Source organism: Lactuca virosa, chromosome 5 (assembly GCF_052849685.1).
Source record: "Lactuca virosa cultivar CGN04683 chromosome 5, Lactuca_virosa_CGN04683_v6, whole genome shotgun sequence".
In the NCBI taxonomy this organism is placed as follows: Eukaryota; Viridiplantae; Streptophyta; class Magnoliopsida; order Asterales; family Asteraceae; genus Lactuca; species Lactuca virosa.
This window is the reverse complement of record NC_136430.1, coordinates 31,371,450-31,443,538: the sequence shown is the minus strand read 5'-3', so window position 1 is coordinate 31,443,538 and position 72,089 is coordinate 31,371,450. Positions and strand designations below refer to the sequence as shown.

The following is a 72,089-nucleotide window of genomic DNA, read 5'->3' as shown; positions in this document are numbered from 1 at the left end:
AAATGCAAAGGTTTGCGGACCGTTTGCTCAAGTTGAATGTGAACTTCCCCGAGGAGTTGGCTGTTGATATCATACTGCACTCCTTACCTACTTGTTATGATCAATTCCGAATGACCTATCACATGAACAAGGAGGAGGTCACACTTAGCAAACTTCAAGGGCTTTTGAAGACCACTGAAACTGGTCTTAAGGGCAAATCGGTTGTTACTACTCCTACTCCTACCGCCGCCCCTGTTCTGGCAATCGGGCAAAGTAGAGGGAAGAAGAGGAAGACCCCTTCGAAGGGTACCAAGGGAAAGTCTCTTGATTGCTGCTCTTCAAATGGAACCAAAGGTGGTTCTGTCACTCCTTCTTCCAACCCAAAAGAAGCTCAATGCTTCTATTGTCAGGAAAAGGGGCACTGGAAACGAAACTGCCCCAAGTACCTGCAAGATGTCAAGGATGGGAAGGTCAAACCTACCCATGCAGGTATTTACACTATATTGTCTAATAACTCACCACATACTACTTCTTTGGTTCTTGATATAGGTTGTGGTATTCATATATGTTCTGATTTGCAGGGCCTAAGAAGAAGTGAGGATGTGGAGCACGGAAAGATAAACTTGATCATGGGGAATAGGAAAGCTTCACCTGTCACCAAGATTGGAGTTTATTCTTTGTTGCTAATTAGTGAGTTAGTGTTAGATTTGAGTAAGTGTTGTTACTCGTCTGAAATGGCGAAAAATATTATTTCTTTTCACGTTTTGTACAAACAAGGATTTACTTTTTCATTTGATAATGAATGTGGTGGTATTAATGCTTTTTATAATAATGTTCTTTATTTTAAAGCATTACCTTGTGATGTGTATATGAAACTGTGTCGGTTGTAGATAACTTAGGAAATAATGTGTTGTATATCGATTCTTCCACTAGTTTGGATAAGGCATCCTTGTGGCATTGTCGTCTTGGACATGTTAACAAGAAGCGCATAGGCCAACTCCCGAAGGTTGGAGTCTTGGAGTCATTTGACTTAAAGTCAGATGATAGTTGCGAGTCTTGTTTGCTTGGAAAAATGACAAAGTCACCTTTCACTGGTACTTGTGCTAGGGGTGAAGGTTTGTTGGACCTCATATACACAGATGTGTGTGGACCCTTCAGAACCGCCACAAGGGATGCTAGTCGCTTCTATGTGACTTTTACTAATGATTACAGTAGATATTGCTATGTCTACTTAATCAAGCATAATTCAGAAACCTTGGAAAAGTTCAAAGAGTTTAAACAGGAAGTGGAGAATCAGCTGGGCAGGAACATTAAGATGCTCCGATCCGATCGAGGAGGAGAGTATCTTAGTACAGAGTTCCTTGACTATCTTAAGGAATGTGGAATTTTTTCATAATTGACACCTCCCAAAACACCACAGCTTAATGGTGTGGCTGAGAGGCGCAATCGAACCTTGTTGGACATGGTTCGTTCCATAATGAGTCGAGCTTCGTTACCAATCTCATTCTGGGGGTATGCCTTAGAGACTGCCGCCCATATCCTAAATCTAGTCCCTACCAAGAAGGTTGCCAAAACACCTCACGAGATGTGGACTGGGAAAGTTCCCAATTTAGACCACATCAAGATTTGGGGTTGCGAAGCTTTCGTGAGACGTGAGACTCAGGACAAGCTCGAACCTCGTAGTGAGCGATGTATTTCATCGGCTACCCACAAAATTCTTTTGGTTACCTCTTCTACAGACCCAGTGAGAATGTGGTCTTTGTGGCAAGGAGAGAGGTCTTTCGTGAGAGAGAATTCATAAGCCAAGGAAACAGTGGGAGTCAAATTGATCTTGAAGAAATTCAGGAGTCAAGCGGTGAAGGAACCTCAAACCCTAGCAATAAACCTGAGGAGGAAACTCCTATTGATGAGTCCGTACCTTTGAGGCGTTCCACAAGAGTTAGGAATCCACCTGAGAATTACTATGGTTTTCATATTACTGCAGAAGGTGATGAATTTATCAGTGATAGGACACTGGTAAATCTGGATGAGCCTAACAAATTTAAGGAGGCCATGGCAGGCCCTGAGTCCACCAAATGGAAAGATTCCATCGATAGCGAGATTCAGTCCATGTATGACAATCAAGTTTGGAACTTGGTTGACAATGTACCGGGTCGTAAGACGGTCGGGTGCAAATGGATCTTCAAGAAGAAGACCGACATGGATGGAAATGTACATACTTATAAAGCGCGACTGGTTGCGAAGGGCTTTACTCAAACTCCGGGAGTTGACTATGATGAGACCTTCTCACCAGTAGCGAAGATTAAGTCTATTAGGGTTTTGCTAGCCATAGCTGCATTTCATGATTATGAAATATGGCAAATGGATGTCAAAACCGATTTCCTTAATGGAAAGTTGGCTGAGGATGTTTACATGAGTCAACCAGAGGGTTTTGTCGATACAAAGCACCCTAATAGAGTGTGTAAGCTTGAGAAATCCATCTATGGATTGAAACAAGCATCTCGCAGATGGAATCTTTGTTTTGATGAGAAAGTCAAAGAGTTTGGCTTTTCGAGGAGCGAAGATGAGTCATGTGTATATGTTAAGCTAGTGGGAGTATAGTTAGCTTTTTGGTATTGTATGTGGATGACATACTACTCATAGGAAATGACATCCCAACCTTGCAGGAAGTTAAGTCCTGGCTTGGGAAGTGTTTCGCTATGAAGGGCCTTGGAGAAGCTGCCTATATCCTAGGGATAAGGATATTGAGAGACAGGAGTAAGAGACTATATGGACTTAGTCAAAGTACCTACTTGGATAAGGTGCTGAAAAGGTTCAACATGCATGATTCCAAGAAAGGTGACTTACCAATCCAGTGCAACGCCAAACTGAGTAAGACTCAGAGCCCGAGTATAGAGGCTGAGATAGCTGAGATGATTCGAGTACCGTAAGCTTCCGTTGTAGGCTCAATCATGTATGCTATGACTTGTACTCGTCCTGATGTGGCCTTTGCTTTGAGCATGGTCAACATATATCAAGGGAATTCGGGCAAGGCTCACTGGACTGCGGTGAAGAATATTCTCAAGTACCTACTAAGGACTAGGGACTGGTTCCTTACCCTTGGTGGGAGTGATGACTTGAGAGTAGTGGGGTATAGTGATGCTGGCTTCCAGACTAATAGGGATAATTTCCGCTCTCAGTCGGGCTGGGTATTTACCCTAAATAGAGGAGCAATTACTTGGAAAAGTTTCAAGCAGGAAACAGTGGCTGATTCAACTTGCGAATCAGAGTACATAGCAGCAAGCGAGGCGGCAAAGGAGGCTATATGGCTAAAGAACTTCATTTGAGACCTTGGAGTTGTACTAGCTATTAAGGAGCCTATGGAGATTTTTTGTGACAACGAGGGTGCAGTTGCCTTAGCTAAGGAACCAAGGGATCACGGCAGATCCAGGCACATCGACAGAAAATACCACTTCATTAGACATCAGATAGAAGAAGGACTCCTCGTGGTGAAGAGGGTATTATCGGATGAGAACCCAACAGATCCCCTCACGAAGGGACTGTGTAGGGTTAAGCATTTGCAGCATGCGAGGCGCATCGGGCTGAAGGATGATATTAGTTTTACAGATTAGATAGCTATTTCTGGAACTGGTAAAATGTAAATTGACATTTGGTGATTAAATAAAAGTTGTTTATTTATAAGTAAGGTGCTGCTATCTTGCGTCAATTATTTACTATTGTTTCAATTTTGCATGTTTTGACTTCCAGAATAATTACTTTATTCAAACTCCCCACAGTCAGTCATATGTTGGAAGTCGATATGAATCAAGACTGTCATGAATTGGGTTTGTAGATGTCTAAGATGTTAGACATAGCAAAAGTTGCTACAACATTTATGAGTACTCATAAGTTCTGAGTATTGGATTCAACCCACGCTCACTTGTATCACTTCATGGAATTTATCTCGAGTGATCGTGAGACGGTAATATCATATAAGTCTTCAAACCTAGATATATGAGTTGTTGATTATGAGTTGGTTGTGCATTGATTGTACGAAAACGCATCGGTAACTCGATGTTATAAAACGTGCTTTTGTGTATGATTCAACAAGTGGTTAGTACAAGCATATGAGTCGAAGTTTATCTTCCTTTTAGTCCTTGGAGGATTAAAAGCGATATCTGGGCCCCTCGATGATTTTGTTTTGACCTATGTACCAGGCCCGGTCAGAACCAAATTGATGTGTTCAGTTTAGTTCTATGTCAAACAAATCGGAAATCGGGAAACAAACTGCTAGACAATAAGTACGACATTGTTCCATGTATTTGTCCGGCTGATATCTAGAACAGAGGATTATATGATCACTTATCTTAAATGGCGCATCATCATCTTAGTTCCGCGAGACTTTGAAAGAGCTACGATTGCTGGTCGGTTCCTGAAGTCATACTTCCAACTATAGTTATTAGACTTATCCAAGTGGGAGACTGTTGGATAAGGTGTCTAAGTCCATAACTATATTTGGTATGTACTTGAACCGACTTGGCATGGTGCATTTGGGTTGCTCAGCATCTCAACAATTGGATAGACAAAATGAGAAAAAGGACACTTATTGTAACGCCCCGATTCTCAGGTATTGTTTAAATAAGATTTATTGGGTGAAGCTCTACTCGACGAGTTGGTTGACCTACTCGTCGAGTAGCAGCGGGGTGGGATCGCGTGTTAAGTGACCTACTCGACGAGTCCATATTGGGACTCGGCGAGTAGGAGCTGGCAGATGAAACCCTAAATCCCGGGGTTTTGCACCATATTTAAGGAAGCATAAGCCTCCTTTGGCCTCTTTGCAGTCCTTGAGAGCTCAGAAAAAAAACCCTAATTCGTGTGGTGTTCATTCTTGTGTGTGTAAAGCTTTGGAGAGGAGATCTTTTGAGGAGAGAAGCTTGGGGAAACAAAAGGCTAGGAGCAAGGAAGTGTGGGAGATCAGAAATCTACATCAAATAGCATCATTTGGAGGTATCAAGTCGTCACCTTTTCTCCTTTTTCTTTCTAGACCTCTTTTGGTTGAGATCTAGGGTTTTTATAGGTTGGTTGAGATGGTAATGTGGGATATGAGCTAGATCTGAAGTTGTAACTTTAGATCTGTAACCTTCTTGGGTTCTAGAGTCATAAAGCTCTGATTTTGGTCGAGAATGAGGCCCTCCTTGTGCATAAAGCCCCATTAAGAACTTAGTTTTGGCATTAAGAGCCTTATTAGTCATGCATGCACGTAAAGTTTGCAACTTTACGTGAAAAGCATGCCCTAGAAGCTTGGATCTGTGATTTGGAGCCGCTGCTTGGCTCAAAACATGTCTGTATGGAAAATGGACTGAATGGACTCGGCGAGTCGCAAGGTTGACTCGGCGAGTCACATGAAGATGGCCGTGAACTCGACGAGTTGGATGAACAACTCGGCGAGTCCGATGAAGATCACCATAAGACTCGACGAGTTGAAGAACAACTCGGCGAGTCGGATGAGTTTTCCCTAGGATATGCATGTGTATGTCCCCGTCGAGTGGAAAGGAGGGAACTCGACGGGTGGCCTTAGAGTTTGATCGGGAATCGAAGGAACTCGACGAGTCACCCCGATGACTCGGCGAGTGGAATGTGCTTCGAGGAACTCGGCGAGTAGCCAAGGGTACTCGGCGAGTTGGGGGTCAACATAGACTGTTGACCTTGACTGAGGACTTTGACTTTGACCAGGGGTTGACTGGTGGGTTATGGAGTACCTTATAGAGTTAAGGACTTATGAGTATATTGTACTATGGTCATAGGTGGTGGAGCCTGTGACAAGTGATCCGAGAATTTGAGTTTACCTTTCGAGTCGACATCTGCAAGGTGAGTCATCCTCACTATATCGATAGGGTCTACGACACCAAGGCCGGCCCTTTTGTTGTTATTGTTATGGTATGCTACATATGGTTTTGTCTGCTAGATCGGAATCAGGGTAGAAAGTACGTTATGCTTTATGATCCGTAAGGATTGGTATGTTAGTGACCTGCTAGGTCGGTACTCTCGTTACGAGAGGATTCTATGGTTGATGATCAGTGTGATAGATATGTTTGATGTTGTATATGCCAGTATATGATAGTTATGTGAACTTGGTTATTTGCTTATTAGTTGGGTTAAGGCGGTCCTGCTTTGTGCTGAAGGCCAACATACCCTATGAGCGGTCCGGGGAGACTGCAGGCCCACGAGGCGGACCAGTCATGCCAAAGGCTCGGGATAGACTCTGATAGACTGAAGGCCCGGTAGGGCGGTCCAGTCAGGCCGATGACCCAGTATGCATGAATAGATTCAGTTAGACTGTAGGCCCGGTAGGGCGGACCAGTCAGGCCGATGGCCCAGTATGCATGATTGATTGATTGGTTGTTACTGATACGGTATTGTCAGTGTGGTATTGGTATTTTGGGGATAGCTCACTAAGCCCTCGGGCTTACAGTTTCAGTTTATTGTTTCAGGTACTTCAGGAGATCGTGGCAAGGCGAAGGCGTGACCGTACCGCTCCTCATCCTTATGATATGATTTTGGGACACTCTGATGGATAATGATTTGAAAACATTTTGTAAACAATACTATTTGACTTTTATTTATGGTTGAAAAAGTTTGAATTTGGCGTAAAATTTATGGACGTTACACTTATGATCTGTTAATATATTCTAATATATTAATATGAAATCATATTATTTAATTAGTATTGATCAAGAATTAATTTTGTGATAAAAAAGAGACTAATTAAATATATGGGGATTGATTTGTAAATCATTCATTCTTATGTAGTGGGCTTATGGTTCATGATTCACTAGATTGGGCTAGGACCCATTGGGTGCTCCATGGATGCTCCATGGAGGTTATAACCCATGGATCATGGGGGAAATGAAAAGCCATGCACATTAGGGTTTACATGGTGTAACCCTACATGTGACACACTATATAAGCAACCTCATATGGAGCAAAATCGACGACTATTACAAGACAGGGAGGGCTAGCCGATTTTGTGATCAAAGTGTTCTCTCAAGTTATTCCAAGAGTTGTGGTGTTCTGTGAAACATTTGAGGCATCACATTTGGGGTGCTAGGCTCACAAGGTCTTAAGGAATCCAAGCTACAAGAAAGGTATGTCATTCTACTAGTTTTTTATATTACAAGTACCCCATGCCATGCTAGTTAGGACGAGAACCTTGGAAAATCAAATTTGCATGAATATTAGAGAAAACATAGATCCAAGGTTTCTAGGGTTGCATGTACACCATAAGAGTGTTAGAATGCTTAAAACCCATCAAGAGGGTCAGCGTTATGTGCGGCTAGCATACACTAGCGTTGCAGGGGCTGATGGAAGTTCCATGGAAGTATGAGTTGTGCAGAGTTGTGGGATCAATAATGAGATAGGCGATGTCCCCTAGTAATGAGGGTTGAGCGCACATTATGTTGAGTATAGTATTAGGGAGTTGTGGTGATACTTGAGACAAATATGGGTAGGTGTGGAAGGTAGTATGGGCCCGTACTATTGGAAGCACAGGACCCATACGCGTAGCAAGGAAGTCACAACCCCTAGGATTTGTGAGTTTTGGTCTCCCGATAATATGTTGTGTATCTGATGTCTTGAACGTATTTTTCAGTATGGTGGTGATGAGACGTTTTGCTGCTGGTTCCGGATCAGGATCGAGATCCGGATCAGGGTCGGGACAGGGGGATGGAGGGCCAGAGGTGCCGGTAGCACCTGAGCCCGTGGTTCAGATGGGGACTGAGGAGCTGGATGCCAGGATTCGGGAAATTCTGCACGATGAGGTCGCTGCGGCTTTCCGAGCGCAGCTACCAGAGATGTTTGGGTCGATTAATATCGCGATGGTCGAGTATTTTGATGAGCGATATGCAGCTCTGGCAGAGACAGCAGCCGCTGCAGCCACTTCGGCTGTAACTGCGGCAGGGGTTGGAGGAGGAACCAGCGGGGCTTTCCAGTACCGGGACTTCGATAATACGAAGCCCTCGACATTTGATGGTACTCAGGATGCGATCAGGGCTATGCAGTGGTTGTCTGACGTGGAGGGCTGTTTCTTCACGTGCTCATGTCCTGCTGACCAGAAGGTCAGGTGTGCTCTGAACCTTCTTAGGCTCAGGGCAAAGGACTGGTGGAGATTGACGACAGGTTCATATTCTGATGATCAGCGGGCTGCTGTTACTTGGGAGCAGTTTCGGGATATGTTTCGCACCCGCTACGTTCCGCGCGTGGAACGGGAGCGGCTTGCTCAGGAGTTTTTGACATTGAGACAGGATGGGGAGTCTGTGATGGAGATTACCCGGATGTTCACGGAGAGGGCGATGTTTTGCCCGGAGTTTGCTTCGGAGCAGTCTCAGATGACTCGTTATCTGAGTATGCTCAAGACGGACATACGACAGTTTGTGGCTACACAGCGTTATGAGACCCTCCTGGATCTACAGGAAGCCGCGAGGTGGCATGAGTTGGAGATAGAGCTGCAGCAGAAGGAGCAGCATCAGGCACCGACACAATCTCAGCCGGCGCCTAAGCGGTCTAAGACCGCAGATGCACGGTCTGGGGGTCAGCAGAGCCGCACTTGTGGAAAGTGTGGCAGGGTTCATTCGGGAGTGTGTAGAGCAGGAGGGGGGGTGCCACAAATGTGGCAAGGAGGGGCACTATGCCAGGGACTGCCGTCAGTCCGCCCCTCCAGCAGATATGAGGATTTGCTACCATTGTCATCAGGTTGGTCATGTGAAGACCAACTGTCCGCAGCTCGCCGCCAAGTCAGCGCAGGGTCCCGCGCCAGCCACTGTGAGGATTGGAGATGGGAGACCAGGCAGGGTGGAGCCTCCGAAGGCTCAGGGTCGCGCCTTCCAGCTCACGGCCGAGGAGGCCAAGGCAGCACCGGATGTGGTTGCTGGTACGTTTTTATTCTCTGTCTCAGTTATTGTGTTGGTGTTATGCTTATTGATTGTACCTGTGGTTAGGTACGTTTTTAGTGAATTCCTTGCCCGCTTTGGTATTATTTGACTCGGGGGCGAGTTGGTCGTTTGTATCTCAAACCTTCTCTAGAGGGTTCAGTGTGCCGATAGGTGATCTTGAGTGTCCGTTGCGAGTTTCGATCGCCAACGAGCATGAGGTTTCTGCTTCTTCGGTTTACCGGGGATGCGAGTTGGAGATTTTCGGGGTGTCCTTCCCGATAGATTTGATTCCTATCCCCATGGGGGATGTATGCGTGATTGTAGGGATGGATTGGCTTAGCCGTTTCGGTGCCATGATCGACTGTGAGAGGCAGCGGGTGGTGGTTCGAACCCCAAGTGGGGGAGAACTGGTAGTATATGGCGAGGGCACCAGGTTGGGATCAGGGTTTTGTTCGGCAGCCAGGGCTCGACAGTATATACAGCACGGGTGTGCCGGTTATTTTGCGTATGTAGTAGATACGCGGGTTAGGGAGCAGCTCTCAGTTTCAGAGGTTCCGGTGGTTAGGGAGTTTGCTGATGTGTTTCCGGATGAGTTACCCGGAGTGCCTCCGAAGAGGCAGGTTGAGTTTAGGATTGATCTAGTGCCGGGTGCGGCCCCTATCGCTAAGGCGCCGTACCGACTGGCACCACCAGAGATGCAGGAGTTGTCGTCTCAGTTGCAGGAGCTGCTGGGTAAGCAGTTCATTCGTCCGAGTAGTTCACCCTGGGGAGCACCGATCCTTTTCGTCAGGAAGAAGGACGGTTCGCACAGGATGTGCATTGACTATAGGGAGCTGAACAAGTTAACGGTAAAGAACCGTTATCCGCTTTCGAGGATAGACGATCTTTTTGATCAGCTGCAGGGTGCATCTTGGTTTTCCAAGATTGATTTGAGATCAGGATACCACCAAGTCAGGGTGAGGGGGGAAGACGTGGAGAAAACCGTGTTTCGGACTCGTTATGGTCATTACGAGTTCGTGGTGATGCCGTTTGGGCTTACCAACGCGCCAGCAGTGTTCATGGATCTGATGAACCGAGTCTGCAGACCGATGCTCGATCGCTCGGTCATTGTGTTCATAGATGACATCTTGGTATATTCCAAGACCCGAGAGCAGCATGAGGAGCATCTCAGGGAGCTGCTGGGAGTACTGCGACGAGAACGGCTGTATGCCAAGTTCTCGAAGTGTGAGTTTTGGTTACGAGAGGTTCAGTTCCTCGGACATCTCGTTAACCAGGATGGGATTTTGGTTGATCCGGCCAAGGTGGAGGCGGTTATGCAGTGGGAGACTCCGAGATCTCCCTCAGACATCAGGAGTTTCTTGGGTTTAGCAGGGTATTATCGGAGGTTCATTCGTGATTTCTCCAAGGTTGTCGTACCCCTCACTCGTCTAACGAGGAAGGGAGGTTCATTCGAGATCTTGGAGAAAGAAGGATGATCTTTGAGAGTGTTTGGAGAGTGTTTAAAAATGAAGTATGTGTGTGTGTGTGTGGTCTTTGTTCTCGGCCGAGATATCAAGAAGAGAGGGGAGAGAAAGATGAGGTGACTTTGCATGGAAATATATGAGACCATGTATTGTTACATGGTGAACAATATGGAGGTGGCACCTCCAAACTCAACCACCCCCCCCCCCCATCATTTCATTTTTCATTTTTTTTTTGTTAAATGGTGTTGGGCCGAGAGTTTGGGCCAAAAGGGTAGAAATGGAATAGTTTGAGCCCAATAAACTTTAGTTAGGATTTTTGGAACCTAATCATAAAATTTTCGGCCCATTGGTCCCTTGGAAACACTTACGGCCAAATAGAATAAAAGAATGGGTTTATGGCTCACTAAGGTTAATTGGATTAGCTATGGCCCAATAAGGCCCATTAGGGTTAGAATGAAACATTCTAGGCCCAAATGGTCCAAAATGTTATAGATTTGTGAATTGGGTCCATTTAGAATCCAAATAGGGTTTCCAAGCCCATAATAGTTGAATTGGATGCTTATTGGTCCATCAGGCCTAACAAGGAAATCCTAGTCTAATATGGACTCAAATCAGGATTCTTAGGGTTTTCAGACTCTTTGATGAACATGAAAGGTGAATTTAAACGAGCACTGAGTGATATTTGCTTAGAGTATATGTTTTACAATAGTTGAATGATTACACGAGAATAGAATTTCCTAGCAAAAATGCTAGTTGTGACAACGTGACTCTTGCATGTGTTGTGTGCTCGTATGCTAATCGGGCAGGGCCCGATGACCATTTTGTATGCTATGCATCTTTGTGATTATTGCATGTGTTATGTGTTTATATGTTTATATGTTTTATATTTATTTTAGGCGGGGCCCGATGACTGACAGATCTATACACCGAGCGGGGCCCGATGACGGGCGGGGCCCATTACGTGTTTTTTATGTATGGTATATGGTATTTTGGGGAACCTACTAAGCTTTGTGCTTACGGTTTTAAGTTTATGTTTTAGGTACTTCCAATTCCAAAGGGAAGAACTTGAGATGATTGATGAGCACACACCACCTCGTTCTGCATTTTCTTGATTTACTCCGATATGATGAGATGATTGATACATTTGTTTTATCTGGATTTTTATGATGATGTTTCTAGAATACTGGTTTTATTAATTTAAAAATGAAATTTTTGGGTCGTTACACGCCCGCGTTATCTACTAGATTATTCATAGTTTGTAATCACTTTGGTCAACTATTGTACCATTTATATGAATAAATAAGAAATGATTATTCATATATTTATGTGCTTATGTGTTTTATATGATACTTTATGCAAATTATATAAGTATTTAATAATATAATAAATAAGATTAAAATACGCGTTGAAGATAAAAGATTACTTAGGAAAAATAATTTTAACCTAGTTGAAGTATACGTTATAAGGATTCTGGAGATATAAGGAGTGTTCAAATCTGATTTCGTATGAAGAAGTTTTGTTTTTTCGAAGTTTCGCGATTAAACCGGCACGACTCTACATATCGTAAAAAGTGAAATTTTTATAAATCACTTTTTAACTTAAGTAATCTAAACGAAATCCATAGTAGTCGTTAAACCAAGAGTGTACATATAGAGAACGTCTAAATCTGACTTCGTGAGAGAAAGTTCTGATTTTTATAAAATTCAGCGTGGCAGTATACAACTCAAAAATCGAATTTTAGATCGATAGATTTTTATCTAAAGAACAATTTAAACGGGAGTTAAAGATCTCATTAATAGGAGTCCAAAGATATAAAGTCTGTCAAAAACGGACACCATATGAGAGAGTTATGCATTTTATACGGGCTTTAATAGTCTAAGCCTATGTGAAAGAAAATAATGTCAAAATTAGCCGACAGAGTCTAAACGAAAGTTGTAGATATCATCGAGAGCTTTTCGGGGATATAAAGAACATCAAAAACGGAGTTCGTATGAATAAGTTATGAAAATTTGAAAATCTAAAATTTGGCACGCGCACACATAGCTTGTGCCCGAAGCTAGCCACATTGTCCAAGCCAAATCAGGACACATGTCAGCTAACAAGTGGGCCAATGTCAGTCTAGTGCATGCCGCGCAAGCCTAGGGTGCGCGTAGCGCTTCATTTTCTTCGCCTATAAATACTCGCTTAGATCCCGGTTCTCATCTATAGTACTTTGAAAGTGAGCTACACTTACTCTGCTTCCGTATAAATTATGATTATAGTTATAAGTCGTTACTAGGAACTTATAATTAAGATTTATCAATGATCCCAAGTTGTCATATTAATTGATCTACTTACGGAAGAGGTGCCTAGAATGGTCACGTCGACTTGTGTGACAACCCGAATCTTTTTTCGTTAATGTTAACCCGATTTCGTTAATAAAATTTGAATTTTATCAAGTTCCGTCAAATTCTTATGAATTGGATCATCATTTAGGTTATATAATTGAATTTTATATAAGAGTCGAAACGAAAATTACGCGAAAAACTCGAGTTTCCTTTGAAGAATCAATAGTTTTCGGTCTGAGAGGTGTTCATGGTCGTAAACCCATTTACGGCCGTAAACCCGTTTACGGCTAGTACCAGGTGGCCCCCACCACCGACCATACCCCCATCCTATATATACGGGACCCCCACCTTCATTTGAACTTTCTTAGCCGAAAACTCTCTCATTCTGTCTCTCTCTACCTCTCAACCGTAAACCTCAAAACACCCTATTTTCTTCCGAAAATCATCAAGAACCACCTCTGGAGGTTGTTTTGGAGCATCTAAAGCGTGTTTTTCATAGAATACAACATCGTTGTTCTTGAGTTTACGGCCGTACACCCTTCAAATCTTCAAATGTCACAAACTGTTTACGGCCGTACACCCTTCAAATCTTCATAGATTTCTCAAGAACACCGTTCACGACCGTAAACCCTTCAAGGGGCTGTTCATGGCCAAGAACAGTTCACGGCCTCAAACTCCTTCACACCGTGAATCTTGGCTGCAAACCCGTTTTTCTGATTCAATTGAGTCCCGGTAACATTCCTAAACTGAAAACAAGTGTTTTCCCAACACTATAAATAATGGTTTCGCTAATAAAATACATATATGTATTAATTGTATTAGGATCCCGTTGAGTGCCGCGTACATCAACTCGAGGGTCTTCACTCCCAATTTTCGCTGTCCTGGAGGAGAGCGTGAGATTTGTGAATTGATCTATTCGGGACTGACAATCCCACACATGAACTGCTAGCTACAGTTAGGCAGGCATGCCTGGGGTGACAAATGTCATTTATCCGACACTTGAAGAACGTCGTAAAGGTCACTAGGTCATATCAAACATGGTTATACGACTCACAATAGTATAAACTAATCTTATTTGTTTACGGGATTTCATTCTTCTTTAGTTTTATTTTATTAATAAAACTAGTTCATAATACAACTAGAGGATTCCAGGGATTTCAACTCATAGTTTTATTTTAAGTAATGAAACTACTATTCATACTGGTGGTAACCAAGGTTTTCAAACAGAACATCTTATACATTACTGGTGGTAACCAGGGTTTTTCATACAAAGGGTTTTCATTCAAAACAAGGTTATACAATACAGCTGGTGGTAACCAGACATATAAACTACTACATTATACATTACTACAGAACACAGTGATAAACATATACGTTAGAAACTATTGGATTTTCTTGGGAAGCATACTAACATTTTACAGATTCAATGACATGATTTTTCAATACAAAAACATGCTTATGAACTCACCAGCTTTATGTTGATACTCTTTCAAAACTGTTTGTATTCTCAGGAAATCAGTAGACAGGTACCTCGCACAGATTTTTGAGAAGACGGAGCGTATAGGGTCACGTCTTTTACTTTTGGTTATGCTTTTGATGTATAAAAACATGAATCAAACAGATGTAAATACCTTTTTATATATATTCAATGTAATGGTTGTGTTTACTTGATTACTATGGTACAATTGTTGTGATACTACATATGACGTCATCCACCCCCGAACGTTTCCACCGTTCCGGTTTGGGGTGTGACGTGGTTGTTGGATTTCAGAAAGGCTATATGCCGAAATGGTCCTGCCTCCCGACTGTCCTGTCTAGCTGATCATGAATTGATAGATCTTGAAGTAGACTTTAGGAATGTTGAGGAATCTAAACCCGTTGGATAATAGTTCCATGAAGTGTGAAATTAGACTAAGACTTAGCGTTATCTACATCTAGGTCTTTTGGAAAATGTGTAAGGTGAAGCTCTACCCGATTCACCAATCACCAGACACCTTGTCAGGTAAGTGTGTAGTTATCATCGAGAACATAATCCTTGTTTAAAAAGTATTAATATTATTAAGTAATATTAAATGTTCACCTGTATATCTGTGTTATGTGTTATTTGTATAAATAACATAATTGGATTAGAAATTGTCTTGGGAGTCGATTGCCTTTATTTATAAGTCTTGCCTTAAGTTTAAGAATATGACTTGTAAAGGTTGCTTAGTTCAAATTAAGTTTGACATCGACTAGGTCTCATAATTGGGGTAGAATGTGAGATCAGGATGAAGTAAAGTCCTCCTCTTTCTTGGATGACCAGAAATGGTGGGTCCAGGTCAGAAAACTAGAAAGTATGTATGGGTCATCGACAAGAGTAGATGACAACACTTGACTATTCTAGGCGGTTTAGTGAATTACGTTGCTAGTATGGACTTATAACCTATGGATGTAGATAAAATGGGATACCATATTTATCAAATCTCTGAATATTGGTTGCCTTATATGACTTACACTAGCCAAGGACACCCCTAGCTGCATAGTCAAACATATACTCAAACAATTCATCAGGTAAGGTGATTCTTCCAGATGATTGTCGAATTAGGATCTGTGAGGATTGGTTGGGTTGGGTAGTTGGTCTTAGGTCAAAATTTATATATATATATATATATATATATATATATATATATATATATATATATATATATATATATATATATATTATCTGACAACGTTGTTTGCAGGAATGATATTACTTATTATTATTAAGTTATTATGGGCTTGAAAACCCTATGCATCTCACCAGGTTTTCCTAAACCCGACTCACTTATTTTTATACATCATAGGTAGTGGAACCAAAGCTGATGTAGTCTAGTTAGGATGTTGAGTGGAATAAAGAGATGCGCCTGTAATAAGTAGTTTCACGACCTTTATATTTTACGCTGTAATGTATGTTTGAATATGAACGAATGACATCCTCAAGGTTTTAATAAAATAACTTTAGTTATCTTATAAATGTTTTGTTTAATCTGGGAGTTTTCGCATCTCAATTCACAAAGCGTAAAGAAAAATGTTTTAAATGATTTTGAAAAATAGGGGATATCACAGTTGGTATCAGAACATTAGTTCAAGCGAACTAAGAATTTAGGAAAATTCTAGACTTAAACTGCATTTTATTTTATTTTCTGTTTAAAAGATTATGCATTTGATACACAAAGCTAAAATAACTAGGGTTGACAAATGTTTATCACGTAAAACCAATCAACATGTTACCAACCGAACCAAGAATATTGGTAACCAATATGTTTGGTAGCCAACATGTTTGGTTGGTAGTACCATACCAATTGCGTATTCATTGTATGGTAGCGGTATAAAATTTTCAATATCATGGTAGTATTATACCAACCAATATATATATATATATATATATATATATATATATATATATATATATATATATATATATATATATATATATATAAACCAATATGTTTGGTAGCCAACATGTTTGGTTGGTAGTACCATACCAATTGCGTATTCATTGTATGGTAGTGGTACAAAATTTTCAATATCATGGTAGTATTATACCAACCAATATATATATATATATATATATATATATATATATATATATATGTGTGTGTATATATATATATATATATATATATATGTATATATACACACACACACACTAGGCGTGAGACCTGTGTACCACACATGTTTATTAAAAATAAAAGTTTAATATCAATATATAAGCATTAAACATTTTATAAAGTAATTGAAAAAGAAAGGAAATCAATGTGTTTGTAACATTTATGTAAATTCTATATGATAACCTTCCATGAATAGCAAGGTTGTAGAAATCCCTCGGCGGTGGACTGGAGTCAATGGATTAATCGGTTAGGCGGGGATTACTCGGGGTATTAATCGGGGACCATTAATTATTAAAAAAAATTATTAAAAATTTAATAAATATAACATTAATCCTAAGAATATAACATTATATATAACATTAATAAATATAAAATTATAACAATTCAACATTTCACAATAACAATAAATAAATAACAATTCAACATTTCACAATTATAAATTAAGTTATCAAAGAAACTGAGGCGACATCCTTTTTCAAAGGCATCTGCCTTCCTTGCTATTCGGCATACAAAAGCTTATGGTTTTTATTCACCAAAATCTTGACAACATCAATGTTGCCAACTGCAGTTTTTATCATCATAGTCTAGCTCATGGTTTGTAGAGGTTTCAAATGTTGAAGGCCTGGAATTGGATACTAATCAAGAGCAAAGTTAGGAATTAAGAAAAACATTCATCATATTGAACTCCTTAATAAACATTTATGTCTGCTTCCGCCAAGAACAACAATGAACTCTGTGAGGATTTTCATCAAACAACTTGTGTGCGTAAATCCTTCGAAATAGGTGTGAAGTCAGATTCAATTGATGTAGAAACATCCTATGACATTCAGTTGCATAAACATCCTATGACATTCAATTACAATGAACCTGAGAAACGGTAATCTCATAAAAGGTGTGAAATAGTTGTGAACTAGGTGTAAACTCAACCTTTACAATGAACCTGAGAAACAGATTCAATTACACAAACTTCGAAATAGGTGTGAAGTCGGAGACGATAGCTAACGCTTTGAGAACTCGGTAACGAATTACTTTAAGAGAAGACTCCCAACGCTTCGAGTACAGTTCCTGGAAACATCTTCGTGGCAGAAGATGATGGCAGAGGACTGAGCAGCAGAGACGATGGCAGAGGTCGGAGACGATGGCTACGGCGGCGAGCAGGGGAGGAGTCAGAGTCGTCCTCGTTGGAGGAGCCGGAGTTAGACTGAATGTGGTGGAATGGCAAAATCGAAAGGAACCCTAGCAACAATTGAGGAGTTGAACCACCAGTCGAAACCACCATTGAAAACCGATGCTCAAACCTTCAACCACCTGTTACGTGAAGTAAGAAGAAGCGAAGAAGAGATATTCAACCAACAGTCCCACATCCCACATCGCTGGTGGGGGGAAATAATAGGTAGCGATATTCTATAAAAAGGAGCGACAATCCCCTTCGAAACGTAAAAAAGATGTGCTTTGGGTTGTTCGCTCCATTGGGCCGACGACTTTAAAGTGGGCTGGAATCACTATTGGTGTCCGATATAGTCCAATTTGGATCGGTTTTGACCGATATTGACCAATGCCGATTAATTAACCGTCTAACACCTATTCGTAGGCGGTTGTAGGCCGCCAAGCGCCTAGACGCCGATTAATCGGCCGCCTAGACCGATTTTTACAACCTTGATGAATAGAATGAAAAACATCCATATATAACCCTAAATTCTAGAAATTTAATGTAAGAAGAAAATGAAAAACCCCGAAAAATGACAAGTAAAAAATAAGAAAAAAAAATAGAAAAAAGTCATGTAGCAAAATGAAAGAGAAAAAGACACGTGGCAAAATGAATTTGATTTATTATGTCATATAGAAATATCTTATAATGCATCATTTTTAGGAAAATTTTGTATAATTTGTTAACCGAAATTTCAGGGTCGTCAATTTGAAGACTGTAGCGGAAATTTCAATATTTAAAATTCCATCGTTATAATTTCAACATCGAATCGTTGATCTTTTTAATGGGGGGTTAAACATTTATTCGTGAAAATATCATAGACGGTTTAACTTTTCACAACCCCATAAATTAACAATTGATCTATTATGTAGAAAATTAACATGATGGTTGCCGGTAAAAACTAAAAATGCAAATTAACAAATAGAGAACAGAAAATATGGTCGATGTGTAAAATTCTTAACTGGTATTTAATGATTAAATATATTCATTTTTTAATTTGGTCGATGTGTAAAAATTTTAACTGCTATTTAACGATTAAATATATTCATATTTTAATAAGATTTAATAATGGTTATTGTTTACATATATACTGGAAGATTAGGAGTTTTAAATGCAAATATTGGAAATGATTTCATAGAATATCCCCTAAATCGATAAAGTACCAAAAGTTTTATATTTAACCTTTCAAATTTAGAATCTAATACATATATTGATTTATTTGAATTTTAAAAATCGAATTAATAGAGAAAAATATGTAAGGTTGTCATGTTGACACATGAGAATAAATGATAAATTTTTGAACCAATGCTCTAAAAAAATAACATGTGACACAAGCTATTTTTATTTATTAGGTAGTATAAAAGTATATATATATATATATATATATATATATATATATATATATATATATATATATATATATATATATATATATATATATATTTTAATATGTTTGTGTTTATGATTTAAAAGCTTTAATATTAGCATTTATCGTATTTATAAAGTTTAAAGTTTTAAATTCATATTGACGTGTCCAATTTTCCTTGCTTTAACTTATTAACTCATAGTAGAAATCAATAAAATCATTTTGGATCAAACTTTCAATCTCAACCACTACAAAACTCTCATTTACAAAACTTTATTTACGTCTCACAATGCTATAGAACACGGATATTGTCATTTACAACACCAACATACATATTGATATATACCATTACCAACATATATCAACCGATCTGATTGGTAGCTAAACAAATTGGTACCAACTATACTTAATATGATAGTGGTATCAAAATTTGTATACCAATTATAATTGGTTCGGTATACGGTTTAATGAAAAAATAATTTGTATTGTACCAATTTCACCCTAAAAATAACAACCATTCCTAGGATCGATGGAAAATAAAGTAGAATTACTTATTTATTTATTCTTTATATTATTTTTATTTATGTATTTTTTAAAAACGGAAGAATCACTTATTTATCATTGACAAAATAAATTCCTCTGTTTTATAATGCAATTTTGGACTCGAAAGATAAAAAGTCAACAAAAAACCACATGAGAATTGCAAAAGTATAAAAGTTTGACAAGGAAAGCAGCCCAAGAGTGTTAACATCTTTGACTTCTTTTTTCCAAATACGTGGCCATACAACCACATCTAATTATCCATGTAAATTATATGTTTGTCTTTATTTCATAAGAACATTGTTGATTGAAAGTTGTCTATTAAATTATAAAAGTTGAATTGTTATTTATATATTATAAATGTGATATAATAAAAGAGGTCCGTTATTAACATTAATACACTTTGGAAACCCTAAAAACCTACAAAATCAATAAAAATACATAGAAAAGAAATATTTTGAGATATCGAATTTGTTTTAACTTTAAAACCTAAAAATCACAGTTTTTTATATCCAAATTCGTTGAAAAAAAACTTGAAATTTTTTTTTATAAACAAAAAAAAAATCAGCGATTTTGAATAAAAGATTTTAATTTTTAGGTTTGTAAAATTTTTAAAAAAAAGATTAAATATCTTAAAATATTTTTTTATATATTTTTAGGGTTTTTAGTGTTTTTTTTTTTAAGTTTATGTATTTTCTATTGATGTTTTTCTCTCTCTGTATATATATATATATATATATATATATATATATATATATATATATATATATATATATATATATATATATATATATATATATATATATATATATATATATATATATATATTACTGATGAATCTTTGTTGTTGTCAAAACAGCCGTATTTTGTGACTTTTTCATGTCTTCTTTTTCACACAGAGTCATATGTAAAACCTTATTTTTCTACTCAAGAAACCAACTTAATTCATTTTATCAACATATATAAAGGCATTTACAATGATGAAAGTTGGTGTTGGTGGACGGTGGACGGTGGTGGGCGTGAAGATGGAGGTGTTCGTCGGCTCCTTTTAAAAATGGGTAGTCAGGCAACAAATAAGTCTCTGGCATGTTTACCTTCTCAGGGAAGTTATCTCAAATTGCTGTTTTGCTCCCTTATTTTCTTTATCTTAATAATTTTTTTCAACTATATTCAGAAAAAATACAATGACGAATTTTTGATAAGATTGATTTCATTCTTTCATCCATGATCACTCTCTTAATAGCAACCACACTAGCCAGAAAGATCTTGCTGAAAAATAATTCATCTGCTGAGAACCGTTTCTTTTTTTTTTTTTTGTCAGAATCCGGAGTACCATTCTCAGCCATACGTTTTGGGGTCAGGTAAAAAAAAAATAAAACTAAAGTATTTGACATTAATATACAAGAAATTATCAGAAAAGTCTTCATATTTTAGGAAAAATTACACTTTAATCCTAAGTTTTTTTAATATAAAAGTCTCGATTATTTTATTTTGACTCAAATTAACAAAAAATTTATTTTTTTCTTTTAACAAGAAATGACATATTATCGTGTTTTTTCAAATAATCGGGTCTTTTATGTTAAAAAAACATGGGAGTAAAGTGTAACTTTTCGGAAAATATTAGAACTTTTCTGACAATTTTCCAACATACAATTTTTTAAATCACCGTTCTAATTATATATTCTAATTAGAGGTATAATTGAGTCGAGTCAACTTGTAAGATACTCGAGACCGACTCGAAAAATACTCGAACGGTTCAAGTCGAGTCGAGCTATTTCAAGTATATATATATATATATATATATATATATATATATATATATATATATATATATATATATATATATATATTGCATTTTTTCAAAGATTCAACAGTGCAATTGGACGTGTCAAAAGGATTTGGTTCATATGGTGGTGTTTGGAGTAAAATTCTTTGATATAAAAACCAATTTTTTTATTTTATTTAAGCTTTCGTCAAACGTTTTATTCACACGTAAATAAACAACGTATTGGATTGTAATAAAACTCATTCATTATTTACATGTGGTTTTCGTTCTAAAAAATACATGTGAAACACTGAATTTACATTGTTTATCATAAATTAATTAGTTTATTGCATGTGAATAAAAAATTAGAAATTGTCACTATCTTTTTGATGAACATAATATTCTAAAGTTGATTGTTAATATTCGTTCTCTTATTCTCAGTTCTTTTATTTTCATTTGAACTTTTATATATATATATATATATATATATATATATATATATATATATATATATATATATATATATATATATATATAAAAGCAATAAAAGAAAGCATGTATAGTCAATCATGTTGCTTGATTTCCAAAATTTAATGAAACCAAAAGGTAGTGATCAACTGAGGCTGCATATATGAACAAAGAAGTCGAAATAGAAATTAAGACACGCAAAATTAAAGGGAAAGATGCAAAATTCATTCTTTCCACGTTGTTCTAATCTTCCGACAACGATTAACTTTCATATGATCATATACTACTACTGATCTCTTGATTGATTTGTTGGATCATAATCTTGCCAATATTGTGAAGGGCTTACACTTGATGAACTTCCCATATCCGTTGAAGATGAACTAGTACAATTCAAATCATTCATATCCGTTGTTGACATCCTGCGCTCATTAGCACCTTGAAGAAACTGTGTGTAATCAAGGAGATTTGGATATGTGCTCTGTGATGGAGGTCGAAGAGGAGGTGACTGATGAGAATTTGGTAGAAAAGTAGGTGGCATTTGTAATTGTGGACGAGTGATGAAATAACCTAATTCCGTCCTCCCTTGAACTCTTTCGGGGAAATTGAGCTTTGCTTTTGTTCCTTTAAACCGAAGAGCTGCCTCATCGTATGCAAGTGCTGCTGCTTCAGCTGTCTCAAATGTTCCTAACCACACTCTTGCCGCCTTTTGTGGATCGCGTATTTCAGCAGCCCACTTGCCCCAAGGTCTTTGCCTCACTCCTCTATAGTGTCTCCTCCTTTGGTTCCCTTCATTACATAAACAACAATTTAGGTTTTCCTAATTAAGCAAGTACTTTTATACATAAGTTCATTATTCTACGTACTAGGTTTTATCAACTAAATTTATAATCTCGAATCAAAATCATGAAGATCCACTACATTGAATTCTTAAACTGATGATGAAAAAAATTAGTTTACGACCTGGACAAAAGATGCAACGAGCCACAAGGCTTCCCATATATAGCAATATATGTATATGTATCTATAGAACGTTAAATCCTTTGGTACGTTCCCATTATGGTTATGAAGATGAATACATGATCGTATACTAGGTTTAATTAGAGCAAATCAAGATTACGTAAAGTGAACTGTACCAAAGATCTGTAATTTGAGTGATTGTACAATACAAATTGGTTAATTACATATGGACGAATTATATGTGGAGCAAACGGATTGAAGACAATAATGAAGATGATGGCTTCCTAATTAACACTTATCCATTTGGTCCTATATATCCCTTGGTGAACCCTAGTTGTATTAAGAAATTAAGTTAAATGGCTAGCCAAATAACTACACTTAATGTTACATAATAGCTAAAATGAGCCACGATATGGATGCCATACAATGAACTCAATTCAACTCTACCCACGTCATCATTACAATAACCAATCCTTAATTTTGCGACTACTTAATGGACAAGTGTAGAAAGTTTTACCTGGTTCTTGAACATGTTGTGCTTGGTTTGGGGTGAAGGAGATATCACTGCCACCGCCACCAGTGGTGGTAGTGGTACCGATGACCTGAGAAAGAGCAGATACGATGGCAGACATATCCTGTTGCGATCTAGGTGAGTAAACTGGGAATATGTCCGGTTCCTCATCTTGTTCGTATTCTTCTGGGTTGTCCTCCGATTCTTCGGCCGGAAGGGCCCTCTTCCCATATCTCTGGTGATCCACCTTGACCAGTCTTTAGAGAGCTTTAGAAAGAGAGAGAGAGAGAGAGAGAGAGAGAGAGAGAGAGAGAGAGAGAGAGAGAGAGAGAGAGAGAGAGAGAGAGAGAGAGAGAGAGAGAGAGAGAGAGAGAGAGAGATGTAAATGTAGGGTTTTAAGGAAAGAATTTATAGTTCTAGCGAGAGAAAAAATAACTTCTTCCACACGACTTTTGCTATGTAAGTTAAAATAACTTTTTACTCAACTATTAATTCTTTTAATGCTACGGAACACGTAAATCCATTTGTTTCTTCAAAACTGGAGCTCCTTAGGTTCTTGGATATTTAATATGTGTGGGGTATCGATCGTACGTTAGGTCAAAAATATCAATGTGTTAGAGTAATTTTTTTCAAACGGCCTCTAACCTACTTTTAAATTGTATATTTGTCTTAAAGAAACACTTTGAACCTTCAAATTACTAGTTAAGAGGCTTCTTTAATACCACTAATATATATATATATATATATATATATATATATATATATATATATATTACGTTGAGATTCCAAAAACATAAAGATTTTGGTATTCAACCTCATGCCACATATTATTCATTATTTGTTCTAAAGATCCGACTACTGACAACAACAGGGTATGCTTAATTATAAATAATTATATAACAGAGAAGTATAATCATATATAATTATACATGTATTCCTAATCATAAATGGTTATATATATATATATATATATATCAAAGAGATAATAAGGCTGGTTTTTTTTTTCTATTCTGTCCTAAATTTCTTTTTAAAAAAAATACTGTAGTTAATTGATAAATGTACATAAATAATAAATAGTGTTGTCGATGTATGTTTATTGTTTTTTTAACTGAATATATTATTGAATTTAAATAAATGACATTGTGTTTCAATTTGAATGATAAACAATAATCATATATTGAAAAGCCGTTTTATATTAAAATTGTTTATTTTTCTGAATTAGAAAACATTTAAAAAATAACATGGCTATTAGCTTAGTTTGAACATAATTTACAATAAATTCAAATAATAAAATTAAATTCAAACAATTAATACTTATATATATATATATATATATATATATATATATATATATATATATATATATATATATATATATATATTCTATTACATATAACATCTAATATAAACATTAATTTTATCATAGAGAGCAATCCAAATAAATTAAATATAAAATTATGACATAGTTTTAAGGATACTTAACTCACTTGCATTTTGTTAGCAAACTAAGAGCATCGAGATTATGACACTGTATGTATGTGTAGAAGTCAATTTTGTTTTGTTGTTTTTTGCTCAAAAACATGTTCACAAATGGTTTCAAACTCTCTAACAAATACTGATTATTATGTTATATAATAAGGATAAATTGCAAAAATCACACTAAATTTTAAAAAAAAAAAATTGATTTCAACATTGTTTTCTTTCACCATATTTTTTTTTAATTTTGACACTTATAAAACGATGTTACTAAAAAATGTCATGTCAACGCCATGTCGTCAAATACTTACATGTGTCGTTTCATTTCCTATTAGTTGATAATTTTAATGATCGTTCAAATGATAAACATTGAAAGAAATTGAAAAATATATCAAAATTTAACTTAGTTATGAAAAAATAATGTCGTAATTATAGAAAAGAAATAAAATAACGTCAAAATTAAATTTTACTAAAACTTAATTTTTTTTAATACAATTCACTAAAAAATCAACAAATGCTATTAAAAACAGTTACAACCGTGATGGTCTCACACCAACATTATCAAATGAGTTTTCGATTTTCATATAAGAAATTGCTTTAAATGAAGATATAATAATTTAATTTATTTAATGTCTTAGATGGGGTTTAGCCGACCTAAACTTTCTTTAAATGCCTTTTATCGTCTCCGAAACTCACATCTTACTTATCAATTCATTCTAGATTTTGACATAAGTTATAGAAACCCGTAAACAATTAATATAGTTAAATCGCTATAAGAAATATGGTCTATATCGACGGCACTACAGATAAGCCGGTCGTCGCCAAATTTTAGTTGTGACAAGATTTCGTTACCTTAGTTTTGTGCATGTTGTTAAAATGTTGTTGCTAGAGATTTCAATCTCAAGAGATTTGTCTAATAAAATATAGCCGGTATAGATATTTTTTACTTTCTTTTATTTAAAGCTAAGTAATGGCGATGAGGAGTCGGGTTAATTTTTAAATTTTTATTATTTCTTTTGTAATTATATGCTAAAACAATATAAAGTTCCGTTCGAATTTTCATATTTAGTACTCACACATTTAAATATTTAAATCTAATACAAAAATTCAAATTTCATACAAAATCATTCAGTGTTTATAATACTAAAACCTTCCAAAATTCAAAGCCAAATGAAAACACAATCGTTCAAAGTTCTAATACAAACACTAATTATTTTTTCCTCAATCCATTTTTTTAATATTTCCACAAATTTGTATCAAGATATAATAAGTATTTTACACTTTTCATTGTCCCATAGGTTAAAGAGCATCATTGGTGTAAATTGTCCTCCATGATAAAAATCATTAGACTTTATTGTTGTTGGATGTCATGTTTTTGCAACGATGATCGAACGGCTTGAAACGCTTTTGCCTTTGCCGGTGTTGTTGGATGTTCTTTTAGACGATTTTTTTTTAAATGAATATATTTGGTATGAACTTTTTAAATAAAAACAGATATGAAAATTCATAGAATTATGTTAAGTTGGGGATTCGATGGTTAGCAAAACAAAAAATCAATTTTGCAAGCAATTCGTGAATCCTTTAAGATGGTACTTCAAAAGATTTGGCATACATTAATTTTAGGAATTTAATGAACTTTGTGAGGGTTTCGCAAAAGCAATTTTTTGTTAGAAATAGCTATAGTTGGCTCATTTGTGAAGCTATTTTCGTGAATTAAGTGATATTTTGTGATTTCAAACTAAAAGCTTGTTTATTTAGTTATATATATGGCTTCTATTTATGCTCAATTCTTGGAATAGCTCTAATAGATATGTAACTATCTTCAAATTAAACTCCTAAAATAATTATTACTTAAAAAAAACAAATTGAGTAGAAACCTAATTATGACATAAAACTAAAGTTAACAAAAGTTAAGGGAGTAGGGTGCATGATACAATGAATGAGGTAGAGCTTAATTAACACATTTAAAATATATATTACTAAGCCTGTTTTTGTGAATATATATTTGAATATTGCACCTAGTTTTTTCACCTTTTTGTGTGACAAATTCCCTTTAAAAAGTTCATCAAACACCTTATTTTTACACAATAAAGTGTTGCGGGGATCCCCACAAGTTGGCTTAAAAAGTGTAAACTAGATGGTGTTGGTTACTTTCTTTACATTAATATTCTTTTCATTGATTGGACTAGGAACATGCTTCCAAGTTCAAAAGAGTTTAAGAAGTCTTAGAGCACTCTTCATGAACGAATACCATCGCATATTTATATATTATTATTATTATTTAATAACAGAGGTTTCTTAACGTTTTGACCATATAATTTTTTTTTTTTTGACTTTTAAGAACGTGCAAACAATTGCAAAAAGTACATTTATAGTGCGTATAAAGTTGGTTTATTGTATAGGTAGATCACTATTGTCGTAATATTTGTTAGGGTTTGGAGGAGAAGAATGTTTTTGTAATCAATAGGTAGGTTGGATTTGTTTGAAGGATCGTGTGATCACTTTCCAAATCTGATATTTCGATCCTATGTTTGGGTTATACGAAATCTGGATTATGAGGATAATCATTCAAGGAAAGGTTTGATATCAAGACACCGATATGTGACACAGACTAGGGTAGTGTTAAATGTTGATTTTATCCCGTCAGGGGCATTGCCGCTTGGACTCCGCAAGGGCATGTCATTTGATCGAATTGAAATCAACTTGTTTTATACAAGCGTGCATTCCGTACCTTCTGATTTGTTTAAAATTAAGACTTGAACTTCATTGGTATCTATAAATTCCATTACACTAGAATGAACGTGACACTAAAATCACAAACAATATTAACATGCTAATTGTTTATAAAAAAAATTTAAAAAAAAATATATATATAGACAAAGTTTGTAGCACATTCAAACGCCTCCCTGTAAGGACGTGATACTGACTACCATGTTGGTGACTTGAGTTAATATATATATATATATATATATATATATATATATATATATATATATATATATATATATATATATATATATATATATTCAAGATCATATAAGAAGGAAAATTTTGATAGAAAGATAAGAAATTTTTTTTCTACATATTTTTTTAGTGAACAAACAAAATTAATCATTAGATGATTCAAAAGTTAGATAATTCACAAGAAAAAAATTCTCAAAAAAACATTTTCATGATTCATTTTTAAGTAAATTAAGAAAAAATTAATTTTTATGACAATTTTAGTGAATAACAACAAAATCATTGTATAAATGAATCATTGAGATGTTTTTTTGAGAAATTTTTTTTTTTTTTGTGAATCATGTTATTTTTTATTCATCTGGTGATTCATTTGTTTTGTTCGTCAAAAAAATATGTAGAAAAAAAACTTATTATCTTCCTACCAAAAAAAATTTCTTACTGGATCTATATCCTATGTGTGAATCAGACACATATAGTTACATCTGAATCATGTTAAAAGCTCTTAGTGGAGAATGGAAAGGAAAAAAGAAAACGGAAAGTTTGTTGATTTAGCGTGGATTAAAACCTAACATGAGCTTGTGAGACTATTGAGAGAACCTTTGTGTGTGTATTAACTAAAGAAAAAAGAGACATGAACCCTAATTGTAGGAAGCCTAATCAACGCTGCCAAACATTGTCTTTAATACTTTACAGAAGGTGGGCCACTTGATGGAAACTGGATGCTCTATCTCTATCTGTATCTAGGTTACATATAATTTTGTTTGTTGTATATAACTATATATTGAGAGCCTAATCGCATTCAATGTTTAAACAGGAAAAAAAATAGCACACAATAATTGAAACATATAGGTTGATGCTTTTTATATTTATATGTTTTTTTTAGATTACATAATCAAAGATGATATGACTTATAAAATTGAAATTAAGGACAAGTACAAATGCATACAATTGTAGCTTCATCTACCTCTTGAAATTAATAACCTAGAACATAAGGATGAAGGACCAATTATATGAGAAAGAAAGTGTCAGATGATTTATTTGTCTTTTTAGATCATATAAAATGAAAAAAAAATGTTATATTTTATTGATTTTGAAACTATATTTTGTTAGGACATAATGCTACCAGTGGGTAGTTAATGCTATTACATTTACTTCTTGATAAGTTTTATTATCTTTATATTTTTTATTTCATAACAACTTATACCGATTGATAATTGATTTGTGTCTTGTGAAAAGATATTTTAATTTGTTTGGGTATTTCCAAGTAGAGATGTAATCAATCTCACTTTTAATATAACTTTGTATCAAAACTCAATTTTTATTTATGAGTCGAAAGGTCGCCGTTGCTCACTGTTTCACGTCTATCTCTACACATTTTCTTAAGTTTTTGCTATCCATTGATGCCATGTTTGTGAGAAAAAAAAAAGTTCAATTTTGACAAATGAGCATGCCACTTCATCAAAATTGACACGTCATCATGTCACGTCAGCAGACAACCAGATCGATCGGTCAAGTTGTCAGAATTATAAAAAGTTAGAAAACATGATATCAAATTTGAAAAAAAAAAACACGGTGTCAAATTAAAGTTTTGATATAAATATAATGACTTTTGTGCTATTTACCTCTTCTATTATCATTGTGCACATCTTTTGTTTGTTTGATAACCAATTGCATATTCATTTTTTATGATATTCCAAAAAGTAAATATAAGAACCCTTTGGATATAAGATAATCAATAACATTTGACTTGATTTCTGATTTCTAATAGTTACCAACTTTGTAGACCATTAAAATAACAAAGAACTCCTTTGTATTGGATATTTTATAAGTTTTTCTTAAATAGCTTTAAGTGGTGAGGTTTTTACTAAAAACGGTAAATGTTATGTACGAAAATAAAAAATAAAAACATGATAATTCTGGAAACCTGGTTGACCTAGCGGTTGAACCGGCCGAACCAGAAATCAATCATTAAACCGTTTCAACTAAAAATCTGATTTTTAAAACATTGGTTAGAACAAGTGTACAGGAACATGCATATTGAAAGGTAGTTTAAAAAAACAAAAAAAGGGAAAGGTAGTTTAAAAAAACAAAAAAAAAAAGGAATGTGAATTTAAAAGTAAGACATGGATCTATGTTCAAATATCCACAAAAACAAAACCCTTTAAACCTAATATAATACAAGAAAACAACCATAAAATCACGCAAAAGTGTTCAACACAGTTTCTTTCTCTCTCTGGCAACCACGCACATGATTCTAACTCATAAACAATTTTGTTGTTCGGTTCCATGTCAACCTTTCTATGCCCATGATATGGTCTAGTCTGGTTGGCGGCTACTTTTGATGGTTTTAACAAAAAAAAAAAAAAAAGCGATGGGCCCACCAAAAATAAGGAATAAGAAAGGGATGATGCATGGTGTGGTTTGGCAATTGATACCATGGAACATCCATGGTGGAAATAAGAAGATAAAAGATTGTACAAAGAATAGGATGAAAGGAAGGAAGGCGTTGAGATTTTACAGTGTTGTTGTTGTAGGTGGTGGTGGTGGTGTTGGTTGAATGCCATTGTTTCTCATGTAAGTTAAGAATTGTGAAGGTAGTTCTGCCAAAAGCGATTGAACAACCGAAATCCCTCCACCTGTAAATCAAGAATAAAAAAAACCTTGTATTTACTATTTAGGCAAATTATGACCTTAAGAATAAACGGTTAGATGCAAGAAATTGAAACTTACTTTCACTTATTTGTATTTAGGCAAATTATGCCCTTAAGACTTAAGAGTTAAATGCAAGAAATAGCAACTTACTTTCCTTTATTTGTATTTAGGCAAACTGACATTAAAAATTAAGGGTTAAATGAAATAAATAGCAACTTACTTTCCTTCATTTATTTGTTTATCATCCTACTTTCATTTCTTTCTATTACATTTTTCTACTTTAAAGAAAGAGGTTGCATATTATGTTACCTTGTACATCCCTAAATGGAACAAACTGGACAATATCACGTGATGCAAATTGACCTGTTGAGCTTTCAAGTTTCTCGCCTTTATCCGCATCCAATATCTGATGCATACGTACAAAAATAGACTTGTTTCATAAATAAATTATGAATGACTAATATACATTGAATATGATTTCAAAAACTAAAATATTAAAACAAAAATCTATTTTTTTTTTTAAATATTAGTACCTCCATCTCCTTAAAGTCGGCTCCACCAACACCAACAATAAGGATTGACAATGGCAGATCGGATGCCTTGACAAGGGCATCTTTTGTTTCCTGTATATCTGTTATCACTCCATCCTGTAATGTTGCCAGTGAAATCATTTAAAAAAAAAAACTAAAAATTTTCTGATCAACATATTTTTTGAAATGTGATGAATAATGATGCATACCGTGATTATTAATAAAACAAAATACTTGTGTTCATTAGCTGCCATTGATTGACTTGCAATATTGGCTGCAGCAATAATTACAGGTCCAAATAGGGTTGGCCCTGCAAGTGAAACATTAGACAGGGCACTTTCATATGCCATCATAATTCCTGGGATCCCTGACACCTGCCAATACAAGACTTACACAATCAAAATGCATAAATAAGTGATTAGAACAAAATTATTTGCAAAAAAAAAAAAAAAAAAAAATTACAGTTGGGTTGGCACTGCTTCCATTTAGGTTAAAACAATGATTGACAGGACCATCAATTGGGCGTGCTCCAAATCCCCATGAAGGAAACAGCTTGTCATAATCATAATACTGCAGTACATCTCCAACCTCTTGTATTGCCTATCGTTTTACAAGTTTAGATTGAATAATAATAAATTAATATTTAATAATAATAAAGTTGGTTCTCACTTTCTGATATGCGTTTGGACGTCCAGAATGGTCAATATAATGTAACGAATCGGGCAGGCGAGGGTTTCCATTTGAAGCTGGAAACAGAATTTCACAAGTTGAGAAGATAATTAAGTAATTAATACACATTATGATATTATTTATAATCAAAATAACAATGATACCTGTGAAATCAATGGCCACCATGAAGTTTAATTCACATCCACCAGACAAGTAATCCAGGAAGGAATGATGAACACTTTCACAGAATTTCTCCACAAAAAGTTGACTCTTTAGCACCTGCACCAAAATTACAGTCAAGGGTAAGACGAAAGCACAAATACACACATACATGTAGAGAGATATGGAAGGGCAGTTTGGACCTTTGTTTGAGAATCTTTTCCAACAGTAAAGGGTAAAAACAACTTCTCTCCAATCCCATTAGAAGATAACTTCTCTAAATCCGCAAGTGACTTTTGAACGCGCCTGAATGACCCAAAAATTTATAAAATATAAATATAAAGCAAAATCAGTATTTATATTTTAATTTAAATATATATGAAATCGAAATTAATGATAGTCTCTTACCCAAGCAAATCATGCTTTCCATTACCGTTAAAATTAAAGCACTCAATAACCAGTGGACTGTCCTGCATACATTCAAATAAAACAAAAACAAAAATCAATGTCTTTACTGTCATACGTTTATAATATATATATATATATATATATATATATATATATATATATATATATATTAATGTATACATACTGTTTATACCTTACTGCCAACTTGTGATATGTTCAAAAAAATCGGTTTCCAGACAGGTTTTAAGTTGTTTTTTAGAACCTCTGTTCTGCAAATTGGAACTGTAGTCCCACTCTCTGTGTATTTTGAAATTACTAGAAAAGGGTCCTGAAAAATAATATAAAAATGAGTGAAATTTATTTATAATAATCCAGGAACAGAATAAATGGTTATAAGGTCGTTACACTTTTGGAGAAAAAATCCTTATTTTCTAAATCTGTGCACTTTAATATCAACTCTGCTGTAGTTTTGGAGACAACTTCTTCTTCTGCGTGAATGGTGAGCTGTCCAAGTTTTTTATGAGTCGACTCAGCAGACTCTGCAATGCTCACAAGCTCTAAGGTGCACGCGCGCTTTGAATTAGCCACTATCTACATTGAAATAAAATCATCCTTAAAAGTTGACACGTGTCATCGACAATTAATATACTCAATAAACAAATATCAGATGTTGCAAAAAAAAGGCCTGAAATGTGCAAATTGATAAAGAGTGAATACCTGAGACAATGCACAAGTGGCCTCACCCAAATATTGCTGATCATCTAACTTAAGTGTCTGCATGCAAAACATAAAAATAGTCATTATGGTACTTGATGGCAATTATAATCTACTTCAAATCATATTTTTGTTGACAAAATAAAACTATGTTGATGACTGACAAGTAATGGTGTTTTATAGTTCTCAAAAGAGTTAGTTGAGGACAATATTATGTGATGTACCTTTATGTCTGGGCTATGAAACTGAGTGTCAACATCATAGACACGGAACCTATGATATGAGACAATTACTTGTGTAACTAAAGATGATAAAGATGTGTGTATTTGTAAGAAAATAGAAGTATGAGGTATTGTCACTTACAAAAGTGTTTGAACCATCTCAAAATAATAAGTAATTTTAATTTTTGTGATCCATTTGGGATTTAATGAATTTAGAACAACTTCTGTTCGTCCAAGCTCCTGCAAAGAACCATCTTTTCCTTTGGTATATACAATTGCCATAGGATCACTCTATATACAGAGAGCACACATATGTTAGATATTTATCAAAGAGCTTGATAATCTTAAAAGTGCATTGAAATTAGGGCTTATTAACACATGCCATGAAAGTCCTTGTAAGAAGTGAGAAACTTACCTTGGAAAGCACATCCCTGTCACGCAAGTCTGAAGCAGATAAGGATAGCTGCAAGAATTTCTTAATAACATCAGTACAATAAATGCTTAAGGTAATCAAGCAAACTAATTTAATTATTACACCCAATGCAAAGCCAACTATGCTCTTTAAACCTACAACTACTGAAAATGAACATTGAGATAATGATTGCATCAAGATTATTAGAAGTGATCAACTGCTCATGTTGCTACTTTATAAACCACAACATAGATAACCTGATCCTCAGCTTGCTATATAAAACCTCAATGTGCATCCAACCAATTTATCTTATCTTATCTTTCAACTAGTGTAAAGAATAAAGACTTAAAAGTCGAGTAATCAATCAAGAAACTCAAATCACTTTCTTAGAATATGACTAATTACGAAATAACATTAAGATCTCTTAGGCATCGAGAGCATCGATTAGCACTCAGAACTTTTATCATAAGTTCGTAAGATTTATTTTGTATTACGGATTATAACAACAAAATACATTTTTCATTGCTGGCCAGTAATGTCAATAGGCATCCAAAATCTTAATTTGAATAACAAATTTAACAATAATAAAGAAATACATCGAAATCGGTGAATACAAACTATATAATTAAAATAAACGAATGTTCTGGTGAGAGAATTGTACAAGAGAGAGAAAGCACCTCGATCTGAGAGAAGAGGCCATGGTAGCCGCGAGATTTGAGAAACCCGTCGACGGCGTCGTTAGAACCACGAGTATCGTGAGCAGAAGAAGTGCCTCCAACGGCAAATTGACTATGGCCACCGCCGGAAAAGCAATTGCCCATGGAACGCCGGCGGGATGAAAGGATAGTGGTAGTAGACGGAGCAAGAAATTGAATTGAAATTGCGAAATGTTGACACTTGACAGAGAGAGAGACGAGAGAGAAAGGGGGAATCTTACAGTTAAGCAAATGAGCGGACCCACTTGTTAATATAAGTTTGCCTTCGATGAATTTTTTTAACATTGTTGGTAACGTGATCGGCGGTTCAATAACGGCTTAAAATAGGTATGAATTAACATTGATTTTTTTTTTTTTCAATGTCAAATAATTATTTTTTCAGGTTAACACCTTCTTATTAGCCAAGTGGGCTAGCCCGGCTAGGTTGATGCGTCGAATAAAAAAGATTAATCCTGACCGGTAGGTGTGAGCGTTATTAAGAAAATGACAAAAAAACGGCGTTAATGGAAGTGATGGTGGTAACGGGTAGCAACGCGCAAACGTATAACATCTAATAACATGGATGGGGACAGTGTTCTTAGGCGTTATTTGGTGTTATTAGGTGCAATAACGGGAGTGGGCAAGCAACCTAATAAGAACTAATATTTTAGGGTACTTTGCACGCAGTGATAAATTATAAAAAAATTAGATAAAACCGTAAAAAAATGGTCATATGTTATGTAACTTTTCTAAGGCTTAGCCCAAACTTCGATTTTTTTGGCTTCGTAATCCCTTTGAACTAGTTTTATTGTGGATTCGGTCCCTTAGCAATTAAAATGACTTTAATATCTTTGGGTTATTTATTTTCTATTTTCTTTCATTTTTTAAATCAAATACTTATTTATTTATTTAAACAATAAAAAAAATAAGATTGTCCACCTCTCTCTCATACATACATACACACTTCCTCTTCTTCCTTGCCGGTTAAAGAAACACATTAAAGATTAAACAAACAATTTACAGATACATACACATACTTCAAATCATAAAAAAACACACACTTGAAACTCAAAAAAACTCACACAACTACAACTCAAAACACACATAAACCTACTTTTAAGTTTTAACTCGAACACACACATACGCAAGAGCGTATACCACGAATGACCCAGATGAATCACAAAGAACAGTAGGGAAAACATAGCCATGGGATCCATGATCAGTTTTAGGATCCAGATGAAGAAGAAGATTTGCGAGATTTTCTTTTGAACATCATCAGTCTATTTGAGATCGATTTTATTCAACATCGATCTGGGCCTCTCTCGGATCGTCTCCAACACAACCATCATCGACATCAATCTCCATTATGTGAAAATCGAGAATCAATATTATATGCATAGTTTCAGTTACTCCGATGGAGAAATAAACCTAGATCTTGCAATGAAAAATCGTCATTAGATGTTGGTTAAAGTTGGTGGCTCCAATGGAAGTTTTTCGGTAGTTCTCATATCTAGCTTTAGATCCAAGAACCGAAATCCGGCGTGGGTTTTTCTTGTTTGTCTTCAAATATATGGGTTTTGTTTGTAACATCTCGATTCTCACGTATGAGAATTTTCATTAAAAAGGCAAATTTTTCCTTGGAACTCGTCGAGTTGATGGCCTCAACTCGACGTGTTCAAAGTTTTGGGTCGCGAATTTTTTTTGACCAACTCGACGAGTTGGTGGCTGAATATGAAACCCTAATTTTTAGGGTGTTGCACCCTATTTAAAGGCCTTAAGTCCTATTGTTGGCCACCCTAATCACCTCCTCTATCCAGAAACCCTAGAATTCGTGCATCTTACCCCAAGTTGAGTGTGTGAGCTTATAAGTTGCTTCTGTTGGTCTCATTTTTTTAAGAGCTTGAAGTTGGTGGTGCCTAGCTTGAAGGGGGAAGCTATAGATCCAGAATATCCTTGAGTTTAGCTACTCTTTTGAGGTAAAAAGTCGAAAACTTGCTTATTTATTGCTTAGATCTCTTTCTTGGAAGTTTATTGTCATATTTGGCTCATTTTTTGGATTGTTCATGGGTTGAGTATTTCATGAAGTTATCACTTCAGATATGGATGTCTTATTGCCTCATTGGACTTAAAGTTGCAAGCTTTAGCAAGTTCTAGGCCTCTTTCATGCTCTATGTCCCTTATTAATCCTTTATTGAGTCTTGGAGCCTCTTTGTGTCATGCATGGATGTAAAGTTAGCAACTTTACGTGGGTTTCCAACCCTTGGGTGTCAGATCTACATTTTAAAGCATTAGAATCGTCAAGAAGGGGCTGAATGTGTTAAGACTAGGAAAACTCGACGAGTTGTCCTGACAACTTGGCAAGTTAGCTAGGGTTTTCCCGCTTATCTGGATACTAAAGGAACTCGATGATTTGGTAGGTGCACTCGACGAGTTGGGTCAACATGGACTGTTGACCTTGACGGTTGACTTTGACTTTGACTATGGTTGACCGAGTTGAACTTTGAGGGCATTTTGGGTATTTCAGGGTTTTGATATAAATGTTCATGGTGGTTGTAGGCATTTGAGTCTGAAGCCGAGTTTTCGGAGTGGATTTACCGGTTCAGCACTACTTGTGAGGTGAGTGTTCCTCACTGTACTTGTTGGGTCGAAGGCACCAAGGTCGGCCCTTTCGGATTGTTATCCTGATTATTGCATGATTGAGTTTGTAGTGATCTGTTAGATCTGTATCCTGATAATAGGATGATGCTATGCTTAGTGATCTGTAAGATCTGTCTATTTGTCTGATTGACTGGTTGTATGTTTAACTGTTATGCATATGTCGACATGTTATGTGTGGTTGGGTTGAGGTGGACCTGCTTTGTGCTGAAGCCCAACAGACCCAGAGCGTTCGGATAGACTGAAGGCCAGTAGGGTGTACCAGTCAGGCCGAAGGCCCGAAGAACGTTCCAGATAGGCTGAAGGCCCGAGCTGGCGTACCAGTCATGTTGTAGGGTCTGTGAGCATACCAGATAGACTGTAAGCCGGTAGGGCGTTCCATTCAGACTGAAGGCTCTGAATGCATGTTGTTTGTGATATTATTCTGGTTTTGTATTGTAATTGGTATTTTGGGGGAAACTCACTAAGCTTCGTGCTTACAGTTTTTTATTATGTTTCAAGTACCTCAGATGATCGTGGAAAGGCGAAGGCTTGTGTAACGACCAAAAATTCCAACCAAATTAAAACATTTTAATTCATTCAAAACCATTAAGTTCATACATCTCGTTTTCAAAATAGTTTAAACATCAGAGTATCCCCCAGAACCATATCACATAAATCATAAAACATGAGGAGCGGTACAATCACGCCTTCGCCTTGCCACGATCTCCTGAAGTACCTGAAACAATACACTGAAACTGTAAGCCCGGAAGCTTAGTGAGTTACCCCCAAAATACCAACCACACATAAACATACTCATAACATATCACAAATAGAACAACCATACACATCGGGTCTACTGTGTGACTGGTCCGCCCGCACCGGGCCTTCAGTCCACCTGGTCCACCCTCCGAATCTAGCCATGTACATCGAGTCTACAGTGTGATTGGTCCGCCCGCACCGGGCCTTCAATCCACCTGGTCCACTCTCTGAGTCTACAGTATGACTGGTCCGCCCACACCGGGCCTTCAGTCGGCCTGGTCCACTCTCCGAGCCTCGGCACGTCTGGTCCGCCCTCTTGGGGCCTTCAGCCTATCCGGACCGCTCGCTGGGCCTTCGGAATATCCGGTCCGCCCTGGGTATGTTGGCCTACAGCACAAAGCAGGACCCACCTCAACCCAACCCCCGTCAAATAACAATGTGCACATAAACAATCAATCACATACGAATCCTTAACCAGACAAACAGTCTTACAGATCACATAGCATATCAACATCCTAACCAGGATTCCGACCTAACCGGTCACTAGCATAACATTACCTTATATACCGGGTACCGACCTTAACCAGGTCACTAACATAACACCATCCTAAATACCAGGATGCAGATCTAGCAAAGCAATAACACAACAAACAATACCCGGATTTCCATCCGATAAAGGGCCGACCTTGGTGCCGTAGACCCTGTCGATATAGTGAGGATAACTCACCTGCAATTGCCGACTGAAGAGATACGACCAAGCTGCTCCGACCACCGACACGAACTTCACCACATCACGCTACCAAAGTACAAATACCAAAATTACCAAAATACCCTTGGAAGTCAAACTGGTCAACTCTTGGTCAAAGTCAAGGTCCTCAGTCAAAGTCAACCTTCCTGGTTGATTCTACTCGCCGAGTCGACCCGTCGACTCGTCGAGTTCCTATACTCAGAAACTCCCATAACACGACTCAACTCGCCGAGACGCCCCAAGACTCGTCGAGTCCAACGATCTTCGAGTCCCATCCTGCTCAACTCACAGAGCCGTCCCTCGACTCACCGATCCGAGGCTTAACCAGAAGAGGTTTGGGTTCCGCGACCAGACTCGCCGAGTCCAAGAACAGACTCGTCGAGTCCCAGGCAATCTTCAACAGACTCGCCGAGTTGTTCTTCCAACTCGTCGAGTCCAAGGCAATCTTCATACAACTCGTCGAGTACACCCATGTGACTCGCCGAGTCTCTCCAGTTCTCAATCCATTCAGAGGCTTTTCGAGCCATGCAGGGGCTCCAATCCATAGATCCACTCTTCTACAGCCTAACCCTCACATAAAGTTGCAAACTTTACGTGAAACCAAGCAGATATAAGCCCAAAACACTCTAGGGCTAGGGCTAAGGACTAGGGGGCTTCACCAACAACTCTTAAACAGAAACTTTATGACAATAAGGACCATCACAAGCTTAGATCTGGAGTAGCAACCTCAGATCTAAGCTCCAAACCCGAAATAGATCTCAAACAAGCTAAGGAACTCTAAATCAACCACCAAGGATGAACCCAAAAAGGAAATAGCTTAAGATAATGGCTCCTTACCTCTGAGATGTGCCCAAACTGATGTAGATCCCAGACCTACACAAGCCCCTTGATGCTAGCCTCCAATTTCTCAAGTTCCTTCCACCAATCTCCTCTTGCAAGCTCCAATCTCCTCAACAATGAAGTCTCACACGAAATTAGGGTTTTCTGGAACTCTCTGGGGGATTAGGAGGCTGGAAGAGGGACATAAAGTCCTTTAAATAGGGTGAAAACCCTAAGAATAGGGTTTTCTCATTCCAGCACCAACTCGTCGAGTCCAAGCCGCCGACTCGGCGAGTTGGCCACTTAATCCGCGATAGAACCCCGCTCCGACTCGGCGAGTAAGCGGACCTACTCGTCGAGTCCCTTTCCTAAATTTACACTTAGCACCCTTCAACTTCTTGCTTCCGAACTTGGGATGTTACAGCTTGATCGTGCACCTCCTCATATTTTGTATTATGACTTCTACGAAAACTTTGATGTGAAACTTATTTTGAAAACAATATGTAATAAATGATGGTTTTTGGATTTATTTAAAAGTTTTAAAATTTTCAAATTTTATGGATGTTACAAGTTGGTATCAGAGCCTTGGTTTGAGTGAATTGGAGGAACACTCGTGCGAATCCAGTCTCAAACAAAGGAAAAGATTTTCAAACGGTTTTTAAAATACTAAAAGAGGATGCGATGTGTACGATCAGCCGGAGCCAGTAAGTAGACCTCAAATTACCATACTATTATTTCATATTGAGATATGTTAGAACAGCATGCTAGTAACAGGATAGGAATCTTCAGGAATTGCATGATAGGATTGCCTGATATATGATGCCTTATCTCTTGTAGAGCACTTGATTGATTGTTTTATTACTCTTTCATATGTGAACTGACTATTGAGTGAATACGCTAAGTCACATGCTACATGGGTTAAATGATCTTAGGATAATGGATTTGGTCCTGTTGTGCGGCTCTTGTCTGAGTCCAACCGTTGTAGAATTAAATCTTTTAGTCTAAGATTGTTTAAGCTATGTGGCATGTGATTGTATTCATGCAATAGTTATCTGGCACCAATGGAGGGTCGTGTGGCATGTAGGATGAGTTGTGTGGGGTCCGCCGACCAGTCGTGAGATGTTTAGCCATTCCTCTAGGGAGTGAGGATCGAGTGTTCGTCTATGCTTATGAGTTTTGTTAGGGCGATGTGATGATCCTTGAGACAAACACGGGTAGGTTGGAAGGTAGTATGGGCTCGTACTACTGAAAGCACAGGACCCATGCGCGTAGCGAGGAAGTCACAACCCCTAGGGCTTCATTAGGAGTTGGTTCCCCATTATGATATGTGTATTATCTGATATCTCCCTGGTTATGTTCAGTATGGTGATGTCGAGACGATTGGAGGTGGGATCCAAATCGGGATCAGGATAGGCGGGTGTTGTTTGTTGATCAGATGCGAGAGGTGATTGCCATGGAGGTTTTTCAAATCTTGCAAGAAGAATTGCCCAGTGTTGTAGATCGGATCACAGGCAGAGTTATTGCCAGACTCGAGGAGCAAATCACAGCCTTACAGTCTGTGGGCGGTGCTGCTAAGGGGACGACTGCTGGAGGAGATCTAGTTGTGGGGACACAACTAGGGAAGAGGAAAAGGACTCTCTCAGCAAAAATCAAGGAGACCGAGGTTGTTGACGTGGGTACTGGGAGGCAGGAAAATCATGAGGTGTGTGGCAGATGTGGGGGAACTCATGGATTTGCTTGTCACAAGTTCAAGTGTTTCAAGTGTAGGGAAAAAAGGACATGTGCATCGGGATTGTAAGAAGGATCAGATATGCTTTCGCTGTCACCAGCCAGGTCATTTCATGTCCCGCTGTCCTGCTCTGGGGACGGAGGGAGTCCAGACTCTGACGCCCATCGTTCATCTGGAGGTTAAAGTCGAGCCGCAAGAAATCTCAGGTATGTAATTTGATCCCCAATTTTGTAGTGATATTATGGTTAAATTATGCTTGATCGGTATTGTGTCAACCTTAGAATCTTGTTGGGTTTGAATAAGTGGTATCTTCGGGTTAGTTATCTGATTTGTCTGATTTATGTATGACGAATCCTTATATGCCATTTCTTGTACCTTATCAGATCGATTTGATCCCTATCCCCATGTGGGATGTTTGCATGATTGTGGGTATGGTCTAGCTGAGCCGTTTCGGTGCCATGATCGACTACGAGGGCCAACGTGTGGTAGTTCGAACCCCAAGTGGAGGAGAATTGGTTATTTATGGAGAGAGAACCAGGTTGGGTTTAGGGTTTCGTTCGGCAGCCAGGGCTCGACAGTATATTCAGCACGGGTGTGCAGGTTATTTGGCTTATGTGGTGGATACGCAGGTTGGGGATTAGGTGTCAGTGGCTGATGTTCCGATTGTCGGGGAGTTCGCTGGTGTATTTCCGGAAGAGTTACCCGGTGTGCCTCCTGAGAAGCAGGTCGAGTTCAGGATCGACCTTGTGCCAGGTGCGGCCCTTGTTCCCAAGGCGCCGTACCGATTGGAACCGCCTGAGATGCAGGAGCTGTCATCTCAGCTGCAGGAGTTGCTAGGCAAGCAGTTCATCCGTCCGAGCAGTTCTCCGTGGGGAGCACCAAGTCTTTTTGTCAAAAAGAATGATGGTTCGCACCGGATGTGCATTGATTATAGGGAGCTGAACAAGTTAACGGTGAAGAACCGTTATCCCCTTCCGCGGATTGATGATCTCTTTGATCAATTGCCGGGAGCATCTTGGTTATCCAAGATTGACCTAAAGTTTGAGTACCATCAGGTCAGGGTGAGGGAGGAGGACGTGGAGAAGACCGCGCTCCGCACTCATTATGGGCATTACGAGTTCGTGGTGATGCCATTCGGGCTCACCAATGCGCTTGTGATATTTATGGATATAATGAATCAGGTGTGCAGGCCGATGCTCGATCGCTCAATTTTCGTATTCATTGATGATATCTTTGTGTATTCCAAGACTAGAGAGCAGCATGAGGAGCGCCTTCGCGAGCTTCTGGGGGTTGTAAGGCGAGAACGGCTTTATGCTAAGTTCTCGAAGTGCGAGTTTTGGTTGCAAGAGGTCCAGTTCCTTGGACGCCTCGTTAACCAGGATGGGATTTTGGTCGATCCGGCCAAAATCGAGGCGGTGATGCAGTGGGGGGTTTTGAAGTCTCCCTCAGATATCAGGAGTTTTCTTGGTTTGGCAGGGTACTACCGAAGATTCATTCAGGATTTCTCCAAGATTGCAGTAACACTCACTCGTCTGACGAGGAAAGGGGTGGATTTCCGGTGGGGCCCTGAGCAACAGTCAGCATTTGAGACCCTTCGACAGAGACTTTAAGAGGCCTCATTCTTGACAGTCCCGGAGGGAATTAAGGATTTTGTGGTTTTCTGTGTTGCATCCATCACCGGATTGGGAGCATTCCTCATGCAGAGAGGACGAGTGATAGCTTATGCTTCGCGGCAGATGAAGCCGCATGAGACGAGATATCCCACGCATAATCTTGAGTTGGGGGTGGTGGTTTTCACCCTCAAGATTTGACGACACTACCTTTATGGGGTCTGCTGCACTATCTCCATGGATCACAAGAGTTTGAAGCATATTATGGATCAGCCGAACCTAAACATGAGGCAATGGAGGTGGCTGGACGTAGTCAAGGATGATGATGTGATATCCTTTACCATCCGGGTAAAGTGAACGTGGTGGTAGATGCCCTGAGCCGCAAGTCTGTTGGAACTTTTGTTGAGGTGACATGTATGTGATGGGTTTTGAGCATCTTAACACTCCTATGGTGTACATGCAACCCTAGAAACCTTGGATCTATGTTTTCTCTAATATACATGGAAATTTGATTTTTCCAAGGTTCTCATCCTAACTAGCATGTTATGGGGTACTTGTAATATAAAAACTAGAAGAATGACATACCTTGCTTGTTGCTTGGATTCCTTAAGACCTTGTGAGCCTAGCACCCCAAATGTGATGCCTCAAATGCTTCACACAACACCACAACTCTTGGAATAACTTGAGAGAAGAACACTTGTGCACAAATTCGGCTAGCCCTCCTTTCTTATGTCTTAGTTACCGATTTTGCTCCATATGAGGTTCTTTATATAGTGTGTCACATGTAGGGTTACACCATGCAAACCCTAATGTGCATGACTTTTTATTTCCTCCATGATCCATGGGTTTTAACCTCCATGGAGCATCCATGGAGCACCCTATGGGTCCTAGCCCAATCTAATGAATCATGGATCATAAGCCCACTATATAAGAATGAATGATTTACCAAATCAATCCCCATATGTTTAATTAGTCTCTTTTGATCACAAAATTAATTCCAAATTAATTCTTGATCAATACTAATTAAATAATATGATTTCATATTAATATATTAGAGCTTATAATATATTAACAAATCATAAGTGTCCTTTTTCTCATTTTGTCTATCCAATTGTTATGATGACATGCAACCCAAATAGACCATGCTAAATCGGGTCAAGTAGATACCAAATATAGTTATGGACTTAGACACCTTATCCAACAGTCTCCCACTTGGATAAGTCTAATAACTATAGCTGCAAGTATGACTTCAGGATCCGACCAGCAATCGTAGCTCTTTCAAAGTCTCGCGGAACTAAGATGATGCGTCATTTAAGATAAGTGACCATATAATCCTTTGTTCAAGATATCAGTCGGATAAATACATGGAACAACGTCGTACTTTATTGTCCAGCAGTTTGTTTCCCGATTTCCGATTTGTTTGACATAGAACTTAATTGAACACATCAATTCAGTCCTGACTGGGCCCGACACATAAGTCAAAGCAAAATCATCGAGGGGCCCAAGATATCGCTTTTATTCCTCCAAGGACTAAAAGGAATAGATAAACTTCGACTCATATGCTTGTACTAACTAATTATCAAATTATACACAACAACACGTTTTATAACATCAAGTTACTGACGCGATTTCGTACTATCAATGTACAACCAACTCATAGTCAACAACTCATATCTCTTGGTTTGAAGACTTATATGATATTACCGTCTCACGATCACTCATGATAAATTCCATGAAGTGATACAAGTGAGCGTGGGTTGAATCCAATACTCAGAACTTATGAGCACTCATGAATGTTGCAGCAACAATTGCTATGTCTAATACAATTCAGACAAATCTACAAACCTAATTCATGACAGTCTTATTTCAATACCTACTTCCAAAGTACAATCGGCTGTGGATAGTTTGAATAATATGATATACCATAACATAATTATTCTGGAAATCAAAACATGCAAACTGAAACAATAGTAAATGATTGACACAAGACAGTACCATACTAGTAAATAAAAACACCTTTTATTTAAACATCAAATGTCAATTACATTTCAACTATTACAAGTTTCGAAAGCTACCTAATTACTAAAACTAATATCATCCTTCAGCCCGATGCGCCTCACATGCTGTAAATGCTTAACCCTACACAGTCCCTTCGTGAGGGGATCCGCTGGGTTCTCATCTGATGATACCCTCTTTGCCACGAGGAGTCCTTCTTCTATTTAATGTCTAATGAAGTGGTATTTTCTGTCGATGTGCCTAGACCTGCCGTGATCCCTTGGTTCCTTGGCTAAGGCAACTGCACTCTCGTTATCACATAAAATCTCCATATGCTCTTTTATAGCTGGTACTACTCCAAGGTCTCCAATGAAGTTCTTCAGCCATATTTCCTCCTTCGCCACCTTGCTTGCTGCTATGTACTCTGATTCGCAAGTTGAATAAGCTACTGTCTCCTGCTTGGAACTTTTCAAAGTAATTGCTCCTCCATTTAGGGTAAAGACCCAGCCTGACTGAGAGTGGAAATTATCCCTATCAGTCTGAAAGCTAGCATCACTATACCCTACTACTCTCAAGTCATCACTCCCACCAAGGGTAAGGAACCAGTCCTTAGTCCTCCGTAGGTACTTGAGAATGTTCTTCACCGCAGTCTAGTGAGCCTTGCCAGGATTCCCCTGATATCTGCTGACCATGCTCAAAGCAAAGGCCACATCAGGGCGAGTACAAGTCATAGCATACATGATCTAGCCTACAATGGAAGCATATGGTACACGACTCATCTCAACTATCTCAGCCTCTGTACTCGGACTCTGAGTCTTACTCAGTTTGGTGTTACTCTGGATCGGTAAGTCACCTTTCTTTGAATCCTACATGCTGAATCTTTTCATCACCTTATCCAAGTAGGTAATTTGACTAAGTCAAATTAGTCTCTTACTCCTTTCTCTTAATATCCTTATCCCTAGGATATAGGAAGCTTCTCCAAGGTCTTTGATAGCGAAACACTTCCCAAGCCAGGACTTAACCTCCTGCAAGGTTGGGATGTCATTTCCTATGAGTAGTATGTCATCCACATACAATACCAAAAAGCTAACTATACTCCCACTAGCCTTTACATATACACAAGACTCATCATCGCTCCTCGAAAAGCCAAACTCTTTGACTTTCTCATCGAAACAAAGATTCCATCTGTGAGATGCTTGTTTTAATCCATAGATGGATTTCTCAAGCTTACACACTCTATTAGGGTACTTTGCATCGACAAAACCCTCTGGCTGACTCATGTAAACATCCTCATCCAACTTTCCATTAAGGAAAGCGGTTTTGACATCCATTTGCCATATTTCATAATCATGAAATGCAGCAATGGCTAGCATAACCCTAATAGACTTAATCTTCGCTACCAGTGAGAAGGTTTCATCATCAACTCCCGGAGTTTGAGTAAAACCCTTCGCAACCAGTCACGCCTTATAAGTGTGTACATTCCCATCCATATCGGTCTTCTTCTTGAAGATCCATTTGCACCCGACTGTCTTACGACCCGGTACATTGTCAACCAAGTTCCAAACTTGATTGTCATACATGGACTGAATCTCGCTGTCCATAGCCTCTTTCCATTTGGCGGACTTAGGGTCTGCCATGGTTTCCTTAAAGTTGTTAGGCTCATCCAAATTTGCCAGTGTACTATCACTGATAAATGCATCACCTTCTGCAGTAATATGGAAACCATAGTAATGCTCAGGTGGATTCCTATCTCTTGTGGAACGCCTCAGAGGTACGGACTCATCAATTGGCCCAACAGGAGTTTCTGATGGGTTTTGAGCATTCTAACACTTCCTAAGTGTACATGCAACCCTAATAACCTTGGATCTATGTTTGTCTTGTTGTTGATTATGATCCTTGAAACCTTGTGAGCCTAGCACCCCAAGTGTGATGCCTCAAATGCTTCACACAACACCAAATGCAAAGGAGTAAACTTTGAGAGAATCTTACACTTGCAAATCGGCTCTAGCCCTCTTGTTTCATAGTGTCGCCGATTTTGGTGGAGAACATGTTGCTTATATAGTGTGTCACATCTAGGGTTACACCATGTAAACCCTAATGTGGCATGACTCTTCATTTCCATGACCCATGGGTTTGTAACTCCCATGGAGCCTCCATGGAGCATCCTATGGGTGGAACCCAACTTGATAATCCATGGAGCCTCTTAGCCCACTATATAAGATATGGAAGATTTACATAATCTACCCATATATTTAATTAGTTATCTTTTGATCACTTAATTAATTCTAAATTAATTCTTGATCAAACTAATTAAATAATATTATTAATATATTAGAACTTATAATATATTAATAAACCATAAGTGTTATTTCCCTCATTTTTAGTTTATCCAATTGCATGGTGCCATGCAACCCAAATGGACCATGCCGGGTCGGGTCAAGTACATACCAGAAATAGTTATGGACTTATACACCTTATCCAACAGTCTCCCACTTGGATAAGTCTAATAACTATAACTGCAATACTTCAGGAACCGATCGGCAATCGTAGCTCTTTCAAGGTCTCTCGGAACTGAGAAGATGATGATACGCCATTTAAGATAAGTGATCATATAATCCTCTGTTCTAGATATCAGCCGGACAAATACATGGAACAATGTCTTACTTATTGTCCAGCAGTTTGTTTCCCGATTTCCGATTTGTTTTACAAAGAACTTAATTGAACACATCAACTTAGTTCTGACCGGGCCCGGTACATAGGTCAAAACAAAATCATCGAGGGGCCCAGATATCAGCTTCTAATCCAAGAAGGAACAGATAAACTTCGACTCATATGTTTGTTCTACCACTCATTGAATTATACACAAAAGCACGTTTTATAACATCGAGTTACCAATGCGTTAACGTATAATCAATGCATAACCAACTCATAAGTAACAAATCATATCTCTAGGTTTGAAGACTTATATGATATTACCGTCTCACGATCACTCGAGATAAATTCCATGAAGTGATTCCAGTGAGCGTGGGTTGAGTCCAATGCTCAGAACTTATGAGCACTCATGAGTGTTGTAGCCATGTCCAACAACTTAGACCTCTGTAACCAATCATGACAGTCTTGATTCATACCTACTTCTGACATATGACCGACTATGGAGGTTCGAATAATATGATATACCAAACATAATTATTCTGGAAGTCAAAACATGCAAAAGAAATTTAGTAAACGATTGACAAGAGATAGCAACACTTTACTCATAAATAAAACACCTTTTATTCATCATCTAATGTCAATTACACTTTACAAATTTCAAGGTTATCTAACTACTAAATCTAATATCATCCTTCAGCCCTATGTTCCGAGCATGCTGGAGATGCTTAACCCGAGTCAGTCCCTTCGTGAGGGGATCTGCTGGATTCTCATCCGATGATACCCTCTTTGCCACGAGGAGTCCTTCTTCTATTCGATGTCTGATGAAATGGTATTTTCTGTCGATGTGTCTGGATCTCCCGTGATCCCTTGGTTCCTTGGCTAAGGCAACTGCACTTTCACTATCACAGAAAATTTCCATTGGCTCTTTAATAGCTGGTACAACTCCAAGGTCTCCAATGAAGTTCTTCAGCCATATCGCCTCCTTTGCTGCCTCGCTAGCTGCTATATACTCTGATTTGCAAGTTGAATCAGCCACTGTCTCTTGCTTGGAACTCTTCCAAGAAACTGCTCCTCCGTTTAAGGTAAAGACCCAGCCTGACTGAGAGTGGAAATTATCCCTATTAGTCTGAAAGCTAGCATCACTATACCCTACAACTCTCAAATCTTCACTCCCACCGAGGGTAAGGACCCAGTCCTTAGTCCTCCGTAGGTACTTGAGGATATTCTTTACCGCAGTCCAGTGTGCCTTGCCAGGGTTCCCCTGATACCTGCTAACCATGCTAAAAGCAAAGGCTACATCAGGTCGAGTACACGTCATAGCATACATGATCGATCCTACAGCCGAAGCATAAGGTATTCGACTCATTTCTGCTATCTCAGCCTCAGTACTAGGGCTTTGTGTCTTACTCAATCTGGCGTTACTCTGGATGGGTAACTCTCCTTTCTTGGATTCCTGCATGCCGAATCTCTTCAGCACCTTATCCAATTAGGTACTCTGACTAAGTCCAATTAGTCTTTTACTCCGGTCTCTCAAGATCCTTATCCCTAGAATATAGGCAGCTTCTCCTAGGTCCTTCATAGAGAAACACTTCCCAAGCCAGGACTTAACTTCCTGCAGAGTTGGGATGTCATTTCCTATGAGTAGTATGTCATCCACATACAATACCAAAAAGCTAACTATACTCCCACTAGCCTTGACATATACACAAGATTCATCTTCACTCCTAGAAAAGCCAAATTCCTTGACTTTTTCATCAAAGCAAAGATTCCATCTGCGAGGTGCTTGCTTTAACCCATAAATGGATTTCTCAAGCTTACACACTCTATTAGGGTACTCTGTGTTGACAAAACCCTCTGGCTGACTCATGTAAACATCCTCAGCCAACTTTCCATTAAGTAAAGCGGTTTTGACATCCATTTGCCATATTTCATAGTCATGAAATGCGGCTATGGCTAACAGAACCCTAATAGACTTAATCTTGGCCACTGGAGAAAAGGTCTCATCATAATCAACTCCCGGAGTTTGTGAGAAACCCTTTGCAACCAGTCATGCCTTATAAGTGTGTACATTACCATCCATGTCGGTCTTCTTCTTGAAGATCCATTTGCACCCTACAGTCTTACGACCTGGTACATTCTCAACCAAGTTCCAAACTTGATTGTCATACATGGACTGTATCTCGCTGTCCATTGCCTCTTTCCACTTGGCTGACTCAGGGCCTGCCATGGCTTCCGCGTAACTGTTAGGTTCATCCAGACCTATCAGTGTCTCATCACTGATAAGTGTATCACCTTCCGCAGTAATATAGAATCCATAGTAATGCTCAGGTGCATTCCTAACCCTTGTGGAACGCCTCAGAGGTACAAACTTGTCAATTGGCTCAACAGGAGTTTCCTCCTCAAGTTGAGTGCTAGGGTTTGAAGTTCCTTCACCACTTGACTCTTGAATTTCTTCAAGGTCAACTTGCCTCCCACTGTCTCCTTGGCTTATGAACTCTATCTCTCGAAAGAACGCCCTCCTAGCTACAAAGACCACATTCTCACTAGGTCTGTAGAAGAGGTAACCAAAGGATTTCTGTGGGTAGCCGATGAAAATACACCTCTCACTTCGAGGTTCGAGCTTATCATGAGTCTCGCGTCTCACGAAAGCCTCGCAACCCCAAATCTTAATGTGGTCTAGTTTGGGTACTTTACCAGTCCACATCTCATGAGGAGTTTTGGCAACTTTCTTTGTGGGAACTAGATTAAGGATATGGGCGGCAGTCTCTAAGGCATACCCCCAAAATGAGATTGGTAGCGAAGCTCGACTCGTCATGGAACGAACCATATCCAACAAGGTTCGATTACGCCTCTCAGCTACACCATTCAACTGCGGTGTCCTGGGAGGTGTCAATTGTGAGACAATCCCACATTCCCTAAGATAGTCGAGGAACTCTGAACTAAGATACTCACCACCTCGATCGGATCGAAGCATCTTAATGTTCCTGCCAATTGATTCTCGACTTCCTGTTTAAACTCTTTAAACCTCTCAAAAGTCTCTGACTTATGCTTGATTAAGTAGACATATCCATATCTACTGTAATCATCAATAAAAGTCAAATAATAACGATTAGCATCCCTTGTGGCATGTTTGAAGGGCCCACACACATCCGTGTGTATAAGATCCAACAAACCTTCACCCCTCTCACAAGAGCCTGTGAAGCGTGACTTTGTCATTTTTCCAAGTAAGCATGATTCACAACTATCATCTGACTTTAGGTCAAATGACTCCAATACTCCATCCTTTTGGAGTTGGCCTATGCGTTTCTTGCTTATATGTCCAAGACGACAATGCCATAATGATGCTTTATCCAAGTTATTATCATTAACAGAATTAATACACAATACATTATTTCCTAAGTTATCAACCACAGATACAGTTTCATACACACCATCACAAGGTAATGCTTTAAAATAAAGAACATTATTAAAGAAAGCATTAATCGAACCAACTTCATTATCAAATGAAAAGGTGAAACCTTGTTTATACAATGCATGAAAGGAAATAATATTTCTTGCCATTTCTGGCGAATAACAACACTTATTCAAATCTAAACTAAACCCACTACTTAGCAATAAAGTATAAACTCCAATCTTGGTGACAGGTAAAGCTTTCCTATTCCCCATGATTAAGTTTATTCTTCCATGCTCCACATTCTCACTTCTTCTTAGTCCCTGCAAATCAGAACATATATGAATACCACAACCGGTATCAAGGACCCAAGAGTTAGAATGGGGTGAGTTATTAGATAAGATAGTGTAAATACCTGCATGGTTGGGTTTAACTTTCCCATCCTTCACATCTTGCTAGTACTTTGGGCAGTTCCGCTTCCAATGTGACTTTTCATGGCAATAGAAGCATTCAGCCTCTTTAGGGTCAGAAGAAGGAGTGACGAAACCTTTCTTGGTTCCACTTGAAGAAGAGCCATCAAGGGTCCTAGCCTTGGTACCCTTCGAAGAGCTCTTCCTCTTCTTCCCTCGACCTTTCCCAATTGCCAAAACCGGGGCGGAGTTTGGAGTAGGAGTGTTAACAACCGACTTACCCTTAAGACCTGTTTCTGCGGTCTTGAGGAGTCCCTGAAGTTTGCTGAGTGTGACCACTTCCTTATTCATGTGATATGTCATGCGGAATTGATCATAGCACGATGGTAAGGAGTGCAAAATGATATCTATTGCAAGCTCCTCAGGGAAGTTCACATTAAGCTTCAGCAACCGATCCACATACCTTTGCATTTTCTGCATGTGGCTCGTGACGGATTCCCCGTCCTTCATCATGGTTGTTATGATAGAGCATATGATTTCATACCTCTCTTGTCGTGCACTTTGATGGTATCTTTCCATCAGATCTTGGTGCATTTCAAAAGGGTAGAAGTCCTCATAGGACTTTTGGAGTTCCGCTGTCAGGGTGGCCAACATGATGCATGCCACTTTTGTAGCATCCCTTTCATGTGCCCGGAAGTCAGCGATCTCCTGGGGAGTTGCAGTGGTCTCATCAATCTCCTTAAGCTCCTTGTCAAGGACATATTCTTTGTCCTCGTAGCGGGTAATCATCCTGATGTTTCTGATCCATTCATTGAAGTTGGATCCATCAAAAATGACTTTCCCACACAAGTTCATAAGGGTAAAGGAGCCATTAGGATTAGAGCCAGAAGCAGCATTGTTTGAAGACATCTGAAAGAAGAGAACAAGATGAGTTTAGATATTAAGAGAGTCCTTAATAAAACACCCAAATGTAATATTAAGGCTAGGATCCAATCACAATATATTATAACTTAGAAGAGGTATGCCGTAATCCAAGCTATAACATATTTGAAAGGTAGGTGAATGACGATTCACCAATTTCCACCATGAAAAACGAAATATAGATATTAGGTTTTTAATTGGTTCTTAGAAATTCCTAGATTCTTTTGAGATTCAATGAACTTTTCAAAAGGCATGTTTCAATCTCAAGTGTGCCCTCCAAGTTTTGTGACTGGGATACCGAGGATCACAAAACGAGGTGTGAAGTAACAATGCAAATCACTTGGTACACTCAATGTTTATTACTCAATCGATGTGCCGGTTAACCATACGAGCTCCACCGACCTATAATAAACTTTAAGTCACCCTTTACCTACCTTGTTAAGTCCAAGTTAGTGTGCTGGTTAACCACACGAGATCCACTAACGACTTAAACAAAGTGTAAAGTGTAATTTCATGGATTAGCACCTTATTCACATTTTCCTAAAGTAACTAAAATTGGGAATTTAATAAAAGCATTTAGTTACTTTATAGTATTCATCATACTTTTAATGAGAATTTATAAGTCCTTGTCCTACCCATTCGGCTAACGACCCTCCACCGATCAAGGAAGCGGTGGGTGAGAGTGGACACCCATTAAGTTGCCATTTTATAGGCAACAACCTTATACCCCCCTTATAGACCGGCTTCGTGAATGAGGCGTACTAGCGGTAAGACGACTTGATCTTATACATATATATATATATATATATATATATATATATATATATATATATATATATATATATATATATATATATTAGTAACTTATAATATTATAAAGTATAAGGGTTGAATTTTAACTTTTAAAATTCTAAGGGTAGGAACTAAAGTTTTAATCAAGACTTTACTTGTTCCAAAACTTGAGGGCAAGTTTTGTAAACTTCAAAAACTTTTCATTTCTTATAACTTATGAATTAATTAAGTAATAAAAATGAAGACTCTTCATTTTTATAACTCTTGTGTTCTTTTAATGGCTTTAATAAAAGTGAGACTTTTGGTTTTTCATAACTTGAGAACAAGTTATGGACTCCATTAAAACACATTATGATCATGAATTAAACTACCATGAAGGTTACAAAAAATTCCTATGATCATCTAATCTTCATAAGTTCAAGAACATGAATATGAACACTTTCAAGAATCAAAAATTACACTTAAAAAACTTGTAATTTTGATAATTGCCATTGTAAATGGATTAGCATAAACATTACACCATCTAAAACAAGATTTAAAACACCAAAACAGTTTAGGGTAATGTTTCTAGTCCATTTCCAACAACAAATGTCGAAATTCTGAAAACTGCAGCCCCTACTCGTCGAGTGCAAGAACAGAATCGACGAGTAACTTGCACAAAAAAAAAAACAACAAACAAACCTGGCTCTGATACCACTGATGGGTTTTGAGCATTCTAAGACTTCCTAAGTGTACATGCAACCCTAATAACCTTGGATCTATGTTTGTCTTCTTGTTGATTATGATCCTTGAAACCTTGTGAGCCTAGCACCCCAAGTGTGATGCCTCAAATGCTTCACACAACACCAAATGCAAAGGAGTAAACTTTGAGAGAATCTTACACTTGCAAATCGGCTCTAGCCCTCTTGTTTCATAGTGTCGCCGATTTTGGTGGAGAACATGTTGCTTATATAGTGTGTCACATCTAGGGTTACACCATGTAAACCCTAATGTGGCATGACTCTTCATTTCCATGACCCATGGGTTTGTAACTCCCATGGAGCCTCCATGGAGCATCCTATGGATGGAACCCAACTTGATAATCCATGGAGCCTCTTAGCCCACTATATAAGATATGGAAGATTTACATAATCTACCCATATATTTAATTAGTTATCTTTTGATCACTTAATTAATTCTAAATTAATTCTTGATCAAACTAATTAAATAATATTATTAATATATTAGAACTTATAATATATTAATAAACCATAAGTGTTATTTCTCTCATTTTAGTTTATCCAATTGCATGGTGCCATGCAACCCAAATGGACCATGCCGGGTCGGGTCAAGTACATACCAGAAATAGTTATGGACTTATACACCTTATCCAACAGTTTCCTCCTCAGGTTGATTTCTAGTGTTTGAGGTTCCTTCACCGCTTAACTCTTGAAGTTCTTCAAGGTCAAAGTGCCTCCCACTGTTTCCTTGGCTTATGAATTCTCTCTCACAAAATACTCCTATCCTTGCTACAAAGACCACATTTTCACTAGGTCTGTAGAAGAGGTAACCAAAGGATTTCTGTGGGTAGCCGATGAAAATACACCGCTCACTACGAGGTTCGAGCTTGTCGTGAGTGTCACGCCTCACGAAAGCCTCACAACCCCAAATATTGATATGGTCTAAATTGGTAACTTTCCCAGTCCACATCTCGTGAGGTGTTTTGGCAACCTTCTTAGTAGGGACTAGATTAAGGATATGGGCGGCAGTCTCTAAGGCATACCCCCAAAATGAGATTGGTAACGAAGCTTGGCTCATCATGGAACGAACCATGTCCAACAAGGTCCGATTACACCTCTCAGCTACACCATTCAGTTGTGGTGTCCCGGGAGGTGTCAATTGTGAAACAATTCCACATTCCTTAAGATAGTCAAGGAACTCGATACTAAGATATGCACCACCTCGATCAGATCGGAGCATCTTTATCTTCCTGCCCAACTGATTCTCCACTTCTTGTTTAAACTCTTTGAATTTCTCAAAGTTTTCTGAGTTATGCTTGATTAAGTATACATAGCCATATCTATTGTAATCATCAGTAAAAGTCACATAGAAGCGGTTAGCATCCCTTATGGGAGTTCTTAAGGGCCCACTCACATCGGTGTGTATGAGATCCAACAAACCCTCACCCCTTTCACAAGTACCAGTGAAGGGTGACTTAGTCATTTTTCCAAGTAAACAAGATTCACAACTATCATCTGACCTTAAGTCAAATGACTCCAAGACTTCAACCTTTTGGAGTTGGCCAATGCGCTTCTTGTTGACATGTCCAAGACGACAATGCCACAAGGATGCCTTATCCAAACTAGTGGAAGAATCAATATGCAAAACATTATTTCTAAGTTGTCTACAACCGACACAATTTCATATACACCATCACAAGGTAATGCTTTAAAATAAAAAACACCATTATAAAAAGCATTAATACCACCACATTCATTATCAAATAAAAAAGTAAATCCTTGTTTGTACAAACCATGAAAGGAAGTAATATTTCTTTCCATTTCAGACGAGTAACAACATTTATTCAAATCTAATATTAACCCACTACTAAGCAATAAAGAATAAACTCCAATCTTGGTGACAGGTGAACCTTTCCTATTCCCCATGATCATGTTTATCTTCCCGTGCTCCACGTCCTCACTTCTTTTTGGGCCCTTCAAATAAGAACATATGTGAATTCCACACCCTGTATCAAGGACCCAAGAATTAGTATGTGGTGAGTTATTAGACAATATAGTGTAAATACCTGCATGGGTGGGTTTGACTTTTCCATCCTTAACATCCTGCAAGTACTTGGGGCAGCTTCGCTTCCAGTGCCCCTTTTCCTGACAATAGAAGCATTGAGCATCCTTCGGGTTGGAAGAGGGAGTAGCAGAACCAAACTTGGTTCCACTCGAAGAGGACTCATCAAGGGACTTTCCCTTGTTACCCTTCGAAGAGGCCTTCCTCTTTTTCCCTTTACCTTGCCCGATTGCCAGAACAGGGGCCGCGGTAGGAGTAGATACAACCGATTTACCTTTGAGACCAGTTGCGGTTGTCCTCAAAAGTCCTTGAAGTTTGCTAAGTGTGACCTCCTCCTTGTTCATATGATAGGTCATACAGAACTGATCATAACATGGAGGTAAGGAGTGCAGTATGATATCAATAGCCAGCTCCTCAGGGAAGTTCACATTCAACTTAAGCAAACGGTCCACAAACCTTTGCATCTTCTGCAAGTGGCCCGTGATGGGTTCACCATCCTTCATCCTGGTTGTTATCATGGAAGAGATGATTTCATACCTCTCTTGACGAGCACTCTGATGGTATCTTTCCATCAGGTCCTGGTGCATCTCATAAGGGTAGAAATCTTCATAGGATTTCTGGAGTCATGGTAGCCAACATGATACAAGACACATTAGTGGCATCCTTCTCATGGCTAGTGTACTCAGCAATCTCCTCAGGAGTAGCAGGCGACTCATCGATTTCCTTTAGCTCCTTGTCTAGGACATATTCCTTGTCCTCATAACGAGTGACCATCATGATGTTCCTAATCCAATCATTGACATTGGAGCCATCAAAGATGATTCTCCCACAAAGGTTCATGAGAGAGAAGGAGCCATAAGGGTTTGAGCCTGTTGGAAGATATCTGAAATAAAAGAAAGAAAAGTTTAGATTAGATATAGAATCCTTAATAAGACACCCAAATGAAATATCAAGGCTAGGACCCAACACAATATTTTATAACTTGGAAGAGGGATGTCGTAATCCAAGCTACAAAATATTTGAAGGTAGGTAAATGACAATTTACCAATTTCCACCATGAAAAACGAAATAGATTATTAGGTTTTAATTGGATTGAAACTCCTAGATCTTTTGAGATTCATTGAACAATTCAATGGCATGTTTAAATCTCGGTTATGCCCTTCAAGTTTGTGACTGGGATACCGAGGATCACAAACAAGGTGTAAATAACCATGCAAATTAACTTGGTACTCTTAATTTTATTACCTAATCGGTGTTCCGGTTAACCACACACGCTCCACCGATCTATGATAAACCTTAAGCCACCCTTTGCCACCCTTGTTAAGTCCAAGTTATTGTGCCGGTTAACCACACACGCTCCACTAACGACTTTAGCAAGGTGCAAAGTATAATTTCATGGGTTAGCATCAATTTCACATTTTCCTAAAGTAACTAAGATTGGGAATTTATAAAACATTTAGTTACTTTATAATCATTATACTTTTAATGAGAATTATAGTCTTTGTCCTACCCGTTCGGCTAACGACCCTCCACCAGTCAAGGAAGCGGTGGTGAGAGTGGACACCCATTAAGCTGCCATTTTCTAGGAAACAACCTTATACCCCCCTTATAGACCGGCTTCGTGAATGAGGCCTACTAACGGTAAGACTGACTTTGATCTTATACATACATATATATATATATATATATATATATATATATATATATATATATATATATATATATATATGAGGCCTACTTCGTGAATGAGGCCTACTAGGGATTGGAATTAAAGTTTTCTAAAGTGACTTTACAAATTCCAAAACTTGAGGGCAAGTTTTGAAACTATTCAAAACCTCATTTCTATAACCTATGAGTTTTAATGGTTTTAATGGAAAAGACTTTTGGAATTCCATAACTTGAGGACAAGTTATGGAGTCCATTAAAATGCATCTAGATCAAGAATTACACTAACAAACAATTTGCAAATAATTCCTATGATCTACCAAAACTCATAAGCATGAACATTCATATCGACAATTTTCAAGAATCATATAAACATATATAAAACTTGAAACTTTGATAATAACCTTTGGAAATGGATTAGCATAATCATTACCACATCAAAAACAAATTTTATAAGTCCAAAACAGTTTAGGGTAATGATTCTAGTCCAATTCCAGCAACAAAACTCGAAAATCTGCACACAGGGCCTCCTACTCGCTGAGTGCAAGAACCTACTCGACGAGTAGGATGAAGATTCACTTGGACTCGTTGAGTCCCCCCATGGACTCGGCGAGTTCACTGAACAGTGAGCAGAATTTCGATTTTTTTCAGCAATTTGCATCAAGTATAATGAAAACATGCCTAGGTTTTGATACCACTGATGGATTTTGAGCATTCTAACACTCCTATGGTGTACATGCAACCCTAGAAACCTTGGATCTATGTTTTCTCTAATATATATGAAAATTTGATTTTTCCAAGGTTCTCATCCTAACTAGCATGTTATGGGGTACTTGTAATATAAAAACTAGAAGAATGACATACCTTGCTTGTTGCTTGGATTCCTTAAGACCTTGTGAGCCTAGAACCCCAAATGTGATGCCTCAGATGCTTCACACAACACAACTCTTGGAATAACTTGAGAGAAGAACACTTGTGCACAAATTCGGCTAGCCCTCCTTTCTTTGTCTTAGTTGCCGATTTTGCTCCATATGAGGTTCTTTATATAATGTGTCACATGTAGGGTTACACCATGCAAACCCTAATGTGCATGACTTTTCATTTCCTCCATTATCCATGGGTTTTAACCTTCATGGAGCATCCATGGAGCACCCTATGGGTCCTAGCCTAATCTAATGAATCATGGATCATAAGCCCACTATATAAGAATGAATGATTTACCAAATCAATCCCCATATATTTAATTAGTCTCTTTTGATCACAAAATTAATTCCAAATTAATTCTTGATCAATACTAATTAAATAATGTGATTTCATATTAATATATTAGAGCTTATAATATATTAACAAATCATAAGTGTCCCTTTTCTCATTTTGTCTATCCAATTGTTATGATGCCATGCAACCCAAATGGACCATGCTAAATCGGGTCAAGTACATATCAAATATAGTTATGGACTTAGACACTTTATCCAACAATATGAGGATATTTGTGGAGTCTCCACTTGTGGGTTTGATTAGGGAGGCTCAGACTGAGGGTGTCGAGAGGAGAATTGGAAGATTGAGAGGATCAGGGGTGAGATCACCAGATTTGTGCCAGATAGTCGTGGTTTGTTGACCCGTTGCGGTCGAGTGTGGGTTCTTGTGTCTGGAGGGGTCTGACAAATTGTGTTGGAGGAGGCTCATAAGTCTTGCTTTTCTATCCATCCTGGGGTCACCAAGATGTATCGGGATTCGAGGCTGAGTTATTGGTGGCCGTGCATGAAGAGGGAGATCACCTGGTACGTCGAGAGGTGCTTGACTTGTAGGATGGTTAAGGCCGAGCATCAGAGGCCGCATGGCAAGCTGCAGCCTCTGAAGGTTCCCATGTGGAAATGGGAGCATATTTCGATGGATTTCATCACTAAGTTGCTGAAGACGGCAAAGGGTTTTGATGTTATTTGGGTCATCGTGGATCGATTGACCAAGAGTGCCCATTTTCTGGCAATTCGGGAGAGCTCGTCGGCCGAGAAGTTGGTCGATGTGTATATTCGTGAGATCGTTGCTCGCCATGGGGTTCTGGTCTCTATTGTTTCAGACCGTGATTTTCGGTTCACCTCCCTTTTCTAGAAGAAGTTCCATGAGGAACTGGGTACGAGGCTGTATTTTAGCACAACTTATCATCCGCAGACCGACGGCCAGAGCGAGCGGACCATTCAGACTCTCGAGGATATGTTACGAGCATGCGTTACTGATTTTGGTGGGAGTTGGGACTCCTACCTACCTCTTGCAGAGTTCTCCTACAACAACAGTTTTCACTTTAGTATTGGTGCTCCGCCTTTTAAGCTATTTGTATGGGAGGAGGTGTCGTACCCCAGTCTGTTGGGGCGAGGTTGGTCATGTTGGAAAATTAATTTTATTAATTTCCAAAAATGGATTTTCTCCATTTTTGAGCACAAATTTTGGGCTTTAAATATAATCAAAACGATTTATTGATTATATATTCGTGTTCTCCTCCGTGATATCTTCGTTTCGATATATCACACGTCCAAAACAGATTAAAAATGAATGAGAAATTACTTGTCAAAGTAGGGCAATTGGAAGAGAAAATAAAGGAGTTAAGTGGGTTTTAAAACTCATCCCACATTGGTGGGAGAATGAAAAGGAAATTGGTTTATAACTACAAAGACTAGCTACCTTTGTAAGACTTATTAGAACCAAGGCTCTCTCTTGCACGCGCACGCAGAGGGGTGCAAATGCGAGCCAAATTGGCTTCAGGCCACTGAACTTGTGTGCGAGCGTGCGTCCTACGGGCACGAATGCACCACCGGTCGACCAGAAAAGTTCAAGGACCTTTTTTGGATTTTTTTTCCTTTTGGTCAACAGTTACAAAAACAAATTAAGAGCTATTAATCATAGATTTTGGTTTTGATTTCTTGATTAATTTTTCTTATTTAATTGTGACAGTTACGATTTCGTTTTTATTTACATCGGTTACATTGGGTAGTATATATACAACGCCTATGTGACTGATTCGATACACCGAATGAAACAAAATCACTCTCTTCCTCACTTACGCTTCTGCTTCATCTTTTCTTTCTTGGTGCAACCAAGGTATAATTCGGGCCAAGTGAGGGTTCGGGCAATCTAGAAGAATTGCTTTCTACTATTGTATCTTGGGAAACAAACACTCATATAGGGCGAATTTGTTTTAAGGAAACTGTGTTAAACACATGCCTCAGTCAATAATTTTTAGGGTTTTGTTCTTTCGTACATTTTTTGGGTTATATTTTCCTAATAGTCTTAAAACAAATCGTTTGTGCGAAACGAACTTCAGGGAAAAAAATATATTTCATCTTACAATCCATATATAAACGAAATTTTTTTCCCTCCCTCACACTAGCAGAATCTGTTTTCAGAAATCGTTTTCTAAGACAATTTTATGCTTTTTTGGTTACATGTATTTAACCGTTTAAGTTTATTGCATCCATAATCTATTACTGTTTTCAGAAATTGGTTTTCTAAAACAGTTTTAGATTCTTTCATTTGTCTTAACAGTTTAGTTGTTATTGCATTTTAATCTTTAACAGTTTTACGTTTGCTTCCTTTTGTAGCATGACTACTGGTGAAAGTTCCCAACCACCAAAGCCTAATGGTACTCCTAATGCTCAATGAGCTCCAATGATGACCATGCCGGTCAATCATGCTGAGAAACCTGAGAAGTTCTCTGGATTGAACTTTAAAAGGTGGCAGCAAAAGATGCTCTTCTATCTTACCACATTGAATCTTGTTAGATTCTTAACTGAAGAGGCTCCTCGGATGCCCGAAGATGTGCAAGCTTTAACTGTTATTGATGCTTGGAAACATTCTGATTTCTTGTGTAGGAATTATGTTCTTAATGGTCTTGTTGATTCACTTTATAATGTGTATTGTGTAACAAAGACAGCCAAAGAACTATGAGACTCATTGGACAAATATAGGAGGTGGAGTATGGTTCTATGGTGTATTTTGGGAAATTGGAAATTTATGAGTATGGTTCTATGGTGAATATAGGAGGTGGAGTTTGTGGCGGTGATCCGAGAGTTTGAACTCATCTTTCGAGTCGACAGTTGCGAGGTGAGTGAATTAGAGCCTTGGTTTGAGTGAATTGGAGGAACATCCGCGTGAATCCAGTCTCAAACCAAGGAAGGATTTTCAAAATAATTTTAAAATGGGTTTCAAAATGAGAAAATGAGGACGCAGGGTGTACGATCAGTCGGATCCAGTAAGTAGACCCCCAAAATACCATACTGTTGTTTGATATTGTGATGTGTTAGAACAACATGCTAGTACTAGGCTAGGGATCTTTAGGAATTACATGATAAAATTGGCTTATTATATGATGCCTGCTAGCCTAGGGTTTTCCCTTATATGAGATTGACATAATTACTGTAGTTGCTTGTGTATGTATCACGACTATACATAATTAAGATCTTATAGCCTGAGAATGCTTGATTTGGCCTTATGTTCTGTTCTTATTGAGTAGGGGCTTAGGGTAGGATCAGATATTCGAAAGCCGGCACTCGTCGAGTAGTAGTGGCAGGCCCCGGCGTAGTCGCAACCAGCACCGAAGCGGTCTAAGACCGCTGATACCAGGACTGGGGGACAACCAGGCTGCACTTGTAGGAAGTGCGGAAAGGCTCATTCAGGGACGTGTCAATCAGGGAGTGGCTGCCACCGATATGGCAAGCAGGGCCATCTGGCCAGGGATTGCAGGCAGCAGACTCCGGCTCCCGGAGTCCGACTTTGTTATCATTGTGAGCAGGTGGGCCATATGAAGGACCAATGTCCTCTACTAGCCGCCAAGTCGGCGCAGGCTCCAGCGCCGGCTACATTGAGTATTTCGGATGGGAGGCTAGTTTAGGCAGAGACTCCGAAGGCTCAGGGGCGTGCCTTCCAGCTTACGGCCGAGGAGGCCAGGGCGGCGCCGGACGTGGTTGCTGGTATGTTTCTATTCTCTATTTATTTTATTATATATGTTTTATGCTTATCTTTTGTACGTATGGTTAGGTACGTTTTTAGTGAACTCCCTGCCTGCTTTGGTTTTATTTGACTCGGGGGCGAGTCGTTCGTTTGTATCTCAGACTTTCAGTAGGGAGTTCAGTGTAACAGTAGGCGAGTTAGAGTGTCCGTTACGAGTTTCCATCGCCAACGAACACGGGGTTTCTGCTTCTTCGGTCTACCGAGGATGTGAGCTGGAGATCTTTGGGGTGTCCTTCCTGATAGACTTGATTCTGATTCCCATGGGGGAGGTGTGCGTGATTATGGGGATGGACTGGCTTAGTTAATTTGGTCTCATGATTGATTGCGAGGGCCAGCAGGTGGTAGTTCGGACCCCAAGTGGGGGAGAACTGATTGTATATGGCGAGGGCACCAGAGTGGGATCAAGGTTCAGTTAAACTACCAAGGCTCAACAGTATATTCAGCACAGGTGTGCGGGTTATATAGCGTATGTGGTGGATACGCGAGCCAGGGATCAGATTTCAGTTTCAGATGTTCCAGTAGTCAAGGAGTTTGTTGATGTGTTTCCGGAGGAGTTGCCAGGGATACCTCCGGAGAGACAGGTCGAGTTTCAGATCGACCTGGTGTCGGGTGCGGCCCCTATCGCCAAGGCACCATACCGGTTGGCGCCACCAGAGATGCAGGAGCTGTCATCACAGCTGCAGGAACTGCTGGGCAAGCAGTTCATTCGTCCGAGCAGTTCCCCATGGGGAGCGCCGATACTCTTCTTCAGGAAGAAGGACAGTTTGCACCGGATGTGTATTGATTATAGGGAGTTGAACAAGTTGACAGTGAAGAACCGTTATCCACTCCCGAGGATAGATGATCTCTTTGATCAGTTCCAGGGTGCATCTTGGTTTTCCAAGATAGATTTGAGGTCTGGGTATCATCAGGTCCGGTTCAGGGAGGAGGACGTGGAGAAGACCGTGTTTCGGACTCGTTATGGACATTACGAGTTCGTGGTGATGCCGTTTGGGCTCACCAACACGCCAACAGTATTTATGGACCTGATGAATCGGGTTTGCAGACCGATGCTTGATCGCTTGGTTATCGTGTTTATAGATGATATCTTGGTGTATTCCAAGACACGAGAACAACACGAGGAGCACCTCAGGGAGTTATTGGGAGTTATGAGACGGGAACGGCTGTATGCCAAGTTCTCGAAGTGTGAGTTTTGGTTGCGAGAGGTCCAGTTTCTCGGACATCTTGTTAATAAGGAGGGGTTTGTGGTCGACCCGGGCAAAATCGAGGCAGTGATGCAGTGGGAGGTGCCGAGGTCTCCTTCAGACATCAGGATATTTCTGGGATTAGCAGGGTACTACTGGAGATTCATACGAGATTTATCCAAGATTGCAGTACCCCTCACTCGTCTGACGATGAAAAGGGTGGATTTTCGGTGGGGCCCTGGGCAGCAGAGGGCATTTGAGACCCTTCGTCAGCGTTTGTGCGAGGCTCCAGTTTTGACTCTCCCGGAGGGAGTTGAGGATTTTGTGGTGCTATGTGATGCATCCATCATAGGTTTGGGGGCGGTCCTCATGCAGAGAGGATGAGTGATAGCTTAATCATCGCGGCAGCTGAAGCCGCATGAGATGAGATACCCTATGCATGATCTGGAGTTGGGGGTGGTGGTATTCGCTCTCAAGATTTGGAGGCATTACCTATATGGGGTCCGTTGTACCATATACATAGATCACAAGAGCTTGAGACACATCATGGATCAACCGAACCTGAACATGAGGCAGCGCAGGTGGCTGAATGTAGTCAAGGACTACGATTGTGAGATCCTTTACCACCCCAGTAAGGAGAATGTGGTGGCGGATGCTTTGAGCCGCAAGTCAGTTGGGTCTTCCACCCCAGTGATATGTGTGAGGATAGCGGTGGATTCTCCGCTTGTGAGTTTGATTAGAGATGCTCAGGTCGAGGGGTGAGAACACCTCGTTTGTGCAGGATAGCTGGGCATTATTGACATGATGCGGTCGGGTATGGGTTCCGATGTCTGGTGGGGTCAGACATACAGTCATGGAGGAGGCTCATAAGTCTCACTTCTCTGTTCACCCGGGGGCCATCAAGATGTACCGAGACCTGAGTCTGAGTTACTGGTGGCCATGTATGAAGCGATAAATCACTTGGTGCGTCGAGAGGTGCTTGACCTGTAGGATGGTCAAGGCCGAGCATCAGAGGCCGCATGGTATGCTGCAGCCCCTGGAGATTCCCTTGTGGAAATGGGAACTATTCACGATGGATTTCATTACCAAACTGTCGAGGACGGCGAAGGGGTTTGATGCTATATGGCTCATCGTGGATCGATTGACCAAGAGTGCTCATTTCTTGGCTATACAGGAGAGTTCATCGGCCGAGAAGTTGGCCGGCGTGTATGTTCGCGAGATCGTCACTCGCCATGGAGTTCCGGTCTCCATTGTTTCCGACCGAGATGTTATATTTACCTCCCGTTTCTGGCTGAAGTTCCACAAGGAACTGGGCACGCGACTGCATTTTAGTACATCTTTTCATCCACAGACCGACGGTCAGAGCGAGCGGACCATTCAGACCCTCGAGGATATGTTGAGGGCGTGAGTCATTGACTTAGGTGGGAGCTGGGATTGAATTGAATGACTGTACAAGACAGAAATTCTCAAACAGACCCTTAACAGTGCCAACAGATAGCAGAAACTAGTTTGACTTTTGATTGAATTGAATGACTGTACAAGACAGAAATTTCGGGCTGTCACATCATCCCCCCGTTAGAGAGAATTTCGTCCCGAAATTAGAGTTTAAGCAATTAAGCAATTACAAATAACTAAGTAAAAAGATGAGGATATTGCAGTTTCATCTGATCCTCGCGCTCCCAAGTGAATTCAGGTCCTCGTTTGGCATTCCAGCGAACCTTCACTATTGGGATACGACTTTGCTTTGTTTGCTTGACCTCTCGGTCCATAATCTCTATTGGTTCTTCCACGAAGTTGAGGCTCTCGTTGATCTCGATCTCGTCAAGTGGGATTACAAGAGTCTCGTCGGACAGACACTTTTTCAAGTTCGAGACGTGGAAAGTAGGGTGTACGTTACTAAGTTTGTGAGGTAGTTTGAGTTTGTAAGCTACATGGCCGATTCTAGCGATAATCTCGAAAGGCCCTACGTATCTTGGATTTAGCTTTCCACGCTTTCCGAAGCGTATCAAGCCCTTCTAAGGCGAGACCTTCAAAAGAACACGGTCACCAACCTGGAATTCCAAAGGTTTCCTTCTCTTGTCTGCGTAGCTTTTCTGTCGGTCTCTAGAGGCTTTCAATCGTTCACGAATCTGAACGATCTTCTCTGTCGTTTCCCGAATGATTTCCAGACCTGTGAGAGTGCTGTCAGGAACGCGTCCTTTAGCTAACTGAGTGTCACCTACCTCAGCACAACACAGAGGGGATCTGCACTTTCGGCGATAGAGGGCTTCAAATGGATTAGCCTTTATGCTCGTGTGATAACTATTATTGTAGGAAAACTCGACAAGGGGTAAATGAGTATCCCATGCCTTCCCAAAGTCTATCACACAGGCTCGCAACATATCTTCCAAGGTTTGAATAGTCCTCTCACTTTGTCCGTCGGTTTGCGGATGGTAGGCTGTACTCATGTTTAACCTAGTTCCCAGGGAACTTTGTAGCGACTGCCAAAACCTTGAAGTGAATCTACTATCTCTATCAGAGATAATGGATATGGGAACACCATGCAGTCGTACGATCTCCCTAATGTAGGTTCTTGTTAGTTTCTCCATCTTGTCAGTTTCTTTGATAGGTAGGAAGTGTGCGGACTTTGTTAACCTGTCTACGATCACCCAAATGGTATCGAGACCCCCCGTTGTCTTGGGCAACTTGGTTATGAAGTCCATCGTGATCCGCTCCCACTTCCATTCAGGTATCTCCTTTTGTTGAAGTAAACCTGAGGGTTTCTGGTATTCGACCTTAACCTTGGCGCAAGTAAGGCACTTGCTCACGAAGGTAGCAATCTCTACTTTCATGTTAGGCCACCAGTATAACTTTTTAAGATCCAAATACATCTTATCTGAACCTGGGTGGAAGGAATATCGAGTGTTGTGTTCCTCGGTCATGACCAAGTCCCTGAAACCACCGTGTCTCGGTTTCCAGATCCGATCCATGAGGTATAAGGCTCCGCCACCCTTGACTTCCAAGTTTTTATCCATCCCTCTCAGGGATTCACCCGCCACATTTTTAGGTTTTAAGGCTTCAAGCTGAGCCTCCTTAATTTGTGTGAACAAGTGTGAATGGATAGTCATAGTCAACGATTTGACTCTACGACCAGAGTATTCTTTCCGACTTAGGGCGCCAGCTACTACGTTGGCTTTGTCAGGATGATAACGAATTTCGCATTCGTAGTCATTGAGTAGCTCGACCCACCGTCGTTGTCTCAGAGCAAATACCACTGCTCCTAACTCAAGATCATGTGTGGTGTAGTTGACTTCGTGTGTCTTCAGTTGTCTTGAGGCATAGGCGATTACCTTACCTCTTTGCATCAGAACACAGCCAAGCCCTTGGTTGGATGCATCGCAATAAACCACAAAATCTTTTATCCCTTCTGGGAGGGATAGTATCGGTGCGCTGCATAAGGCTCACTTTAGCGTTTGGAACACGTTCTCTTGTTTCTCTTCCCAGTCAAAGGCCACACCTTTCTGGGTCAATGTTGTAAGCGGTTTCGCGATCCTAGCGAAGTTCTGAATGAACCTGCGATAGTAGCCAGCGAGACCTAGAAATTGACGAATTTCTGTAGGCGTCTTCGGTGCTGACCAGTTCTCAATGGCCTTAATTTTGGAAGGGTCCACGTGAATTCCCTCTTCACTAACAACGTGACCCAAGAATTCGACTCTTCAAATCCAAAATTCGCACTTAGAGAACTTCGCGTAGAGCTTCTCTGATCGTAACGTTTCTAAGAATTGACGTAGATGTTGACTATGCTCCTCCTTACTTCGAGAGTAGATAAGTATGTCATCGATGAATACAATGACGAACTGATCCAAGTAAGGATGACACACCTTATTCATTAAGTCCATGAATACTGCGGGCGTATTGGTCAATCCGAATGGCATCACTACAAACTCATAGCGTCCATAACGAGTTCGGAAGGCGGTCTTGGGAACATCCTCCTCTAGCACTCGTAACTGGTGATACCCGGATCTTGGATCAATCTTTGAAAAGTAATTCGCCCCTTGTAGTTGGTCGAACAAATCGTCTATGCGAGGTGGAGGGTAAAGATTCTTGATGGTAAGCTTGTTCAGTTCTCTGTAGTCGATGCACATACGAAACGATCCGTCTTTCTTCTTCACGAACAAGACCGATGCTCCCCATGGTGAGAAGCTTGGTCTAATATAGCCCTTGCTAAGCAGTTCATTAATTTGACCGGATAGCTCCTGTATCTCAGATGGTGCTAGACGATAGGGCAATTTGGCTACTGGGGTAGCCCCTGGAACTAAGTCGATTCTGAACTCGACTTGACGCTGCGGAGGTAATCTTGGTAGTTCTTCTGGAAAGATGTCGGGAAAGTCGCGTACTTTTGGGATGTTCTTTATATCTTTTGTCTCTTGTATCATATCGACAACATGAACAAGGAATGCGTGACATTCCATTCGTAAGTACTTTTGGGCTTGTATGCTCGAGATGATACGAAGGTTCGTGTCAGGTTTGTCGCCGTAGATCACTAGGGTTTCGCTAGACGGTAGATTTAGACGAACGGATTTCTCATAACACATGATGTCGAAACGATGATAACTCAACCAATCCATGCCGATAATGACGTCGAAACTTTTAATTGAGACCGGCATGAGGTGGATCGGAAATGAATGGCTATCTAGAGTTAGGGTACATCCTATGTATATACAGCTAGTGCTCTCTGTCTTTCCGTTAGCCATTTCTACGGTGAACGGTTCTTTAAGTGCACGTGATTGTTGTTTAAGTAAGTGGGAAAATTTATGGTTCACGAAACTCCTCTCCGCTCCACTATCAAACAATATGCATGCATATGAGTTATCGAGGAGAAACGTACCAATGACAACTGTAGGGTCGGCTACTGCTTCCTCGTGGCCTATAGCCAAAACTCTTCCCACTCCGTCGGCATTCCCTACTTTCGGGCAGTTCCTCTTGTAGTGGCCGACCTCGCCACATCCATAGCAAGCCTGGCCCACACCAACGTCTGGGACTTGGTTGATTGGCCTTGCCGGTGATTTACAGAAACGGGCAATGTGCCCTTTCTTGTTGCAGTTAGCGCACTGCATTTCCCGGTAGGGTCCAGTGTGGTGGAAGATGCACTTGTTGCACTTGGGCAAGCTCCCAGCATACTGCTTCATCAGCGCAGTAGCGGTAGGTGTTATTGCAGCATGAACAGCCACGACCTGCTGCTTTTTAGCAGAGTTCTACGCCGCGTTTTTCTTCTTGTTATCCCAGAACTTCCTCTTGTTGTCCGCAGTTTTGGATGGTTCTGAGATGGGTAGGGTTGTTGTTGTTGTCGGGGTACGGACTCCATGATCAATGAGCCATTGTGCCAATCGTTTGGCACTGTCGAAGGTAGCGGGGTTTGAAGCTAATACATTCCCCTGAAATGGAGGCACCAGCCCCCAGATATGCCAATGATGAGCCCTTGATTCTGCCTGATGATGCTCCATGTCCAGCATACGCCTTTCGAACGTTTCCTGGCGTGCTCGAAGTTCTCTGACTTCAGCTTGGGTTGCATTAAGTTCTCTCTGAAGGGACGCATTGTGGTCCAGAGTTCTTCCATGAACAGCTTGCAGATGGCGAATGCGGACTGTATTGACTCCCGCATCAGCATCAACTTCCATGATTCAGTTGATGGCTGCCCTACCCTGTTCGTCATTTCTAGCAACCCTACGAACCAGAATAGGCAGGACTTTGTCTGCTGAGCCTCCCTCGCTCAGATTGTAAAAGCTTCTATCTCCGTTGTATGGTACGGGTTGACCCTGCTCTTGACTCCATCTTCCCATGTTTTCCGCCCACAGAGGCGTCGGGCCTTGAAAAGCCGGACGAGGGTTAGGATTTGGGATTGGAGCCTCTAAGGGTAGATCATTGACTTCGGGCTCAGAGTCAGAATCCTTCGGGAAGTTCTCTACGAAGTCATCATCCAATGGGATTGCAAGATTCTCCTCAGGCTCTGCATCGAGCCACCCTCCATTGCCTTGGTTGGGAAAGTACGAGTCGATGTGGGGATGGAATCCAGACATGTTATCTACGCGAGAATAGGGGTAAAAGAAATAGTTGATAGACGTACTACTTACAATAATTATAAGATGATCCTTACCAGTTACTCCAATATTTGCGTAGTGCATAACAGCCATATGTAACCAAAACAAGATAAACCTTCGAATAAGTGATCCTAACTCTAAGTCCACAACCAAACAAGGAACAGGAAGTAAAGCAAAGATCATAGATTCTAAGTCTATGACACCTTAGTCACATATAACCTTAGCGTATCCACTCATCAACTATTGACATACTAATAAAGACCTTTTTAGTTTGCACATAAGTAATTATAGTAACACAAAATACTCCTATAGTATTTTAAGTTTATGTTTTGTTCTAAAGTTTACATTGTAGTAGTGTTGGTAAGTTTTTAAACTTGCTGCAACACCACAACCATTCCTAGGCACATGCTAATCACCTCTCGGAAAGATATAGTTGATCAGGCTATATCACTCCCAGATCTGATTATATGTCCCCAAGCCTACTTGTGTTGTCCAACAACCGCAATACTTTTGTTCTGCCCTAGAAAGACACTGATTTTAGTATGAATGCAGGTATGTATACTTTGGTTAAATATTTTATTATTTAAAAGTATAAACTCTCGGTCAGAGTATTTTAATCCCGATGTGTTTATAGTTGTATATCTTTTATGGGTTGATATACTCAATTCACTATAAACAAAGCTCTGATACCAATCTGTCACACCCCACACCAGAATGGCGGAAACGTTCGGGGGCAGAGGATGTCATGTACAGTATCATATCAATGCATAATAGTAAACAAGCAACAAGATCATCCATTGCATTAATAGTATAATTTAATACAAGTGTGTTCTGTGTATAGTTTGAAAGAAACCAAAATAAAAGACGAGTCTTGAATGAGCTCCGTCTTCTCAAAACCTGGTCCAGTGTACCTGTCTAATGGTGACCTCAGAATACAAGTTATTTTGAAAGAGTAGATCAGCATTTAAGCTGGTGAGTTCATAAGTATTTAGTTTCAGTTGTTTGTATATGTTTGATGAAAGTGTTTGTAAATGTTTGTTGTAAATGTTTGTAAGTGTTTGATGTAAATGTTTGTATCTCCTAGAAAATCCTATATTTTCTACTTTAACTGAAATGTAGTCTTCTACCAAGACACGACTGTTCTGTATGTTTGTTCTTTTGTAAAAGTGAGTGTTTTTCCCAATTTTGACTATCATTACCAAAATATAGTTACATTACCGTTTATGTGAGAAGATCAAAATTTGAATGTAATGGGAAATAAAAGATGTACTATAGTATTGTATATATAGTAACTACCTTTGTACTAACTACCTTAAACCAATTGTTTAATTAAGGTAAAATGTGAGATGATTGTAACCATACTTGATTGACTGGTAAAACACGACGTTCAAAGACGTCGAAATGGTATGACATTCGTCACCCGTAGACCTGCAGCTCCCACTGTAGCTAGCGGCAAGGTGTAGGATGGTCAATCCCGTATAGATCTATACACAAATTCATGCTCTCCCTCCAGGAGACTCTGGTTACAAAACGTGACACATCAGTATATTGCCATGCCATGAAGTAGTGGCTCACATTAATGTTATAGTGTTCTTGTATTTGTATAGTATGTTCTCTCTGTTCTAGTGTATTGTATGTTCTCTTTGTATAGTGTATAGTCTGTTCCTCTTTTTTCTCATTATAGTATGTTCTTTCTGTTTCTCATCATAGTATGTTCTTTCTATTTCTCATTATAGTAAGTTTGAACTGACTCACGTATGAACTGACTCTTGTATGTTTCATTGTACTAGAAATAGTGAGTAGTAATCCTCTAAACTATACCTATTATAGTTTACTAGTAATGTTGTTTGAATGACTGAGTATGTTTGTACACCTTTGCTACCGAAAGGTGTTGAACTGATGTAAGAACTTTTATATCTATACACATATACATAATATATAACTAAGATCCAAACGACACTCGGACAAACAACCGATACCCTAAGTCCACAACCAAACAAGGAACAAAAAATAAAGTGAGTTATCAGTCCTTAGCCCTTTCAACCTTATTTATATAACTATATCTATATAGACATGATTTTGACAATATATTGTTGGGTTATGAGCATTCTAACACTCCTAAGTGTACATGCAACCCTAAATACCTTGGATCTATGTTTTCTCTATTATACATACAATTATGAGCATCCAAGGTATTATCCTAATCTAGCATACAAAATAATAAATATAACAAGATAGAATACATACCTCTTTGATGTAGAATGTCTTCATGAAGCTTGAGTGCCTAGTGCCCCAAGTGTGACACCTCAAATGGTTCACACAACACCAAATACACTTGGAATAACTTGAGAGAAACTTGAACACTCCTTGAAATCGCCTAGCCCTCACACTCACACATTAGTGCACGATTTCTTGAGCCATGAGATTCTTTTATATGGTGGCTATTAGGGTTACACCATGTAACTCATAACTTTACCCATTCCTTATGCTCCATGGATTTTAACCTCCATGGAGTATCCATGGGTCACCCCATGGACTTAGTCCAACATAAGGAATCTTGGATCACAAGCCCACATATATAAGAATGAATGATTTACACAATCAACCCATATATTTAATTAGTCTCCTTTTGATCACTTAATTAATTCCAAATTAATTCTTGATCAATACTAATTAAATTACCTTATTAATATATTAGAACTTATAATATATTAACCAACCTTAAGTGTTATTTCTCTCATTATAGTCTATCCAAATGCATGATGCCATGCAACCCAAATGGACCATGCCGGGTCGGGTCAAGTCTTACCAATTATAGTTATGGACTTAGACATTAATCCAACAGTCTCCCACTTGGATAAGTCTAAAACTATTATTGCGTATGACTTCAGGAACCGATC

General features: G+C 39.0%; 2 protein-coding genes across 2 annotated transcripts; both read right to left on the bottom strand.

Moving 5' to 3' along the window:
- Positions 1-21,766: 21,766 nt before the first annotated feature.
- Positions 21,767-23,406, bottom strand: LOC145115624 (ethylene-responsive transcription factor ERF114-like). The gene is made up of 2 exons (XM_079051964.1): positions 23,128-23,406; positions 21,767-22,439 (listed from the first exon to the last, which is right to left on the bottom strand). Exons 1-2 carry the CDS (start codon positions 23,240-23,242, stop codon positions 21,940-21,942), a joined length of 615 nt encoding a protein of 204 aa, XP_078908090.1. The 5' UTR covers positions 23,243-23,406; the 3' UTR covers positions 21,767-21,939.
- A 6,229-nt stretch (positions 23,407-29,635) lies between these two features.
- Positions 29,636-34,249, bottom strand: LOC145115520 (protein BONZAI 1-like). Its single transcript, XM_079051814.1, has 16 exons — positions 34,001-34,249; positions 33,327-33,374; positions 33,054-33,202; positions 32,915-32,963; positions 32,694-32,750; positions 32,382-32,567; positions 32,170-32,304; positions 31,977-32,038; positions 31,772-31,874; positions 31,574-31,688; positions 31,410-31,486; positions 31,203-31,340; positions 30,950-31,114; positions 30,744-30,857; positions 30,520-30,616; positions 29,636-30,194 (listed from the first exon to the last, which is right to left on the bottom strand). Exons 1-16 carry the CDS (start codon positions 34,142-34,144, stop codon positions 30,073-30,075), a joined length of 1,761 nt encoding a protein of 586 aa, XP_078907940.1. The 5' UTR covers positions 34,145-34,249; the 3' UTR covers positions 29,636-30,072.
- Between the last annotated feature and the right edge of the window lie 37,840 nt (positions 34,250-72,089).

Coding starts and splice junctions, on each gene's coding strand:
- LOC145115624 (XM_079051964.1), bottom strand. CDS start 23,242: ATGTCTGCCATCGTATCTGCTCTTTCTCAGGTCATCGGTACCACTACC. Junction 22,440..23,127: donor ACAACATGTTCAAGAACCAG/GTAAAACTTTCT, acceptor TATGTAATGAAG/GGAACCAAAGGAGGAGACAC.
- LOC145115520 (XM_079051814.1), bottom strand. CDS start 34,144: ATGGGCAATTGCTTTTCCGGCGGTGGCCATAGTCAATTTGCCGTTGGA. Junction 33,375..34,000: donor GCCTCTTCTCTCAGATCGAG/GTGCTTTCTCTC, acceptor AAATTCTTGCAG/CTATCCTTATCTGCTTCAGA. Junction 32,964..33,053: donor GAGATGGTTCAAACACTTTT/GTAAGTGACAAT, acceptor CTCATATCATAG/GTTCCGTGTCTATGATGTTG.